This window comes from Peromyscus maniculatus, chromosome 3 (genome assembly GCF_049852395.1).
Source record: "Peromyscus maniculatus bairdii isolate BWxNUB_F1_BW_parent chromosome 3, HU_Pman_BW_mat_3.1, whole genome shotgun sequence".
In the NCBI taxonomy this organism is placed as follows: domain Eukaryota; kingdom Metazoa; phylum Chordata; class Mammalia; order Rodentia; family Cricetidae; genus Peromyscus; species Peromyscus maniculatus.
In genome coordinates, this window is record NC_134854.1 from 148,972,462 (window position 1) to 149,033,409 (window position 60,948).

The 60,948-nt window shown below is 46.4% G+C and overlaps 1 protein-coding gene across 2 annotated transcripts; it reads right to left on the reverse strand.

Moving 5' to 3' along the window:
- Positions 1-15,006: 15,006 nt before the first annotated feature.
- Positions 15,007-51,356, reverse strand: Galnt8 (polypeptide N-acetylgalactosaminyltransferase 8). Of its 2 annotated transcripts, XM_006987898.3 has the most exons (11): positions 49,682-51,356; positions 45,956-46,202; positions 40,778-40,944; positions 37,075-37,258; positions 35,637-35,834; positions 35,039-35,153; positions 29,616-29,801; positions 27,691-27,828; positions 27,194-27,289; positions 25,060-25,230; positions 15,007-18,971 (listed from the first exon to the last, which is right to left on the reverse strand). In XM_006987898.3, the coding sequence occupies exons 1-11, from the start codon at positions 49,872-49,874 to the stop codon at positions 18,828-18,830; spliced, it is 1,839 nt and encodes a 612-aa protein (XP_006987960.3). In that variant the 5' UTR covers positions 49,875-51,356; the 3' UTR covers positions 15,007-18,827. The 2 variants fall into 2 exon arrangements, with proteins under 2 accessions (XP_006987960.3, XP_076424127.1); XM_076568012.1 differs by lacking the exon at positions 29,616-29,801.
- Between the last annotated feature and the right edge of the window lie 9,592 nt (positions 51,357-60,948).

Genomic DNA, 60,948 nt, shown 5'->3' on the forward strand with positions numbered 1-60,948 from the left:
GAGTCAGTTTATTCCTTCCATGGACTCAAGGGGTTGAATTCAGTTTGCCTGGTTTATGCGGCGAGTGTCTTATCCACTGAGTCATCTCCCCCATCACCCCTCAAAATAATTCTCTAAATGGTACCCGAGTCCCAAACGTCATATTCAAACCGTGACAACACAGTGACCAGAACCTACCTCTTCCCCCTGCTGAGGTCTCCAGTTCAACCTTAGTGGTCTTTAAGGACACAGGCTGAACCCCTCTTCTGAAATCAACAGCCTGCAACTCCCGGAACCATGTGACTTGAATTACCAGTCAAAGGAACGGGCCAAGAGTCAGATCCCTGGCCCTGGATGGAGACATGCCATCCTGACCTGCCCAGGTCATTACTAGAGAACTATCTAGAAACCCTAAGTAAACCTTAGAGGATTACCGTCTAGCAGGAGGCTTTACATACCATCACTGCATGCACCAGTATCAGCCGGTCCAGATAGGCCTGTCAATGACCTGAACCGACGACACAAAGCCCTTCAGGAAAAGCTGCTTGTTCTGGAGACTAGAGAAAGTATGAGGCATGCCTCACATATAGAGCGGCACAGTGAGCCCTTTGCCATTTTCCATGTCACCAAGGGGAGTGTGCTCAGTTCTGCTCTGAAATAAGCTCCACCCACCTTCAACACTGTGCTCTTTGTGTCTCATCTGAATTCTTTCATTAGCAAGGCTAAAATCCCAGTGACAAGAGATGTTTGTTTGCACCAGGACTCCACTGGCCCCTTTGGGGTGCCTTCCCACCTATCCAGTCCTCTCTCTGACAAACTAAGCATTTTTTTTATATCAGTTACATCTGATAATATGCCAGACACATGCATTATTCCCCGAATTTCCACTAGTTTCCAGGCTTCAGGGTTGGAGGTAGTGAAGTTCCACCAGGTCCCCCAGCTAGGAAAGCTGGAATTCTAGCCTCAGTTTTTAACAATCATGCCTTGCAACTCCTTTCTGGGAGATCCCTGTTGGAATTTTCCACAAAGAAAAGCATGATTAGACAAAGCCAAGATGTCCCCTTCACCCCAACAGTGACAAGTCCCTTTACGGGTCTCTGCATCTCTTCCTTCTGAAAACACAGACCTAAGCGGATCTAGTACAGGGATTCTGACTTCTGTATTTCTGCCCGCACTGGCTTGCCCCCTTCTTCCTCATTTCTCCCCCTCTGCTTTTCTTCTATCACTCAAGCCAAGCCCCAGCCGCAGCCCTCCCCTCCTACCCACCTCTTCATGTCCAAGTTAGCACTCACTTCAAAGGACTCTTGTGGCTTCCTCCCTGGGCAAAGCAGAAATAACTCCTGGCAAGGTAAAAGCTCAGAGCCCTCAGCCACAATCATTATTTCTATTTTGTCTGTCCTGTATCTTCTTTCAAATGACTCCTACTCCTCACTCTTTGCAGCTTGCCTTGAGCCTTAACATGTTGTGGGGGGTGGGTTGCTCTCTCCTAATAACCCCGTGGACATCTTCAGAGAGGGGCGTGCTTCTAAGATCACCTTCAGAGCTGCTCCCTGCCAGCCCTTCCCCACAATTGCGGAGCTCCTCAGGAAGCCTGCCGCAGCTCTCAACAGCTGGACACGTAATGGAGATGAATGTGTCCCTCAGGACATCCCTAGAAGCAGCTCACATTGGTTGATAGTTTCTTCCCACTGCTTTTTCCAAGGTAGGGACTGAGCTGGTGAAAGGGAGGCGACATAATATGCTTATTATATCTTTAAAAAAGAAATACGTAGTCAAACACAATCGTCAGCCTGAATCAGTCAGGAAGGGAGACAGACTTTCTTCCATTCCTGCTTATGATCCCATCATGCTGAGAGAGGGAGGAAGGGAGGGAAAGAGGGAGGGAGGGAGGGAGGGAGGGAGGGAGAGGATGTGAAGGGGGATGGCACAGAAGGTCCCTCACACTTGAGGTGGGCAAAGTAGAACTGGATCACAAATCACTGGCGTAACTAGTCTCTCTATTCAACTCATTTGCACACTCATTGTACACGCATTTCAATTAATGTGGATATTTCTCTTGGCCAGATTGCATTTAATTCTCCTTTATCTGGCCTATGGTGCCCTATTTATTCCTCTGAATTATCTTGTCGGGTCTAATCCATCCCACACCCTCTATCAGTGTTGATTTGGCTCCCATGATAATCCTCAGAGAGAGGAATTAGCATGTGTGTGAGGTGGTGCTGGAGATGGAGAAAGCAATTAGTAGCCACAACACAGTGGAAACAGATAAAAGGGGCCCTGGGCTCTACAGGCCCAGCTCAGGGTCCCTGTGTCAGAGAGCTCTTTCTGAGGGTGCCCAGGGCTAATGGGTTATGTTTCCTCGTGGAGTATTTGTTATAGATGATAATGGTCTGTTTCTTACTATTTTTCCCTGATACACTATGCTCTAAAAGAAAACATTAAGCAGGCCTCCTCCCTCAGCCCTTAATTTACATTTCCTTTCTCAAGGGTGTGTTATTCTATGAGACAGTCTCTCTCTCTCTCTCTCTCTCTCTCTCTCTCTCTCTCTCTCTCTCTCTCTCTCTCTCTCACACACACACACACACACACACACACACACTGGGCCTGTCTGAGCACAGGCATCTATTTATCTCATCTAATTCCAGAAACAAGTTTATCCTCACAGGACATTGTAGTTCTACAAACAATTTCCCACACACAGCTGGACTGCATTTCCCAGATACCCTTGCTCCTAATTAGGCATAGCATGTTCCTGAGTTCTGCCCAGTGAACTGTAGGCCACATCCTGACCTGGCTCACAAAACTACTAAAACTTTAACCTTCTCCCTCCTTTTAGCCAAGGAGAGAGACTCTGGGCAACTAAGATGGAAGGATCCTGAGTCCCCAAATCTCAGTGGAAAAAGAATAGACTAGAAGAGCTATGTGATCAGGCACACCCAAGTCATACTGTTATATGGGCAAGATAAAAGCTTTTGTAACATTAGAAGTCTAAAATTTGGTTACAGCAGTTAGCTCATACTGATTACTACAGCCCCCATTCCATAATTATAATCAAGACTGGGAATTACGGTAACTCCCCCAAGGTCAGATTAAGTGGCAGAGGTTGGCGTCAGAGCCAGATCTTCGGATTCAAACCCTCCCTCCTGCCATCACGCCACAGCTGCTGCCTTCAAGGGAGCGAAGAATCTGCTGAGACGAGCGATCACTTTATGGAAACGCATTTCCAGTTCATTGGTGCTGTCCTAATTAGGACTTTAATGAAGATAGCTCCAGGGAAAAGAAGCCTAAAGCAGGGAGGTAATCAAGGCCAGACCCTGGTGTGATTCGGGAATTGATGCTACAAAGTCACCTTTGAGGACCTCGAATCAGCCGTAGTCAACAGGAGGTGGCAGCCCAGGACGGTGGCAGTACACATAGAGAACACTGCTCATTGAGAGAAAGCCAAACACTCATGGTCCCCAGAAGGAAGGAAGCCACATGTGTGTGGTAGCTTTCTGCTGCTATAACAAATATCTCAGATAATCAAATTAGAGACAGAAAAGGTATGACTGGGCTCGATGATTTTGAATTTCCAGTCTATGATCAACCAAACCATTGTTTGTGGTAACACACCACACAGGAGCCCGTGGTGGAGCCAAACGACTCACCCCATCGGGATCCAGGAAGCAGAGGGCAGAAGAGAAGAGGAACAGGGCTCAGGGTCCTATAATGTCTATGGAGGCACATCTCCAGTGATCCTAAGACTTCCCAGGCGGTCACTCTTACAGGTACCAGCTCTCAGTGGCATCACCCCTGAGGGTTCCAAGAGATACTCCCAAAGGTCTTGGGAAGCCAGTGTACTCAGGCCAGGTGCCGTCTGCTTCTATGGTCTCTGTCTGATGCTTCTTCTCTGTCCCCCACAGTCCCCTCTATCACCTATATTAGATTGTTGTCAAACTGCTCTGCTGGTGCTTTCTGATCTGCTACTGTCCGTGTATTGTGTGTGTTTGACTTCCCAGCGCCTGGCACCTGACACAGCAGGAGCTCAACAGATACTAGAATGCAATGTTTTAAATAAGCAGGACCCTAAAGGAAAATCACTGGACGTTGTGTTGAACTGAATACCACGTTTTCCAAAGATGTCCTCAGTTTAATCCTTGGATCTATGTTATGGGGGGAAATGGAATTAGAGTTGCAAATCATCTGATCTTAAGGCAGGGAGATGATGCTGGATATCTCGGGTGGTCCCCGTGGTATTTCAAGGATGTTTAAAAGATGGAAGAGGGGGGTCAAATGGTGTCAGAATGGTGAAATGGGGGAGGGACCTGGCAAGCTATCACTGATGCCAGAGAGAAGAGGGCCACAAGGCTGGGACATGAGGCAAACCCTAGAAGTTGTGGTTGTTTTTAAAAATGCTCTGCTCCTTCCCCAGATCCTTGGGAAGCTAGAGCTCAAGATTTGTTCTGACTCAATTCTGTCTCCCCCAGGACCTGAAATAGCTCCCCACACATAGATATTCAACTAACCCGGAAGAGGGAGCAGTGAGTGTTTCCTCTGTAGTTTTAAAGCTGTGGTTGAGACAGGGGGATCCGCATGAGTTCAAGGCAAGCCTACATCATATAGCGAGTCCTAAGCCACCCCCAGCTGTGGCGAACAAAACTCTGCCTCCAAGAACACCTCCATCCGGGATAAGTTTTCTCCTGCTGGTGTTATAAACTACCTCAGACAGTGTATCATTTTATAACTAAATTCACTTGTTACATACATCATCTTGCAGGTAGGAGGCTCCGAAGCCTGAAATGGGTCCCTCTGGGCTAAATTCAAAGATTTCCCCTCAGGAAACCCTAAGGAAGAAGTCACTCTTGTTTGTGGTTCTTGCCTTGTCCAGCTTCTAGGGAAGGCATGGTGGACAACACGGGCTTGAAGAGTCTTGGGCTTTAGATTGAGAAGTGTCTGCCACTCTGTTCCCCCAGCTCGCACCACAGTAGAAAGCCTCCACACCTCCTTCCAGCTCCATTCCTGGTTCCCATGGATCATCGGCATCATTTTGACTCGACTCTGTGTAAGGAGAGAGAGAGAGAGGAGAGAGAGAGAGAGAGAGAGAGAGAGAGAGAGAGAGAGAGAGAGAGAGAGAGAGAGAGAGAGAGAGAGAGAGAGTTAACATTGGAGGTGGGAAGGAAGGAAAAGGAAGGAACAGAACATTCAGAAGGAAGTAGGGTTGCATCTGCATAGCTTTAGTGTATCTAGGCCACACTCCCAGTGACTGTGAAGTCTCAGGCAACAGGAAGTGGTCTTTTCCCTCCTTCCCTGATCCCTGTAGTAGCAGGAGAGACAGTGTGTGTCTGCTGGCTGGGGATATGGCTCAAGGGTTCAGCCCTTGCCCAGCATGTGTGAGGGGGCCTGCTGTCATCCATCCCAGCATTCAGTCAGAAGACCAAGGAAAGACTGTATTACAAGGTCCCTCCAAACAGGAAGGACAACACCCAGCCTCCCTGACTCCCCCTTCCTGTCCCCAGAGCCACACCTGTGGGGAGTGTATTTGTCTTGGTCTTCAGTATTCTCTGACTCATGGGTCTAATTGAACTTTCTCTGTGTCTCTTAACACATCTGCCCCCCCCCACCCCCGGCTGTGGCTTTAGAGGTGGTCCGCACAACCTGCCAGGGCCCATTCATAATCCCAGTCTGGGAGCCATGCTAACAGACTAAAAACCCTGACGAACTAACTCCACATGAGAACACATCATTCTCTACAGTTTTCTTTCTAAAACCTGGCAAATTCTCTCTCTCTCCCTCCCTTTGTCCTCTCCCACTCTTTCAATCTCTCTCTCTGTCTCTCTGTGTCTCTGCGTCTCTGTCCTTGTCTCTCTGTCACTGTCTCCTCCCTCCCTCCCCCTCAGATGTTTCAGGGACAGAAGCCACAAAATGGAAGAGGCCAGAGGTAGACATGGATCCTTGCTACAGCACCAGTGCCAACAGCTGGCTTGGCATAAATGTTCACAGCCAGGTTTTCAAATTCCAGTAACCATTATGAAAAGGCTCTTGCAAACGACTCTTTATGAGGCCTGCAGCCAAGAAGAGGGGGAAGCTTTGATCCTGTCTGGAGCCAAAAGGACGGGAGGATGGAGTGGAGACGGAGCAGGGGTGCCGGCCAGGACCTCCACCGGCTGTTTGTCCAGAGCCTCTGCACTGCCCAACTTGCCAGGCCATTCTGGACCAGCGCCCGCCGGGGTGAGCTGGGTTTCAGAGTGGTTGCCTGTACACTGAGCCACACTGCTGTCTGGGAGTGGTTGGCCAGCTTGAAGAGGCCCAGCCGGTGGCAGACCCCCTCTTGAGGAGCCTCTGTTCTCATAAGACCCTCTTATCCTTGACTTGTGAGTGGAAGCTGCCCTGGATGAACGGGAGTTTGTGTGTGTGTGTGTGTGTGTGTGTGTGTGTGTGTGTGTGTGTGTGTGTGTGTGTGTGTTTTCAACTCTCCAAACTCCTCTATGCATAAACAGGATGTTTAGGAAAAGTTGAAATAGCAAAGGGTCTGCTGTGGTGGCCACTGAGTCTTTCTCAGAAAGCAGCGGAGGATGGTAGCTTTGTTCACACTAATTCTGCACAGGCTCTGGATAGAACCCGAACAGCCACACTTCTCCTCTTCCCTTCCCCCACTCTCTCTTCTTCCTGGCCTCAGAGTTCACACCGGTCCAGACAAGTGAACAAAACACCTTCACCATGGAGGGATATTTCTCACCGAGTATTTAGGAATCCTCCCTGTTCACAGGGGGCGCTGAAGGAAGACTTCTTTCTCTTACAGATTGTGTCTCAAGATGAATGCTCACAGTCTGTAGCTCCCTGGAGATGCTGCTCAGGATGCAGGCCCCCCTGCTGCTCCATCCTGACAGATGCAGAGCCCATCTGATCTGATTATCCTGTATTCAGCAGCACCTGCTCCTCAGGAGCTGAGTTAATCCTGTGTACACAGGCCCTGACATCTGGGGAAGGCAGAGGCCAGGGAAACCTCAAGCAGAGTGATAGAGCCATCAAAGCTCTCCTGCTGCGGGGGGTGGGGGGGGGTGGGGGGGTGGGGGGGGTGGGGGGGTGGGGGGGGTGGGGGGGTGGGGGGGGGTGGGGGGGGTGGGGGGGGTGGCCACCAAGGACAGTGGCCGCTTCTCCAGACTTTTCACAGCTGACCCTGCCCCAACACCCAGGCTTGGCTGCAGACATGTGCACCACAAACAGGTTCCTGCAGCTGCCAGAGCTTCTTCAGGGTGTCTCGGGATCCTGCGGCAATGCTAACCGGTGCAGGTAGAATCCCCAATCTATCCACCTTATCCAGCCCCCACAAGATCCGTTGCCTAATGTCTGTTCTCAGACACACCGACTCTTCATTTGGAGCTATTGGTTCCTACCCACCTGCAGTCACCCACACTTCAGTGTTCTCAAGCCCACACCAGCCTGACACTGGCCAGTGTGGTCTTGAAGGCAGTGGTCCTCTGCCCACTCTGCCAACGTCTTCTGTTGCCTCAGCCATACCAGAGAGCTCCGGAGCAAAGTGCTCCTCTTGAGGCCAGACCTGAAGGAGCAAGAGGAGCAGACCCCAGTTCTCAGAGCAGCAGCCTAGCAAAGGACCAGAATGCCGACCCTCTTTTCTGGGCCTGAGGGAGCCTCTGCCCCTGACTATGGGAGCGATGGGAGTGAAAAGGCAGAGATAGGAAGAAAGGAGCTGATGAGTCAACAGTTTCTATACCCCCAAATCGGGACCAGCTGCCTGGGACCAGCAGCAGGCAGGGACATGTGACTAGTGCCTGCACTAGCCAGGGACACGTGATCAGTGCCTGTACCACCCTGCACCAGCTTGTGACATCTGCTCTGTGCCATGCACAGCCTGTGACACCATCCCTGTGTTTTCACCAGCCAGGGACACCTGTTCTATACCTGTGCCTGCTGCAACACCTGTCCTGTGCCTGCATCAGCTTGTGACAGCTGCTCTGTCTCTGTGCCAGCCTGTGACCACTGCCCTGCAACCGTTCTAGCCCGTGATACTTGCTGTGTGACTATGGCAGCCTGTGACACTCGCCCTGAACCTGTACCAGCCGATGCCACCTGACCTGTAATGGCAACAGCCTGTGGCATCTGCTCCATCCCTCTTTCAGACTGGAATGCTTGCTTTGTCCCTGCAAGAGCCTGTGTCTGTACCAGCCTACGACATCTGCCTTGCACCTGCAGCAGCTTGACATCTGCTCTGTACCTGTGACAGTCTGTGGTACCAGCCCTGTGTCTGCAACACCGTGGAACAGTTGCCAGCAACTATGACAGCCTGTGAAACCTCCTCTGCATGGAGGCCAGCAATGACACTTCACCAGCCTGTGACACCTACCTTATGCCTACAATAGCCTGCTGCCAGTGACATCTGCCATTCACCTCTACTTTCCTGTAATCCCTGCCCTGCACTTAGTCCATACTGCGACACCTGTCTTGTGTTTGCACCAGCCTGTGACACTGACAGTGTGCATCTCTCTGAATGTGACATCTGCAACAGCTAGCGTCACCAGTGGTGTGGTATACCTGCGCCCATCTGGCGCTCTGGCCCTCCTGTAGAGAAGGCATTCTGGAAAGGAGGGAAGGGATCTCTTGAAGAAAGGAGGCATGGGATGTACAAGGGCTCATCTGACACTGGAGTGTTTGGGGGCTGTGGTTTTTCTTACTAGTGTTCCTGCATCGAGTCAAACTGGATCCCAAGACCCACTCCTGTGCCAGGGGTAGCTGGCATGTCTGTGGTACTCCACTCCATCTTCAGCAAAGGACTCCTGCCTGGTGGGGAGGCCCTAAAGATTAAGAAGTTCCTAGAACTTTCTATAGATACAGTCCCCACGTTGAGAACTTCTTGAATCAGCAAAGGCCAACACACCCTGTTGCAGGGTGTGGATCACCCAGACCCACCTTTCATGGACAGCCACAGCCCATTTACCCTGAACAAGAAGACTGCTAAACTTTTCCCCAAAGCATTAAGAACACTTGTTTTAAGAAGGAAAAGGGCTGGAAAGATGGTTCATTGGGTAAAGTGATTGCCGTACAAGAGTGAGGACCAGAGTTCGGATCCCCAACACCAAGTAGATGCTGGTAATCCCAGCATTTAGGAGGCAGATGCAGGAGATTCCTGGAGCAAACTGGCTAGCTACACTAGACAAATCTGTGCTCTCTGACTTCAAGGAAGAGACACTGCCTCTGTACATAAGGTGGGAAACAGTCAAGGAATACCCAAGGCCAACCTCTGGCCTCTCTCTCTCTCTCTCTCTCTCTCTCTCTCTCTCTCTCCCTCCCTCCCTCCCTCCCTCCCTCCCTCTCTCTCTCTCTCTCTCTCTCTCACACACACACACCTCTGCACATGTGTCTACACACACCTATGTGAACGTAAGTACACACCAGCATACATATCACACGTACATACACACACATTCAGGAAAGGATAAGAAGCCACAATGTTAGTTTATGCTTGCTCTTTTTAACATTTCTTTTAGGCTAGCATACAAAGAATGGGTGTCACTGTGCTCTGTTCTCATTGGCTCTCCTCTCCCATCTCTGTCCTCTGTGCCCCTCCCATGTGCAACTGGTTCCTTTCTCACCCAGATAGTTGACGCTTCTGCTTTTCCGTCCCACATCACCCTCTCTATTTCCCACCTCCCTGATGCTCTCTTCCCTCTCTTTCATGACCTCTTTTGATTTGTTAAATGAGTGGAGAATGCAGAGTAATGAGTCAGGGGGGTGGGCTGGAGGCTTACTCAAGGTCAGGGGTAGTTTTCCTACCAGCTTCTGAATGATGCAGGAGTGAACAAGGAGGGCTCTGAAAATTCCTGACATCGCTAAGTGTTTCTAACAGGAATTATAAGTCATTTATGCAGAACTAAAAAGCTGTTTCAAATGTCAGAAATGTTGAATTTATGCTGGACATGGAAACCCATACCTGTGATTCAGTATTCCAGAGGATGAGACAGGAAGGCTGAGAGTTCAAGGCCAGCCTCAGATGCATAGCAAGACCTTGGCTCAAAAAATAGAAGAAGCAGGGGTAGACATGTTAAAATTAGTAATTTCACAAGAATGTGGTTTATAGCATCCAAACTCTGGGGGATGTCCACAAACATTGTTGTGTGTGTTTAAATAATGTAATATTCAGATTTCTTCATGAAGTCAGCAGCTCCAAGCAGAATAAATAACAGGTGGACAATTCCAATTATAATATGTAGTTTGCTTTCAAAAATCTGATAGTTTTGAGAGCCCCATTCATAAGAATCTGTGTAGTTGTCTCTATGAAGCATGGTCAACTCAACTGTGGACAACTCACTCTACATAAACCCCACCAAGAGGGCTTTTCATTTCAACAGTCACTGTGAGAGGAGACAGATGACTGCACATGTTTACATCATGGGGATGCTGCACACACATAAGGATGCTGCACACACATAAGGATGCCAGCCATGTGAGAGGAGACAGATGACCACACACATTTACCTCATGGGGATGCTGCATACACATAAGGATACTGCACACACATAAGGATGCCAGCCATGGGATTGCTTTCTCTCTTCATGCTCCTGTCCTGAATTCTGAAAATATCGACCTTAATTTTGGAATGTGTCTGTTTCCTGCTCTCCTGTGCCATTGGACACACCTGCTTCCTTCAAAACCTCAACATATCATCCCACGTGTGAAGATTTAACTCTCGAAGAAAAACTGCAAAGCTTTTTTTTTTTTTTTTCCTGTTTTCTCAACTATTCAACTGATTTTTTTCTTGGAATTTGGGATTGGGAAGAACAGGAAATTCCTGTGCATTCTGGGAAGGAATTTTCTCATAGAAACGTTATTCAAGACAAGACTAGTCAAGCCCAGAAAGGGGCACCATGTAGGCTCTGCAAGGGGAGAAGCAGCCATGGTACCAGAACAGCAGGTTTGGGTCCCAGGTCCCAGCCCCCGTGGAAACAGAAAACATAAACTCCACTCCTTCAATTTAACTCTGGATAGAAATGTACCAAAACTAGGGCCAGCTACTCATTTAAGAGGTTAATGAAAAGCTGTTAAAAGAGGAAGAAAAGTCTGACATAATGGCTAATGCCTGTAAACATAGCATTCAGGAGGTAGAGGCAGGAGGATTCCCACAGATCTGAAGCCACCCTCATTTACATAGCAATTTCCCAGTCAGTCAGGGTTACATAGTCCACCACCCTCCTCCACCGCCCCCCTGGGGGGGGGATGAAAGGAGAAATGGGGAGGAGAGGAGAGAACAGAGGGGCAGAAGAAGGGCTAGTGTGGTCATCCTTTCCCAACAACTGGAGGGCAGAGGCAGAAGGATTACAAGTTCAAGGCCTGACAGGCTACAGAGTGCATAAAAGGCCAGTTTGGACTGGAAAGAGGAGCTGAGCCTGCTACCTGTACCTTGTACGATTGTAGTTCCTGGGAGGTGTTTGGCAGGGTTTCACCCCAGAACCCAGAAAGGGTAGATCAGTGACAGTATCTGAAAACCCAGAGGTGAGATAGGATAGGGAAAAAAATGGACATTTCAAGACACTCCTGAGAACATCACTGTCTGGTCATCTGGGAGAACATGGCAGGGTCACAGTTGCTGAATCCAAGGGGAAACCAGGAATTCTTTCTCTGTTAGGGTTTTGTGACCTTTTTGCTCCTAGGTCAGCAGTGGCTAACCTGACATATTTGCCGTTGATGACAGATAGAGCTCCAGCATCCCCAAAACCCAAGAGGAGAAGAATCTGTGACTCATTAATGTGGTCAGACTGAAGTCAGCGGCTGAAATGACCTTCACATCTCCTGACAGATGACGTTGGAAGCAGACCACAGCCACGGAAGTATGGCCCTCTAAAGAACCTCTGAAATACCAAGTGAGGTTGCAGAAGGAGACAAGCCAGTCACCACCCCTGCCCTGCAGGTCGGAGCTGCGGGGGAAGCCAGAGCCTACGAAGCCCTTTGTCACATTAGCCACGTCCATGGTAGAGCTGCAGGCTTCCTCTTATGAGTAATGGACACCAAAGTTGGGTTCAGGTGCTGTTTCCATAGCCACAGCCAAGAAGGAAGAAACACTTCGTAGATACCTTCCTGAAAGCAGTGTGTAGTGGCAAACCCCATATATTCACAGTTTTTTCTTATTAAAGATGCAGTGATGATAAAGCTGAATTTTTAAATTAGACATATCAAGAGAAATAACTCAATAATAAATTAGAGAAATTATAAGAGCAAACTTAATAAAGTTAATTTTTTTCTTTTCTTTCCTCTGTCTCTGTCTCTCTACCTCTGTCTCTGTCTCTCTGTCTCTCTGCCGTGTGTGTGTGTGTGTGTGTGTGTGTGTGTGTGTGTGTGTGTGTGTGTGTGTGTGTGCCCCCATGATGGGGCAGGTAAGCTCCAGGGATTAACATATCTTATTCTATAACTCTCCATCTTGTTTTATGAGGCAGATTCTCTCACTGAATCTGGAGCTATTTTGGCTCAGAGAGCTGGCCAAGAAGCCCCCAGGATCTGTTTGTCTCTTTCCCTGAGCTCTGGGGTTACAAGCACCCACCACCACTCCTGGCTTCTTGCATGAGTTCTAGGCACCCAAACATAGGTCCTTACAGCCATCTCCTCAGTCCCAACTTATTTTTTAATGTTTCTATTTATTTTTTGATAATTTTATGTAATAGATTTTGACCATTTCCTCTGCTCCCCCCCCCCCCCCCCCGCAACTCCTCCCAGATACTCCTCTACTCACTCAACTTCATGTTCTTTCTCTTACAAAATAAACAAAATATCTACATAAAAAGAAAACCAGTGGTGTCTGAGTTGCATTGACTAACTAACTACTCCTGAGCCTGGGGCCAGCCCTGAAGTGTGGTTGATAAACCTACCCATTGCCACTCCATTGAAGAGAACTGATTTTCCCACAGCTATCAGTTTGAATAGACTAAAGGGGAATCTGTGCGCGCGTTCCCTCCTCCAGGCTGGGATTGGGTCTGGCTTGGGCTTGCACAGGTCTTCTGTATGCTATCACAGTCTCTGTGTGCTCATAACGAGGACTATGGGGGTCCAGCCCCTCGATAGTCCCCTCCCAGGGTCCGCAGAAGGCTCTATCAACCAGCAGAGAATCTTTAGGGTCGGTAAATCAGTCTACGCACTCAGAGTTCTTTGATCCATTCGCTTTAATTCCTCTGGCATAACATCCTTTATACACAGCTTCAGTTCTGTTCTCATGTCTAGCTCCTTTCTTGCCTGATTTCTCTCTATATTTATCTACTGTCCCCTCTATGTTCTATCTTAATTCCTTCATCTAGTTCTGTCTCTTCTAGGTTCTCATCTATCTAGTTCTTTCCCCTATCAGCTCCTCTCCTGTCTCCTTCTCTCTCATCTGGCTCTTCCTCATCTTGTTCTTCCCCATCTTCCATCTCGTTCCTCTAGTCCTCTCTTTTAGCTCTTCAATCTATTTCTTCCCCATCTCAGCTTGTTCCTCTCAAGTTCTTACCCATCTCGTTCTTCCATTCTCTTCTCTCTTCTCTCCTCCTGTCCTCTGCTTTACAGTTATATATCTCCCCAAAATCATGATCCTCCCCTCCACCCAGGACACTCAGCCTGAACTTCCTCAGGCAGTGATTGTCCGCTATCAGGATCAAATGGAGGGTTGATAAGAATTACAAAGAGGGGCACTAGTTGTTAATTACCATTTGTGACCCAAAGGGGAAGTGACTAATGAATTAACTAAAGGCTAAATATGGGTAACATCTAAGAAGAGGGATCTTACGTGCACAACTATAACCTTAAATGTGTTTGGTAAAGGATGTTAAAAATCTATAAGTTGCTAGGTCAATGGGAGAAAATAAAACTGTCTTCTTTTTTCCTGTGGCTCCTATCTGTTCAAGCTGTCTGCCGTTTACTGCAGGGTGGGGGAAAGTGTGCTCAGTCTCTAGGCAACCTGTGTACAGCTAGATGCCTCTGGTGATACAGGGAGGTTTGAACTGGGAGTTCTGGCTGAGCATAGCTGTTAGCACAGAAGTTTATCTAAATATTCCTAGAAGTGGTTAGGTAAGTAGTTAGAGGTCTATAAAGTTAGTAAGGCTGTAAGAAAGAAGGGCCTAAGCTAAATTGTGTAAAACTATTACTTAGTGTCCACCTGGCCTAGGCGGCGTCCTCTTGTGAATTTACTGTAAGTCAGGAGACTTGTACGTGGGCTGCTATCACTTGTTAGCCCTTGGAAGTTGGGCGCCCCCCTGGGTGGTGTCTCCTTGTGGAATTTAAGTCAGGAGACTTTCAGGTGGGCTGTTATCATTGTTAGTCTTTGGCAGTTGGGCGTCCACCTGGGTGGTGTTTCCTGTAGTCCTTGAAAGTGGCTAAGGGAGATAACTGGTTCCAGAGAAAGCCTTTCCTGAGGCTGTTCTCCAAATACCTGGAATGTGTATGTCCAGAGAGTGATCAGTCTACACTGTTAGTCCTTCTTAGGGTAAAGTCAATTGGGAAAACTATGAAGGCACACATGATTTTCATAACAGAATACAGCTGATATATAACAAGCCAAGTAACACCAAAAACTCCTTGGGATTTGGCTTCCTCTGGAGGAATTCCCTGATCCCTCCAGGTAGTGACTTTGCCATAACCAGCTGAGTTCTTATGATATATTTCTGCGGCCCGCAAGATGCTCACATGTGCATCTGCCCCGTTGTGTCTGGAAATGCTGTTTCCTTGAAGTCTCCCACCACCTCTGGCTCTTACAGTCTTCCCTCCACCCCCCTGCCCCTTCTGAGCCTTAAAAGAGGGATATGATCCTACCCAGGGCTGAGCACTCCAAAGTCCCCCCATCTCCGCTAGCTCTCCAGTTGTGGGTCTCTGTGTTAATTACCACCTACTGCAAGAAGACTTTCTCAGATACATCTCAAAGGCAAGTCATTCTTGTAGCTTTCAGGCCAACTTATTTAAAATTGTAAATTATTTCTAGAATTTTCCATCTAATGCCTTTGAACCATTTGACCTCAAGAAACCAAATGTGTAGACAACAAAACCACAGAGAGGGAATGACTGTCTGCATAGATGGGGCAATTTGTGTTTGAATTTGTTAAAATCTTTTTATTTTGAAACAATTTCAGGCTTAAAGAAAAGTCCCAGATGGAGCACAAAAAATTCTTGCATGTCCTTCACGGTCCATCCATACATGTACACATGTGTCACCTCCTTTGTCTTCCTGGTCATCCTTGGCTCCAGCTACCTACCAGTCTAGATGTCATGTATCCCCACACATAAAAATCTCAGAGAGAAGCTGGGCGGTGGTGGCGCACGCCTTTAATTCCCAGCACTCGGGAGGCAGAGCCAGGCGGATCTCTGTGAGTTCGAGGCCAGCCTGGGCTACCAAGTGAGTTCCAGGAAAGGCCAAAAGCTACACAGAGAAACCCTGTCTCGAAGAAAAAAAAAAAAACCTCAGAGAGAATGTCCCATCCAAACAGTCAGTGAGTATTTCATAAAATCAATGGTCTTTTATAGACAAGAACCACACTCAGACCTGGAAAAGAACATAGACACTGCACTACCATCCAAGCAACAAACCCCATTCAAATGCCTCCAGTCACCCGCTGCTCTTCTAGGCAAAGGGAGAGCACGCATGCGTAGACACACACACACACAGAGACAGAGACAGAGAGACACACACAGAGAGAGTCTGGGGCCTTGTATAGGACCACTGGACACATGAAGGTGTCTTTAGTCTACTTTAATGTGGAAGGTTCCCCAATCTTTCGTGGACTTTTTAGGGGTGGAGGGCTTTGACATTTTGAAGCACGCATCTTGCCTTACCATGTGTCTTTTTTGTTTTGTTTTGAGACAGGGTCTTACTATGTTACACTGACAATGTAATATCAACTCAATCCTCCTGCTTCAGCCTCTCGAGTGTGGGATTACAGACTGCATGTGACCCCCTCATCCGACCAGACTATCTTAGATAACAGCCCTCAATTGTGGTTTAATTAATGTTTTCTCAAGATTCCTGAGGCTCTGTATTCTGGGTTCCTGCTGCTGGGAGGCATATGATGCCCACCTGTCCAGCCACTGCTGATGTTGACTGGTTACTGAGGAGTTAAGGTCTGCCAGGTTTCTCCCTGTGCTCGCTCTGCAGTTACTGCATACCCTCTGGGCAGCTACTCTGTCACCATACACACATAGCCTGCCTCTTAGCACTCACTAGTTTTTGTCATTGATAATGAGTCTTCCCTGAGACAGTTCCAGCTATGGTGGGTGCCAGATGGTGACTTTCTAATTCACAATCGTTTCAATATTAATTAGCTGGCATTCCACCGTGAAAGGAGTGCTCCCTTCTCATTCATGCATTCACTCGAAACGACTCGTGGGTTTTTATATTATTCTGTGGTGTCATCTATTGCTAAATTGACTTTAATGTTTGATGGACTCTAATGCTCACACAGTCCCTAACATTGCCAGTGGGGACTCCGTCAACCTGGCCACTATGATTTGCGACAGCTCATCCTTCCTTGAGCATTTTTTTTTTTTTTTTTTTTTTTTACTTTCAACACAGGAATGTGTCCTAGGACCAGCCAAAAGTTAACAATCTCCCCTAAGAAGCCTTAATTTCTTCATTCCTTCTATTGGAAAAATATTTAGAAACTAGATCTAAGCTGGGTGTCGTGGTCCACAGCTGTAGTTCTAGTACCTGGGAGTTTTAAGCAAGAAGACGAGCAGTTCAAGGCCACCCTTGACTATATAACGAGTTTGAGGCCAGCCTAGACCACATGAACCTTTGTCTTAGAACAAACAACAAACACGCATGCATACACACACACACACACACACACACACACACACACACACACACACACACACACACACGTTAAACAAACAATAAAAATAGAAAATATGTGAGATCATTTTTTGTTTACAATCCATTTGAGATTTTTGTCTCTGATTTTATGTGATTTAATTTTGAAAATGTAATTTTGAAACATTGCTCTAAATGTCAAAGCTACATAAGCATCTACTTAGAGGAGTGCTGCCCTGGACACACATGCCTTCTACCCTGTTTCTAGCCCCGGTCCTTCACACCCTATTCCCAGCCACCACCATGACCACCATCACATTAGTTTCTCCCTCAGTCTTCTTAGTTTGTTTTTTCTCCCCATTCTCTTCTATATAAGATCTTGCTGCATAGCTCAAACTGGCTTCAAACTCACAATCCTCCTGCCTCACCCTCTCGGGTGCTGGGATTACAATTAGGAGCCTCCACCTCCAGCTTTAGACTTCTTTGTTTCGTTTTGGTTGTGTAGAAATGAACACCACACATCCCCCTTCATTTTTACCAAAAGATATTTGCAGGACACACTTCTTTTTCTTTTAACTTAACAGGACACACTGCTCCTCCCTCCGTATCAGTCACAGATGTGGCTTGCTGGTGTTCACAGCTGTACAGCCAGCCCCTGCATGGATGTCTCTGACTACTCTGATGTTCAAGCATGTAGTTCACCTACAACATTTTTTTACTCAGAATCAATACTACAAGGGATTACTTTGTGCATGAATATTTTTCTTTTCTTTTTTTTTTTAAATATTTTTATTTTATGTGCATTGGTGTTTTCAGGTCCCCTGGAAATGGAATTACAGACAGTTGTGAGCTGCCATGTAGGTGTTGGGAACTGAACCTGGGTCCTCTGGAAGATCAGTCAGTGTTCTTAACCACTGAGCCACATCTCCAGGCCCGAATATTTTCTTACTCTTTTTCCTTTACATTTGTTCTTATATCTCACGTATGTCTGCTGCATCTAGTATTTTTGTGTGTGCGCACATGTGTGGATGGGTCATAGGACAACTTTTAGAAATCAGTTCTCTCCTTCCACTGTGTAGCTTCCTGGAAACAAACTGAAGTTGTCAGCTTGGCAGCAAATGCCTTTACCCTCTGAGCTGTCTTGGCAGTCCAAATTCATAATTTTGGAGGTAAATTTCTAGAGGTGGAATTCTTGGCACAAAGAGAAAATGCACTATTTTTAGATCTTGCCAATTAGCCCACCGGGAAGCTGGCACCAGTTTGAAACCCTGTCGCGGATGTGTGAGATGACCTGTTTCCCACATCCCTGCCCAAAGAATGTGCTGTGTACTATTTGTCGTTCACCAACTTGAGTGGAAAGTTACCTCTGTGCACCTTCAGCCGGCGCCCCACAGGGAATGGAGTCACATGCTTTTCCATGCATCTGAGGCTACTCTGTCTTTGGCTGCTCTGCAGGAGACTCCAGGAGCCTACAGCACACACACAGGATCCTCCTCCTCCTATGTGACCTTGCTACAGTGGGAGAGACAGGCCATCCAGAGGCACCGACACTGAGGATGTGGTAAAGGGATTTGAGAAAGTCTCTTTTGGGACAGTCCAGACAGGGAGGGAACTGAGGCCACCTGGGTAGCTGTCAGACTTATGAAGAGTATCCAGCCTGTCACGTGGCCCAGCCCACTGTCTAGGGAGGGGAGCAGATGACCGGGAGGAGGTGTGGGACAGGTGGTGGTAGTAGCTGTCGGAATGAAGGCTAAACAGCGTTGGTGGAAATCAAAGATAAACGTTCATCCCTCTCACTGTCTACACAGTGCAACCAGATGATGCTGGCTATTTTGAGAAGGTTCCCAGAATGGTGCTTGATGCATATCACGATCTCTCGAGGCAAGCTGGGGACGAGGCTTCAGAGTTTCCGCCACTCTCCCTAGCAGACACTCTTGACATGTGCTCAAGCCTCCCCTCTGTGAGCTGCATGCTGAAGTCACAGTAGACAAACACACATCTGTCTCTCATCCTCTCCCAGTATGAAAGCGCTGTGGCTGGACACCATTCCAGCCTGAGGAACGGGGCCCTCCAAATCCAAATCTCTGGGGCTCGCTGGCTATGAGTAGCCCCAGTTTCTGCCTATATGCTGTATTTTCCATGTTTGTTGGGTACAGTTCTCTAACACAAGCCTGTAGGTACCTGAGGGGTCTCTCTTGATCTCCAGACACCGTGCGGTATCCTTGTTTTTGATGGATTTTCCCTAGATGGAAGAGACAAAGGCAAGGTGTTTATGTGTCTTCCTAGGCAGCACACCTCCTTGCTCAGCTGGGCGCTCAGATTTACACTGCAGAGCTCCTCAGTCCTCTCTCGGAGGAGTCAGAGAAGCAAAGAGTAGAGTTAGCCTGCCTACAGCTGTGTGTACAAGCTTCGAAGCGATGGCGTCTTACAGGGGTAAAAGGGCAGCCCTGCACTCCGCTGGGCATCATGGCTGCACCCTGCAGGGCATCCCTTTGCCACTTGCCCTTCTTTGAACTCCTCCACCCTGGAGCCCACCAAACCCCCCAGGACCACGCTTCCTTGTTGTCTCCCTCCATCTTCACAGAGGGAGGTATAGAGCAGAAACCACACAGGAACCTCAGCCCATTTACCTCACCCCTCTGAGTGGTACCCTCCCATCATGTCGTTGGGCCTTACAGCAGAACTGAGGCAGAGTCCTCACTTCCCAGAGACACACCACAGGACCATGGGCAACTTCCCTAACCTTTCTGAGTCTGATTTCCATGTCTCTAAAACTGGGCTTAGAAGTAATGTGAATTAAGGCTGGAATTGGGGTCACTGTTCCTTGAGTGTGCTATGCCAGATAGAAGAAAAATGTATGGTGGATCTAAGTCCACCTCTGTGTCCCCCCTCCCTGTCCTGTCTGTGAGGAAAGAAGGGAAGGGGGAGGGAAAGAGGGAGGGGGGAGGGAGGGAAGCTGGTCCTTCTTTTTCTCATGCAGTCTCTCTCACCCCACCCAGTTCCTTCCTTCTTGTGGCCACAGCTGAGCAATGAGGAACCTCGCAGTCTGCAGGCACGATCTGCTCCCTGGACCCCACCCTTTGCATTCCTCCTCTTCCCAAGGGAGTTCTCTCTTCCACACTCTCACATCCTGTGGGTGCCACCTCTGGCGCTCCTCAGCCACTGGTGCCCTCCACTCCTCCCACCGCCTCCAGAAGCCTCTCTGGGTCGTGTGCTGCCACCTTGACCTTCACCCGTCCTCCTCGGTTTACTCTGGACGCCAGGCTCTGCACAGGACTGTCCATGTGTATCAAGACCTGGCCTCTCCTGAAAGGTTCATTCTCAGTCACGGACACTGGCTCCCTTGTGCTGCTCAGAGGTCACAGCCTCCTCTGAAGGACTCAAGACTCATGAGAGTGAAAGTAAACAGAGGGACTGTCTAGCCAGATCTGCCTCTCAGTTCCTTGGAACTTTTTAGTAGAATAATTAGTAAGTGGGGCCTACAAAATAAATAAGGTATAGTAGAGACTGGGCATCCAATCAAATGCCATCTTTATATCTGAAAGTTTCTGCTCCTAGACCTAACGTGGATAGGAAAGGATTGGAGAGAAGGAACTGATGCAAATGAATTTGGCATTACGGAAAAAGCCAGGGGCCACCCAATCACCTTCCCCTTTAACTTGTAGAGTTCTTGTCAGAGAGGCCATATAAACAGACCTGGCCTCAGCCTCAGAGTGGCAGACAGAATGTCATGTTGTCCTGCAGGCCAGGCCTCCCACTGAGATAAAAGTATCTCTTCTTTCATCAACCTCAATGAGTAGGTGACTCAATGGCTTATCTTCCCATTGTCTACCTGAACTGGTTTTGGAATCACCTAGGAGATACACTCTTGGGTGTTTCAAGTTAACTGAGGAAGGCAGACTCATGCTAAATTTGGATGGCACCATCCCATGAGCTGGGATCTGAGGCTGGATAAATAGGAAAAAAAGGGAGAGAGCAGCACTCACCAGCTTCCTGCATTAGCATGTCTTCTCATGGAGGACTGTGTCCCCTCCAATCATGAGTCAAAACATACCCTTCCTGCCTTAACTTGCATTTGTCAAACATTTTGTCAAGAAAAGTCACTAATACAGCCATCTTCCAAATTTCTCTTGGGAAGACCACTTTCCAAATGTTTGAATAATTATTTCCTTAGAATAAACAGTATCTTTAATTCCAGGAGGTTTGCCATAAAATATGGCATTAAGGAAACCAAACACATTCCCAAAGATTCTGTATCTATTTGTTACCAGGAGGAATTGTGCTATGTTTAAGACAAGTCAACACCTTTACTAATTAACATTGTGATGTCAATTTTAAGATGTGTCATCAAATAATTGAATTTGTGACTTCATGTTGAGATTGTACTTTGTAAACACTTAGGAAATTAAGGATCATTAAATTTAAAGTTAAATACTGGGAGTGATTTATGAACATAGTCTTCAGTGGGTAAGGAAATTCAATTTATTAAACCATAAAAAGACCTGATACAATTAATGGTTCAGCATTGTTAGGCTTGTACATGAAGTAATAAGTCCATTAAGATTTAAAATCCCATCGGTACACTCAACTTGCCACATGCTGGGCCTGGTGACTGCCATTGACTAGAAAAGCCATGACAGTCCAAGGCAGCCTGCTCTTGCAGGGCAGTCAAAACTACTAGCCTGGTAGGAAGTCCTTCCCTGCTCCTGTGTCCCACCCTTGGTCTCAAAACCATTTCCCCAGCCACTCCTCCATATCACTAGGGTCTGGAATGCCCCTCAAGGACCTGTGTGTTAAGGCCTTGTTCCTCAGCGTGGCACTATTGGGAGGTAGTGGAAACTACATATAGATCTTCAGTTTTTGGGACATGACCTCAAAGGGGGTTATGAGGGCCCAAGCCCTTCCTCTTTCTCTGCTGCTCCTTGGTTCATGATCTGAGTGTGTTTTAATTTACCATGTGCTCCCACCATGATGTGCTGATTCACTCCAGGCCTCAAACCATGAGGACAATTGATGGGAACTAGACTGTACCAACATAGGAACAGATTATCTCAGGGACTTGTCATAGTGATGGAGGCTTGATAAGACTCTTCCACTTAGGGAAGGTAGCATAACCCTGTCTCCTAGTTCACCTCTCCAAGCTGATACCCCAAGTGGGACAATCTTGCACTTGGTCCTCAACCACTTGTCAGATGCCTGCCATGTTCCAGATGTTGTCACCACAGAATGACAGACAACAGAAAAAACCTACCCATACAGGCCATAGCTCTGTGAGGCCAGGCATGGTAGAGCACACCTGTAATCCCAGCACTCTGGAGGCTGAGGTTTGTAAGTCCACTTCCACAGAGTGAAATTCTGTCTCAGAAAAGCAAAGTTCAAGTAAACATTATCCTAAGAGACAATGAGACAAGGATTAAGGGAACCCTAAAAGGGGCTGGAGAGATGGCTCAGAGGTTAAGAGCGCTGGCTCCTTTTCCAGAGGTCTTGAGTTCAATTCCCAGCATCCACGTGATAGCTCATAACCACCTACAATGAGATCTGGTGCCCTCTTCTGGCCTGTATGCTACATGCAGGTAGAGCACTGTATACATAATAAAATAAATAAATCTTTTTTTTTTTTTTTAAAAAAAAAAAAGGAACCCTAAGAAAGTACAGAAGTACTAACCTACTCTTATGGGTCATGGAAGGCTCCCTCAAGGAAAAACTGCCTGGACCCTGAGGAACGCTTTCTGGTCCTGGTGAGGAGAGAGTGGGGGAATGATGCCCACATAGGGCTTATGAGAGTCAGGCCACTCACTGTCGTTAGGGCTGAGAGTGTTCCTCTTCACCACCCTCCTTTTTTTCTCCACACCTCCTCCTTCCCCTCCTCTCCCTCCTCCTCATAATCAACATTGTATAGTTCAGGGAGACTGCAAAACCTCTGAACTTATTTTGCACATATTTTTCCCTGAAGGGATCTCCATAGCTAACAGAAAATTCTTAAAAACAAAACAAAGCCAGTCATGTTTGGTTCTAGCCTAGGGCTCTGGGCCATCCAGCTTCTGGGTCCTGGTGCTCCGGGCAGTGTCGGGGGTGGGCTCACTCTCATGGCATGGGCCTCAGGCTTTGAGATACCATAATCTCTGTATCATCCGACCCCAGCACATCTCATAGGCAGGACAGACTCAAACATGACTGGAGAAAAAGTGGCAATGTAATGATGCCTAATGGTACTCTGCTAGACTCATAGATTGGTGCCTAGCCTAATAGTGATCAGAGAGGCTTCATCCAGCAATTGATAGAAACAAATGCAGAGACCCACAGTCAAACATTAGGTTGAGCCTAGGGAATCCTGCTGAAGAGGAGGAGGAAGGATTGTAGGAGCCAGAGGGGTCAAGGACATCACAAGGAAACACACAGAACAAACTAACCTGGGCTCATAGGAGCTCACAGAGACCAAACAGACAATCAGGAAGCCTGCACGGGACTGACCTAGGCCCTTTGCATACATGTGATGGATGTGTAGCTTGGTCTTTTGTGGGATTCCTAACACTGGGAGCAGGAGCTGTCACTGACTCTTTTGCTGGGTTTTGGGACCCTATTCCTCATACTGGGTTGTCTTGCCCAGCCTTAATACAAGGGAAAGTGCTTAGTCTTACTGCAACTTGATACACCATGTTAGGTTGATATCCATGGGAGATCTGCCCTTTTCTGAATAGAAACAGAGGCGGAGTGGATGGGGTCAGGAGAGGAGGGTAGGGAGAGGGACTGGGAGGAGAGGAGGGAGGGGAAATGTCAGTCAGGATGTAAATAAATAAATACTAAAAATAAATAAATAAAACCACTTTGGCTTTAAGAAGTTATTTGTGGAGCTGGAGAGATGCTCAGCTGTTAAGAGCTCCCGCTGCTCTTTGCAGAAATCCAGAATTTGGTCCCCAGCACCTCTATTGGGCAGTTCACAACCACTTGGACCTTTAGCTCCAGATGAGCTGAAATGTACTAATAAATTAAAATAAAATAAATGTAAATAAATAAGTTTTTAAAAAGTTATTTGCTAGCTGGGCATGGAGGTTCATGCACATAACTCCAGCTCTCAGGACACTGAGTCAAAAGGATCTTGAGTTCTGGGCTAGCCTGGGCTACAGAGTAAGAATGTCTAAATAAAGAAAAAATGTCCATGTTTTTCAAAATGTAGCTCCTGAGCCTGATGGAGTAGGCAGGTGTTCAGAGACATGATCACAGGCAAGTTGGCATCTTTCCCCCACAGGACATCAGACATCATGGTCCTGCCCAAGTGGCCTAAGACACAAGCCTTTGAAGCATCCTGCACATAGAGAAACTTCACACATGGACTGTGGCCAGTGAGGTTCCCGATGTTACTGTCACAGGCCTTCTGGCAAATTCTCTCCACCCTGTTCTGGTCATTCGATGCTGAAGTCAAAGGAGGAGCTTTGTTTGTTCTTTGAGGCAGGGTCTCAGGGTGTGGGCATAGAACTCACCATGTAGACCAAGCTGGCCTTGAGTTCTTGGTGATCCTCCTGCTTCTGCCTCCTGAGTGCTAGCATTGTAGGTGTGCACCCAACTGAAGGCAGGGCTTCTACATGTTTCCACCCAGTGCTCCCAAGTCTGATACTATTACTAATAAAATTAAAGGCAGTGACTCAAAGGTATCAAATGTTCCTGTTTGTTGGGCATGTGCTAAATGCTTGCCATATGCTATCTCACTTAATCCCATAAAGTAGATATTTACTGTCTCCACTTTATGTATAAGGGGAACGAGCTACAGAGAGGGTAGGGAACTTTCTAAAAGTAACGGGAGCAGGTTGAACCCATACTCTTTGGAACCATAGCAATCTGAAGTAGTTTTCTCTCTTAGTCACTCCTCTGTCAGGAGACCCAGCTTCATAGCCAGTGCCATTGATGCAAAACATTGTGTTGTCTTAAGGAAGTGCCGCTGCCCTGCAACCTGCGTGAAGTGCCACTCGGATGGATCAGAAATGATCAGCCACGAGTCAACAACACAGCAAGAAGATGGATCAGAAACTATCAGCCACAAGGCAACAACACACAGCAAGAAGATGGAGATGGTGGCACAACAAACCCTGAGGTGATTATTAGGGGTTTTGTTGGTGTGTGTGTGTGTGTGTGTGTGTGTGTGTGTGTGTGTGTGTGTCTGTCTGTCTGTCTGTCTGTCTGTCTGTCTGTCTGTGTGTGTGGTGTGTGTGTGTGTGTGGTTTTCTCCCTACATACTAGCATAGAAATCATTTCCGCAAAGCACTGTAGATTGCAGTCGCACCTGAGCCTTTCCTGCTGTGTCTAGATAACTGCCCTTTCAAACCCGAGCAACTCACCTGCTGAAAGTCCCAGTAGATGTACGCTCCTCTTTTCGCTGCCTCGGAGCACAGCTCTAATGTGGGCTTTTCTCCACGGCCAGAGTCTGTCAAGCAGTACTGCTCATTGACGTCTTCTCTTGCAATTAGTTCCCCCACATAGAATTCTCCAGAAAGGAGGTAGTACACGTTCTACAAAAGAGCAAGGACATCATGCTGGGCCCAGCGAGCAGGGAGGCCTCAGCCATTAAAATGTATGCTAGAAAACCTAGCTACAGAGAGGCCTGAGAACATTCTAAAAGTGCCTAGGACAGGATTTGAGCTCAAGCCCTCTGAAGCCACAACAGTCTTAAGTATTTTTCCTTCTCAACCACCCTTCTGTGTTCAGGAGACCCGACTTTACAGCCAATTCCAAGGTGGTAGTTTTCTCCCTAGACACTGCCATAGAAACTTCAGGAACTCGGGGAAGACATGAGGATGGTTGACCTAGGCATGGGGAGAGTATGAACATCCTGGGACATGGATCTCACTGCCTTTCTCAACAGCCCTGGCACATGCTAGCAAGAAGGGCAGACAGGGACATTCAGCCCACCCTCCTTCCCACGAGGGCTCTATGATGATCTATAACATATCCCCCAGAGGCTCATAGGTTGGATGGTTGGTGACCAGCTGGTGGATCCAATCACTGAGAGCTGACTGGCTCTTGGGCCTGCCAACCTAATCAGTGGATTCATCATCTCCTTGGTGGATTCCTAATTTGATGATATTGTTGCGGGGGGAGGACTAGTCAGAGTTGGCTACTAAGACCATGTTCTAAGGATTGTATCTTGTCCCTGATCTTTCCCCCACCCTTTCTATGCTTGTACCCCCGCTAGCAACTTCGATATGATGTTCTGCCTCACCAGAGGCCCACATCTTGGAGCCATGCAAGCATGGACTGGAACCATGAGCCAAAATAAATCTTTTGACCCTAAGTTGTTGATCACAGGTATTCTAGCAATGAATAGCTGATGAACATGGCTGGTATGGATGACGGATGGGACTTATCTTTGAAGAATGATCTCAACTGAAGTGAAGAAACTATCAATAGAAGCACAGGTGATGTTGGTCACCCAAGTGATGCTGATCCCAGGGAAGCAGCCTGCCTTCAAATTCCCAACCTGACATAGACCTTCAATCAGCTTGGATGAGTCTTTGTGGCTCTGGTTTCCAATAGTTTCTGTACCCCCTGAAAGTTCTCTGCAAGGACCATGTACAAAGTAAAAAGTTAACTGGCAATGTAGCTCATGGGTACAGTGCCTGACTGGCATGCAGGAAGCTCTGGGTGTGATCACTGGCACTGCATAACTGGTGGGCTGGCAAACACCTCTAGACCCAGCACTTGGAATGAGGTGGATGGCAGCAGGCAAACCAAGATTTGGGGGTGGCAAAGCTGGAGATGTGGCTCAGCAGTTAGGATCGCTGGATATTCTTGTAAAGGACCTCAATTCAGTTCCCAGCACCCACATGGTGGTTCATAACTATCTGTAACTCCAGTTACAGGGGATCCTATGCCCTCTTCTGACCTCTGTGGGCACTGGGCACCAGGCACTCACGCAATGCATCTACATGTATCTAGGCAAAACACTCATACACATAAAGTAAATATATTTTTAAATACATTTTTAAAAAGCAAAGTAAGATAGTATATGTCTGTAGTCTCAATAACAAAGTTCCCTAAAAACGCCCTCCACTTGGCGCCATCATATCTATCCCAACCAGCACAGGGATCCCCCTTTTCCCTCTCCTCTCCAGCCAGCTTCCTTCTGCAGGAGTATAGATGGGCTTGCTTGTTCAGTTTCCAAGGCACACATTAGAATGAATAGCAGAGCCACAAGTTTAGAGGATAAGAAGTGATGGGGGGAGGCTGCCAATAAAACTGTCACCCGGAGAATGAATGTCCTCCCCAGAGCCCTCCTGCCTGTTCTCCCTGCCCCTGTGGGCCTGCCTGTCACTACTGAACTTTTTGAAACGAACAGTACATGCTTACACATTACCCAGGATGCTCATCTCCTGCCTTCCCCATCCTCTAACAGTAAGGAAACGCTAACTTGTGGCACAGGTTCTCTGAGCCAGTACAGACCTACTACCTTGGCGGGGTGCCAGTGGGAGATACCTGTTCACTGAGCTCACGGCAAGGTTTCATTTTGGGAGAGTTGCCTGGAACAGGTCCTCGGTCCAGGCAAACACTTTCATCCAGTGAATTTTTCATCTAAAGGAGAAAACACAAGCACACCATTGGAGAGAATCATAGAAAGAAGACACCTCAGGTCCTGTATTTTTTGGTTTGGGTTTTGGTTATACCACGGGATGACAGAAAACACTGCCAGCAGAGGGCGATCTGCTCCTGCCCAGTTCAGAGGAGTGAAGTCAAACGCGGGATGAGGCGCTAAGGGGGTCAAGCAAAGGATGCAGAGGTGGAGGAGAAAAAGAAGAAGGTGTTGGGAAGAAGGAGAAGAAAGGAAGCCTCTCAGGAGCAAGAAGAAAGAGGAGCAGCTGAAGGGAGCTTGGGCAGGAAGGATTCAGGACAACTCCTTGACGGCTCTGGGTTCCTAGCCTTGTCTTTTTACAATGAAACAGTTCACATCTGAGCTGTAGATTTCCAACACATACTCTTCCATAGCAGATGATGTTGGGGATTGGCTTCAGGAGTGGGTAGATATTTTTCAGGTACCAGTCAAAGGATTTACATTTCAGTTTCTCCCGAAGTGCCTTTCTGGAAGAAATGTCTCCATAGTCGATTCCCGAATTCTGAAGAGAAAACATGGGTGGTATGTGTTCATTAGACTTCAAAGCACCCTTGACTCAAATCGGTTCCTGTGGATCGTGTGGGCACTGGCTCTTTCCTTAGACCTTAGAGATGACTTTGATCTCTTATATTCATAGAGGGAAAGCAGAAGCCTGGAGCCCTGGGCACCCTGGCTGGCTTTTTATCCTGACAGAGCTTGTGTGGGGGCCACTCAAGCTTATTTCTCATGACTGATTTCTCCCGTTTTGAGATGCCACTGGAATCAAAAGGATATAAAAGACAATGGCCAGAAAATGCTTAAACTAAACTTCTGGTACCAAAATTCGGACTGTGAGGGGAACTTTGTGGAAGTGGTGTTTGTGAGGAACCACTGTGAAGGAATACTAAGGGAGGCAGACAGAGAAGGAAATGCAGAAACTGTGTATCTCTCATCTTCCAGAATTCTTGTAAGGTCTGTTTCTGATGGTACTTTGTTCATTGGTTTAGGGAGCTCCCTTTATGGCTTCCTTTATGACACCACGACACTGCTAAGAGAGAACGCTAAGGATGATGGGCGGGGGAGGGGGGGCAGTGCTCATTTGCCCACCATGCCCACGGCTACCCTGAACACCAGAAGACTTTCTCTCCCAACAGGCAGCTAACTGCAGGAGCTGAAACTGCTGAAACCACTTTCATGACTTTGAACTCTGAAGGAGGTTCAGGAATTTCTGCTCATCCTTTTTATCTTCTCCTGATCTACTGGTTCCTGAGTCCCACCTTGCTCCTGATCTCTAGGCTTTTCCTTCTAGGCTAATTCCACAGCCTATCACTGCCCAGACTCCCCTGGTCTCTGGCGACTCCCTGAATGTACCCTGTGATGGAAGAGGAGTTTGCCAGTGAGGTGACTGGTCTCTGTGAGTCAAGCATGCCTCAACGAACAGGATCCAGAGGTCAGGGAGAGGAGACAGCAGAGCAGCCTGGGGAAAGCGGGCTCAGTTCAGAGCACCCCCATTCATGTGAGTCCAGCAACGCTACATACCCCCTCCATTTATCCATGCCGCCTGCCCTATCCACGCCCTCTTAAGAGAACGAATGCCTGGCCTGGATATGTTGCTCTGTTGGTTGAATGCTTGTCTAGAATGCATGAAGCCCTGGGTTCGATCCCCAGCACTGCATGAAACCAAGTATGGTAGCACATACTTATCATCCCAGCCCTTAGGAAGTGGAGGTGGGGGGTCAGAAACCCAGGGTCATCCTCAGCTACAGAGCAAGCCCAAAGCCATCCAGGGCTACATAAGTCCCTGCTGTAGAGGAGGATGGAGGACAAAAAGGTGCTGTGTTCGACCCTGCGTGGTATGAAATGAAGAACATGGAATCTGGAAGGCAGACATGTTTGAGTTTTGTCTCTGCTCCTCACTGTCTGCACCAGTGTTAGCTTCAATCATTTCCTTCCAACTCGCTTTGTGCCTGGGCTTCCTCATCCATAAAACTACCCTGTAGCTGCACTCTGATGGTTAGAGAATTCATCTATGAGCCAGTATGCTGGCTCAGACCTCTATTTCTCCACACTGAAGAAGCTGAGGCAGGATTGCCATGAGCTAGCTCTAAACCAGCCTGAGATACTGTGAAGATGCCATCTGGACAGTGTTACACCTATATACATACAACTGGGAACTGCTGTCACACTGGGGACCATACCTTAATCCACCGAGCCCAGGACGTTGTGTTTGTCCCACAGCTTCTCATCCCCCCCCCCATCACTGCTACCTCCTCTTCCTTCCTTTTCCCTTCTGTTGAATCCACAACCAACCTGGAGAGGAATGTTCCAGGCCAAGTAGACCATGTATTTGTGTTTGTCCATCCAGGTTTCAGCCACCCGCAGAGCATTCCGCCGCAAGGGAATATCTAGGTTCATGGCATAGGGCTTGTAGTATCTCCCTAGGTGAGCGATCCGGGAGCAGGGTAAGATCTCAATCTTCCCTCCACACTGCCACACCTGCAGGAGAGGGACAACACCACCTTCCCTCAATACCCTACAGCCAACGAACTGGCAAAGACCCTTCTTTCTTTTTTGGCTTTTTGAGACAGAGTTTCTCTGTGTAACAGCTCTGGCTGTCCTGAAATTCTCTTTGTAGACCAGGCTGGCCTTGACCTCACAGAGATCTTCCTGCCTCTGCTTCCCAAGTGCTGGGACTAAAGGTGTGCGCCATCACCGCCCAGCAAGACCCTCCCCTTTTGAGACAGTCTCACCCTATAGCTCAAGTTGGCCTACTCAGCCCAGACTGGCCTCACTGCAATCTTCCTGCCTGAGTTCCTTAAGTGCCGGGATTAGGAACATGAGCCACCACAATCAGCTTGGAAACCTTAATCTTCCCACTCCCACCACAAGGGCACCTCCCAAACTTCTTCTATAAATCGACCTAGCCAGTCAGACTGCTTCTCTTCTGGTGTCAAACGGCTCTGTCAATCCAACCTCCTTCCGGAAGTCCTCCTTAAAGGCTCAGAGAAGGGCCTGCCTCTGCTACTCAGAACAAGGAAGCCCAAGACACCTGAGGCACCTTGTCAGGAGCCACTCTCGTTAGCCAGCTTCCCATAATCCTTCTCTACTAGCATACCAGATACACATCCGAAGGATGGGCAGATGCTAGTAGTCTCCTTGGTCCTTCCTCCTGGGGTCAGCACCCTCCCCCAACCCTTTGTTCTTGAGTATGGGCCTGCCACCTTCCCAGGACAACAGGACGCTTTTGCATCTGTGTGTGGTTGTGTGATAAAAGACCGCGATGCCCATCTTGCTAGAAGACAGAATCTTTTTTTTTTTTTTTTTTTTTTTTTGGTTTTTTGAGACAGGGTTTCTCTGTGTAGCTTTGCGCCTTTCCTGGAACTCACTCTGTAGCCCAGGCTGGCCTGGAACTCACAGAGATCTGCCTGGTTCTGCCTCCAGAGTGCTGAGATTAAAGGCGTGTGCCACCACCGCCCGGCTAAGACAGAATCTTTTGTTAGCTTTGAAGAAGCAAGCCAATGTGGGATAAGCTACCAAACAGGGAGAGTCACATGACCAGAAACTAAGAGGGGCTTCCAAGTGCCAGTCAGGAAAAAACAAACAAGCAAACAAAAAACAAAACAAAGAAACAGCGAATGTTGCCTCCTTTGGTGTTGAACAGTATCAATGACCTGTGACCTTAAAGGCAAGTCCTTCCCCATTTCAACCTAAGTGAGAGCCTGCTCCTGACTGAATATTGGTCTCCATCCTTGCATAGACCCCTGATCACAGGCGCGATGAGCTTATAAGCACATCTGGCTAGGTGTGATGATGTGCACCTATAAGCTCAGCCCCCGGCAGACAGAAGCAGGAGTAGTGTATGTTCAAGAACACCCTGCCTGGTCTACTCAGCAAGCTGTAAGCCAGCCAAGGCCACATAATGAGACCCTGTCTAAAGGAGGAAAAATGAGAAGAGAAGGAAGGAAAGTGGGGGTGGGGAGGGGCAAAGGGAGGGGAGACACAGCGAAAGACCTTCAGGACGTCCTGGCTCAGGTCTGTGTAGACTGAAGTTTCTCCGTCCTGCCTGGCCCTGCCCAGGCAGCAGCTGTTTTTAGAAAATAATCACTCAATGGCCGTGGCATTACAGGTCTGCTGGCATGTGGCTCCTTGGGCAGCAGGCTGGCATCTCCCCTCAACTCTGCCCTTCTTTCTCCCTGTATTCAGTTTGGCTTTCCCACCTAGCTATATTCTGTCCTGCCATAGGCCCAAGCAGCTTTATTTATTAACCAATATTAGCAACACATATTCATAGCATACAGAAGACTAGAAAATTATAATTATAGTTCTCCTTAGTTATGATAAAAGGTAAATTAGATATAAAACTTTAGACTCATGAAGATAGGATAGATGATAGAATATTGTCTTTAATTTTGCTAAATACAAATAGACTAGATATTGTAACTGTAATTCTTGCTTGATAACTGTTTTGTTATATGCAATTTTACTATGTTAAAATGAAAACTTTCCTTGTTGATCAGACAGAAAAGGGGAAGTGCTGTGGGGTGGTCTTTCTGTATGCTGTGACGACGTGTTGTTACCATTGGTTAATAAAGAAGCTGCTCTGGCCCATGGCAAGACAGGCTATAGCCAGGAGGGAGAAGAAAGGCAGAGTTGAGCAGATGCCAGCCCCCTGCCCAAGGAGCAACATGCCAACAGACCTGTAACAACACAGCCAAATGGCAATACATAGATTAATAGACATGGGTTAATTTAGGATGAAAGAGCTAGCTAGCAAGAAGTCTGGGCCATAGACCAAACAGTTTTTATTAATATCAAGCTTCTGAGTGATTATTTTTTGAAAACGGATGCTGCCCGGGCAGGACCAGGTAGGACCGAGAAACTTCAGGCCACAGGTCTGTCATTCCAGTTACCACAGAGGCTGAGGGAAAATTGGAAATTCAAAGCTTATCTGAACTACAGGATCTATTCAAGGCCAGCCTGAGCAATTTAGTGGATCACATCTCAAGGCGGAAAGTAAGAGGAGGCCTGGGAATAGCTCAGTAGTAATGAGTCCTCAGTACTTAAGGAAAAAGGAAAGGATGTGTCTGGCTCTAAGACACCTGGCTTGAAATGATACATCACTAACTTGTGCAGGTCTTCTCCATATTCCCACGACTCGTGGTCTGAACCAACCTGACGGAGCACCAGCTCGCTCGCTGATCATATGTGCTGATATTTGGCTTTGAAAACATGAGTTTTATAAAGATTTATTTTCTTGTTTAAATGATATGTGTGTTCCTGGGGTGGTGGTGGTATGTGTATGTGATACAGATGCCCACAGGAGCTAGAAAAGGACATCAGACCCCCTGGAGATGGAGTTAAAAGTTGCTGTGAGCTGCCTGCCATGGGTGCAGGGAATCAAACTCTGGTTGTCTGTAAACACACCACATGCTCTTAACCACGGAGCCGTTTCTCCAACCCCCCAAAATATGGTTTTGGTGGCAGTGGATAAAAGAATTTTCTCATCCTACTGGGCCACTATTATATTTCCTGTGTCTTTTCTTCACGGTGACCTCAAGGGGTGGCAATTTCTGGCAAAATTCTGGCAAGTTGCTCCAATTTAGGTTGGCAACCTCCTGCACCCTTCCCTGACCCAAGAGCTGCTGGCCCGCACCCTGCCAATTCAGTTAATATAGCAGAAGTGATAGAAGACTAAGCCTGAGGATTCAGTCTTATTAAGTGATATTCAAAATTGGTGAATATCCTACCCCTTCAGCTCTCGACCCATGAAGGAATTTCCTTTCTGAACAGTCAGGCTTGGAGTCAGGCCGGCCTGTGTTCACATCCTGACTCCTCATCTGGCTGGTTAGACAAAACACCACCTTCCCTGAGCTTCAGCTTGCTCAGGCACAGAAAGAGGAGGCAGCCACCACCTGGGCTGTTGGGAGAACTCAAGGACATGCCAAGTGCAGCAGTGAGTACCTACTACATGGTGACAAAAGCGCATCTTTTCCTCCAAGTACTTCTTGGTCTCCCCTCATCAGCGCAGATCTTGTAGATGTCATATCCTAATCCAATTCGTTTCTGGTTTTGTTTTTCCCACTCAATCATTTCAAAATTCAAATCCAAATGCTGGAGCCTGGAAAAATGGCTCAGTGGTCTAGAGAACTGGTTCATATCCCAGATGTCCTGGGTTAGAGTCCAAGCACCACATGGCTCCAGGGGGATCTGATGCCCTCTTCTGGCCTCCAGAGGAACTGCAGACATGTGATGCACAGAACAGGCAAAACACCCACACGCATAAAATAATTTTAAAAAAAATTCAAACACAAGGTAAAATTTGTTAGATTATGCCTATAATCCCAGTACAGGGGAGGCTGAGGTAGGAGATTACCACAAGTTCAAGGCCAGTTTGGACAAAAAGTAAGACCCTGTTCAAAACAAAACAAAACAGAAAACTCAGCTTTTATTTCAGTTTTTACAGTTGATGGGATTTTCCAACTCATGTAAATTAGGAAATGAAAAAAATGTAACAGTTGGCACAAGAGCCTTTTATTCATATTAAAAATAAATATTGTTTATAAAATAATAAATTTTTTCAATTGTTCTTGCTGAACAATTTTAAACTTGGCTATTCCAATTTATCTATTTATTCGTTAGTTTATTTATTTTTAATTAAAATGTGTTTATAAGTGTTGTGTGTACACATATGTTTGTATAAATACATATGTATTTATTTTTAATTAAAATGTGTTTATAAGCGTTGTGTGTACACACACGTTTGCATAGATGTGCATACATGTGGAGATCCAAGGTGACCCTCCCTGGGAGTCTCTCCAGGGTCTCTCCCTGAGCCTGAGGCTCAGCCACTGAGTTAAGATGGCTAACCAGACCCCGGGCCACCACACAGCAATGAGTCTCGTTAAAGCAGGAAACAAAAACGTTTGTTGAAATCTCCTCCTTCAGAGTTTATAAACTTTCCCATGATTGTATAACAGACAGACAACGAGAGTGACAGACAGAGAGAGGGGAGGCAGGGAAATGAATAGATATAATAAAAGCCTTTTTTAAAAAGCCATCTTATTGAGCCAGGTGGTGGTGGTACATGCCTCTAATCCCAGCACTCGGCAGACAGAGTCAGGCAGATCTCTGAGTTCGAGGCCATCCCAGTCTACAGAGTGAGTTCCTGGACAGCCAGGGCTACACAGAAAAACCCTGTCTTGAGAAACAAAACAATCAAACAAGCAAAGCATTCTTATTTTAAAAAGCAGAATTCAACCTTAAAATTCCTGCTGGAGAGTCCGATTTGGGAAGCTCAGGCAGAGAAGGATGGCAACTTCAAAGCCAGCCTATGCAACTGGGAAAGACCTTGTCTCAAAACTAAAGGAGCTTGGGCTGTACTCAGTGGTAGAAGGCTTGTCCAACAAGTCTTTGGACTTGTCTCCCCTAAAGATGGTGTACCCCAGAAATTAAAAATTCCTGGAATCCTCTGGAGAAAAAGAAACATCTTCATAGCCTCAACTCTACCACTGACCACCAAAATTCTCAGATCACATGATACAGGCCTATACCAGAAAGTTCTGCCCCAGAGTCCCCTTGCCTACCACTTGCTCTTCAGTCTAGACACCTGGAAATGCAATAATCTGTCCATCTCTTGAGCAATCACTCAGCTGAGTTCTAGGATTCCAGAATTCCTATGACTTTCCAATAATCCCCCTCTGCTTCATCCCTTAGAGAAGAGAGCAAGTACATACCCTTAGGCTAAGCTCCACATTCTCTCCTCCATAGACCAGCATTCCACCATCCAGAGCTCCGATCTCTGTCAAGAAGATCCTGTTGGCGGCCAGGATACCCATGATGGAAGGACTTCTGCAAAGCACGGGGTAAGGAGGTTACTAATCCCCCTTCAAGAAACAGGCCAGCATAGAGGGGAGGCCTGGGAAGCCCCACAATGGCCTTCAGGATTCTGCCCAAGTCTTTGCTTATCCTGAAGGCTTTCTGAAATGATAAGGCTAGGCTGAAAGTGTGTTCACTGTACCATCACCACCCTTCACAAATGATACTGGAATGTCATCTTTCTTCATAGTCTGATAATGCTAGAAGTTGCCTCAAGTACTTTCTAAAAAGTTAAAAATTTGAGTTTTGTCTGAAAACCTAGATAATGCCAAAGGTCTATGATTTCTATTCTGGGCTCAGGCCTTTAGGTTTTTTATTATTGTTATCCCTCTTATGTTTCTCTTACCCCTTTTCTGCTCCTCCACCTCGCCTCCATTACAGTCATCAGAGACAGACAAGTCCCGCACAGTTCATTCTGATTAAGCTCTCTCAGCACACGCACGCACGCACGCTTACGTCATTGGAGCGGTGACATCATCCAGCTGACGCCAGGCTTGTGGTACATGATCATACCGGCACCACAGCTGCCAGTCAAACCCATCCACTGCCAGTTCCACCTTTTCCAGTTCGAAGGTGTTGAAATCAATGTTGTCGAACACAGGCGACAGGACCACCGTGGGGTCTTCCCGAATCCGCGACAGAATGGGCTCAGCCCTAGAAGAGAATACAGTCAGAGCAGACGTGTGGCTATGTGGGTCAGCAGTGGGCTGCAGCAGACCGACACTGTGAACCTTGCCCTCACATGGAAGGCATTTTTATTTCAGTTGGGTGGGAACTAAAAAGGACTTTCTAGTGTCTGGAGAATTTCCTAGGTTCTGGATAGCTGGGGCTCCTAGCAGCTGAGCCAGGCCAAGAGCAGATTTGAAATTGGTGTCCAGCTGTCACACCCAGGCCACTGTGAATGAGGACTGTAAGCATTCTATCTGAGTTTGCACGATTCCTGTTTCCAAATGGTGTCTGTCTCCTGTGCGATTGTCCACATTGTTCATATAATCTTTATTTCATGTCATTGAAGAGCTAGGAAAACAGGAGGAATTGCCAGTGCTTACATTCTACATTTTAAAGATAAATATACAAATGTCTAATTAAGTGGCTATTCAAAGTCACAAAATATTCAGCAAAGTCAGGGTCTGGCTGTCAATATTTTAAGCCCCCACCCCATATTTGATTACACTGTGAACCCCAAGACCATGTTAATAAAATCAACCTTGGCTCAGAGGGCAGAGCCAGCAACTAGTTGACAGGAATTAGCCATAGAGAGTCTGGAGGAGCCAGGAAGACAGATAGAGAGATGCACAGGAAGGAGGAGGGAGGGACTTGGAGTTTGGCAGTCTTTTTGGTTTGGGATGGCTGGAGAGATGCTTCTCTTGCTGGTTCTCCAGCAAAAAAAAAAAAAAAAAAAGTTCAGCTGGTTTCTTCTCAGCCTCTCTGAGCTAGCAGGTTTTCACTCCAACATCTGACTCCCCAGCCTTTATTGGTAAATAGAACAATAGAGACTTAGTTAAAAACTATATTTGGTGGCAGTTGAGGATCACCGACTGTGGAGGTAGGGGATGGGGGTAATGAAGCTGGTAGTTAAAATATCAGTAGATTCAGGGGTAGTCACTCAGCTGATGGAAAAAACAACACACACACACACCTCTCTCATGCACACATGCAGTATGGCCCAGACTAGCCTTGATTTTGTGACCCTCCTGTCTCTATATCCCAATCATGAGATTATGGACATGCATCACACCAGGCTTACACTATTTCTCGTGTCCGACAAGACTCCCTGAATGAAAGCTTTACAACCTCCCTTTGTTCAAGGACTGGTGTCAGTATTTCCTGACTTGCCATATACAATAACTTAGTTCTGTCTTTTCCTGAAAGCAGCAGCCTTCCAGAACCTTACCATCCAACATTCACTTCAATGTGAGCATCCAAGATGGCAACCACATCAGCTGTAGCAGCTTCCAGGCCAGTGTTGCGGGCTTGAGCAAGACCTCTCCTCTTTGTGTGCCTTATAAGTTTCAGCAGGACTGGATAGCTCTGGTTGTATAGCATAATCGCCTCATCCAATCTTCTCTTCAGTTCTCCTACCAACCAGACACATAGAGACACTGCGTAAAAAAACGAATGTGATGCAGAAATTTTACATTGTCCTGTAATAGTGTGTGGGGGATGCCACTGAAAGGTGAGCAACTCCAGAGCCTTGACTGAGGATGTAGATAACGTTTGCCCAGCATTTTCCCTCCAGACAATTACCATTCCTCATTTCCTTTCCCTGCCCTTGATTCTCCCTGCTTAGGAGATGTGAAACACTGGTCAAAAGTATATCTTACATACCCAGAAACTCGTAGGCAAAGAAACAGGGCAGGTACTTAAAGTTGTAGCACTGGTGGAGAGTTTGCAGAGACAGCCTGGGGAACCACTACAGCTTAACTGCAAGGCTTTCTAGAGAACCCGAATAAGCAGCTTTGCTTTGTTTTAGACATCCCTGGCTGTTCTGATTACGTCACAATGGGTACAAATGCTCAGACTGATCTATGCCAGCATCTAGCTGAATCTAGCTGAGGAGTTTATTCTCAATATTATGCAAGCAAGACTCACTCTTCCCAGACTGTTTACAGTGGTTTTTTCCTTCCCCCATCCCCTCTCTTTTTATAAAGCCTGTCTCTGCCTTTGTTAACTCAGGCTACCAGTTGCCTTCTTTGCATATTTGAAAGCAGCTTCAGCTTTTATGCAAATCACTAAGTAGTATGCAAAATAGCTAATCAAATGACCCAGTTATCCACTGGTGACGTACGTTTTTTGGCTTGGTTGGTTTTTGAGACAATCTTACTCTGTAATCTAGACTAGCCTCAGACTCAAAGTAATCCTCCTTCCTTAGCCTCCTAAGGGCTGGTACTACAGGCATCACTGATAATATTAATTCACTTAATCATTTATAGAACCCTATGAATGATAGCACTAACATATTCCCACTGAACAGATGAAGGGAAACGTAGGCATGGGTAGAGAAGAAACTTTCCAAATCACACATCCATTTGGTGGCACAGCTGCGCTGTCTTTAACCACACACTGGCTCAAGAACCATGTGCACAGCTGCCCGATTTCATTAAGCTCCCCACCCCCACCACCAGCACCTCCTCTCTCCCTACATCCAAGGGATGGAATCCTTGTTGGTTCCTCTCTCAAAGGATGAATATATTTGTGTAGTCTCGGGTAGCCAGCTCCTAAAACCAACACTTACATGGCTATGGCACTAAAATCAGCCTGGTCTTAGTTTTCATTTATCTTTCTTTATTCGCCTGTTTGTTCTGTAGTGGGGTTGCACACACACCACCGCACACATGTGGAAGACAGGGAACATCCTACAAAACCAGTTCATTCCTTCTACTGGGGAATGAAGTCAGGTCATCCTGCCTGAAAGCAAGCCACTTGGTCTGCTGAGCCGTTTTGCAGGCCCTGACCCCATTTTGTAACATTCCTGCCATACGTGCACAGTGGCATGTGCATGCCCATACCCCCTCACATCATAACAATAAATAGGATAAGTTAACAAAAATGTAATTTGATTCCAGGCCCAAGAGAGACTGATGTGTCCCGTGATGGTGGCAGTTAGGATAACAGGAAGCTTTGTCTGGTTTTTCTTCATGAATCCGCCTTCTTCCTAAGTGATCTCGCTTGTACTCCCAGTGCTACTGTCCCACTACAGAGAGTCTTGAATTGAGTCTTATCTTCCCACCATGGAGCATGGAATTATTGAATTGTTGTGTTTGTGGGAAGAGGATGGATCTTTTGAGGTCTTCCTTCTCAACCTCTGCATCAGTTCCGCGAAGAAGCTGAATCCCAGAGATAGTGAGAGGTCTTGTCTAAGGTCACCTCAGACAGCAGCAAGTGGCTCCTGGCCTTCAGCTGTCCAGGTTACATATCTATATCTCCTTTTTCTTACCATCAGAACCAGACTACAAGTTGGTACCCATCTCCATGACCAGAAATGAATGAAACTAGTTCTGCTCTATCTAGTTCCAGAGAAATTCTGCTCTATCAATTTCATCTTCTCCCTTCTCATTGAATTAATTACACTGGTAAAATGGGGATGTGTGTAAATGAAGAGAAGTATTTTTTTCAGAGGCTGAGTTTTTCAGCCTCACCTCCTCTCTTTCTCTCCCTGAAATGACCTTCAGACTCGACAGTTCTTCTCATCTTTTTCATCCTTAGAGCCCAGCGAGAGAACAAATGTCTACTACTTCCCAAGTCCACACGGTTTGAAATCCTTCCTTATCATTAGCCCAAATCTCTGATTCTATAATTTAACCCTAGTTTCTTTTTATTCAATGTCCAAAAGTGGTAGAACTAAGAAAAAAATCATGTTAGCTATCCTTCTTAAGATGGTTCTAATAAACAACCACATTTTGCATACAAAGAAAGCGAATCATGGAGATGCTACAATTCTTAAAGGTCTATCTCTTAGGGGAGGGAGCCAGGGTTATCAATTTAGAAGGCAAAGACTCAGATGCACTGCAGTAACAAAATTGGAGAGAAAGGACAGCAAGGCAATCTAAGCTACACCTTCATGGTTGCCTAGGACGCAGGAAACCACAGACTCCATCCTCAGTATTTCATGAACTCAATATAGTGGTACATGTCTGTCATCCCAGAACTTTAGAGGGAAAACAGTGTAACCAAGGTCACCCTTGACTGTAGAGTAAGCTTTAGACCAGTCTGGGTTACATGAAGTCATGAAGAAGAAGGAGGAGGAGGAGGAAGAGGAAGAAGAAGAAGAAGAAGAAGAAGAAGAAGAAGAAGAAGAAGAAGAGGAGGAGGAGGAGGAGGAGGAGGAGGAGGAGGAGGAGGAGGAGGAGGAGGAGGAAGAAGAAGGAAGAGGAGGAGGAAGAGGAGGAGGAGGAAGAAGAAGGAGGAGGAGGAGGAGGGAAGGAAGGAAGGAAAGAAAGAAAGAGAGAAGAGAGAAGAGAGGAGAGAGAGAGAGAGAGAGAGAGAGAGAGAGAGAGAGAGAGAGAGAGAGAGAGAGAGAGAGAGAGAGAGAGAAAGTCTACAATCTGCCTCTTCCCTGTGTGTCCTACTTAGGTAGGACAGACCTGGGGCTGGGTGGCCAGGAGACAAAATTTGCTGCCATTGAGAGTAATCCCAGGTCCCTAAGTTTTCTCTCCTCCAGGCTTCCTTACCTGATAAATTTGGTTCTTGTGTTATAAGGGGAGGTTATGAATCCCTTCTTGGGGTCTGAGAGCCTGCTTGGGGTCTCATATACCTCAACCCTCAGGTCTCCACCATAGTGTACGCTTAGGGCATAGGTAACTTTGGAGTCACATGGTTCTGCACCTGACCCCAAATCCACACTGGCAGGCCACACATTTGGGACATCCTGTGCTTTTCCTGTGTCTTACTTGTGCATTCGAGATGATGAACTGTACTCCCGGCATCATGAAATTTAAATGTGTCCAGCACACAGACACCCTCCCTAAATTATCCTTTACTTTCCCCTCTGGGAGACGCTCACCATGTCCCAAACTCCCAAGGGACAACCTCTTTCCTGCCAAACTCAGATGACCAATGCTAATCCTGCTTGCTTATCCTTCCCTCAGGCTCCTCACCGTGGGAGCTAAAGTCATCCACCAGGATGATCTCCTTCAGCAGCCGAGGAGGGGTCTGGTTGATGATGCTGGTGATAGCTCTCTGGATGACGGACAGAGCTTCATTCAGGAAGATGAGGATGACACTGAGGGATGGGAGCTGAGCAGGATATGTCTTCTGAAGACACCTGTAAGACACCATTCTTTGTAACACAGTATTCTTTAGTTATTGAAGCATTGCTGTCCAGTCTTCCTCTTCAGTATCTATGCTATTCTATTTATCAACTCACTGAACCTCAAACTGAACGGGTGAAGGAAAATCTCAAGTCTTTGTCCAAGAAGCCAAAAGGTATTTTTTTTTTATCTATTTGTCCAACATTGTTCTGCTTACACGGAGGCAGCGCATCTCCTTTACATTCATCTACAGACATGTTGTACAGCAGATGCCTAGGATTTAGTCATCTGCGCAACTGTGGCTTTCTATCTATTGATCAAGCCCTCATTCTAAAAACATAATTATTGAGAAATAATTTACATGCAATAGAACTCACCTGTTTAAAAACATGTAATTCCCTAACTTCGTCAGTCACAGAGTAGAGTAATAGTTAGCATTAATTTTAGGGGTGAGGGGATGTATGTGTAGGTCAGAGGTCAAGGTCAAGTGCCTTCCTCAATTGCTTTCAACCTTATTTTGTTGGTACGGGAATTCTCACTAAACACCAATCTTTACAATTGGGCTAAGTTGGATGGCCATGGAGATTCCATCCACACCCACCTGCTGCCGGCACTGGGTGACAGATGTGCCGGGGCTCTGAGCCCGGACTTTGTGAAGCAAACACTTCCCTCACCACACCCTCTCCCCAGCCTCTCATTTTAGAAAGTTTTATCATGTGTAAAGAAAGCCTAAACCGGGCGGTGGGAGTGCATGCCTTTAATCCCAGCACTCGGGAGGCGGAGCCAGGCGGATCTCTGTGAGTTCGAGGCCAGCCTGGGTTCCAAAGCTACACAGAGAAACCCCATCTCAAAAAACCAGAAAAAAAGAAAGAAAGCCTAAAATATTAGCAGCTATTTGCTATTTCCCCCCAACCCATCTGTCCATGTCCCCTCAGCCATAGGCATACACTGATTGAATTTCTGTTTTTATAGACTTACCTGCCCTGGAGCTTTCATGTAAGTAAAAACAAGTTACGTGTTCTCCTGAGCATAACATCGTCATCAGTGCTGCAGCAGGTACCAATAGCTTTCCTATTGTGGTCAATAACATTGCATTGAAGAGATCTAGCATATACCGCTTATCCATTTGCCAGCACATAGATATCAAAGAAATTCAGGGTAATTTTGCTTTGGGGGCAATTATGAACAGTAATTAGAGGAACATTCTTAAGCAAGCTTCTTTTTAAATTATTTATTTGTATTTTCTGTGTATGGAAGTTTGCCTACATATGTATGTGCACCATACGCACGTAGTGCCTGTGGAGGCCAGAAGATGGCATCAGATCCTCTGGAAATGGAGTTACAAATGCGCCTCAGTGTAGATCTGGGAACAAAACCTGGGTCCTGCTTTGCAAGAGCAGCAAGTACTCTTCACCGCTGAGCCAGCTGCCCGGCCCTTGAGCAAGCTTCTTTACTAGCTTGCTTTTGTTTCTTTTTTTTTTTTATTTATTTATTTTTTTTATTTTTCGAGACAGGGTTTCTCTGCGTAGCTTTGCGCCTTTCCTGGAGCTCACTTGGTAGCCCAGGCTGGCCTCGAACTCACAGAGATCCGCCTGGCTCTGCCTCCCGAGTGCTGGGATTAAAGGCGTGCGCCAGTAAAATGATGCGCCACATGAAAGTGTTCCAGTCTGTGACAGACCACACATACAAACATGCTGCCCAACGATAGCTCAGCTGTCTCAGTTGTGTAAACACACTCTAGAATGCTTGTACTACGGCAAAAAGGACTTGATGTCACATTCCCCCAATCTCAGCCTATCATTAGGTGACACACGACTTTAGTTAGAGTCTCCAAAGCAAATTGGGAATGTGGAAGTGGGAGGGGTGAGTATAAAAAATTTAAAAGCACAATTATGCTTTTAAAGGAATTTTGGCATATGACTTTTCTTTTGAAGCCCGACATCCTAGAATTGACCTGGATCAGAGTGGCTTACTGTTTACACTATTTTGGGATAATGGCCTGAGTGAAAGCAGGCTTCAGGTTAACTTTGGTGGATCTGTGTGTAGGCTGAGGAATGGCTATCAGCCTTTCTCATGCTCATCTGATTCTTCCTGTAGGTCCAGCCCAGTGTGTGATCCCAGGAGGCTCTTTCTGGCTGTGTCTTCTCAGCTTCTGTTAGATTTCTGAATGTTCCACCCTTACACAGGTCACTACCTATAACATGAGCTGTGAGCTTCCTCTTAAATATTCTCCAAGAATGCATGGTTAGTGGAGAGTGTGGTGCACGCTTTTAATCCCAGCCCTAGGGAAGCAAAGTCAAGTGGCTCTCTGTCAGTTCCAGGACAGAGCGACATAGTGAGACCCCGACTTAAAAACTGTTCCAAATAAGGCCAGTCCCTTAAAAAGAGCAGGGAAGGTTTTCACCCCGAATTTCATCCTGGACAGATCTTCTGCATTGGTCCTCAGGGGCTAAGGGTACAGACATCAGCTCACTTGTCCTGAGCCTGTGGCATATTGTTCTGCAGGCTGACACAAAGCACAGGAAGGTGGTAGGAAGGAGGCAGCAGCCCCTGGGTTTCCTGGCTGCAGCATTCTAGTATAGAGCTTCCTCTGTGTAAGCAAACTGGGGAAGCGACAGCTAGAACCAGTATTCTTGGTCTGAGGCAGGTGGAGTTGAAACTTTACTGTCAGAAACCCTCCCGTGAGGTGGGGGGTGTCAGTGGATAGAGGATGAGGCGGAGCTGAGGAGGGTGGGTGTCCAGGGTGGCTTCAGCCACCTCCAGAGGTAGAGGATTTGCATCTCAGTGATGGGGAGGGGGAAGGTGTGAAGTGTTTTTAGTTGGCTTGCCCTTCCTAGGGATGAAACTATAGCCCCATGGGAGATGCAGTGGCAAGGACCCTCTTGACCACGCCTACCCAGAGTAGAGAACTTGGCATAGAAGAATATCATTCTCCAGAACTGGGGGTGTGGTAGATGGAGCAAGCAATGGCTCATATGCCACAGACTCCTACTGAGCCTTGTTGAGATTTAGAAAACGTTCTTGCCAGGATGATTCTCCATTTGCTGTGTCTCCTCCAGATGATTTCTGAAAATGTGGCCTGGTGTATATCGTGTTCTCCAGTCAGAAGGTTGTTTTCTTAGAGGGTTCAACCACAGCACCAGACCTGGCTTCTGCCACGCAGGGTGGTCCATCCCTGTGATCATAGCACATCCCTGTGATCCCAGCACGTGGGAGGCAGAGATCTATGTAGCCCAGAATTCAAACTCCTTGAATTCCTGATCCCCCCTCAAAAATAAAAAACAAGCAACACAAAAATTGCTCAGCACTGATGGACAGAACATAAACTAATTATTCGGCCTTTTAAGAAATAGTCAGGTAGACTCTCCCAAGGTTAAATACAGGGTTCCATATGTCCTAGCAACTCCACTACAGATATCCACAAAATAAAGACGTTTGTTTATTCTCATACAAGCTTGCACATGAAACAATCCTTTGAGAAGCCCACACCCACACTTCTGGTATGTTTCACTTCCTTCTGAGCACCTCTCTCTCCCTTTACTTTTGTGGTTATCTATTAGCATGTCTCTATCAAACCCCAACTCAGCTTCATTAAAAAAGCAAAACACAACAATATCATTCACAGTTGCCCAGACCTGGAAACAATGGAATGGTCATTAGCTAATGACTAAAAGCAAAATGCCACATATCAATATAAAGGGGAAGTATTGGTGCATACCATTAGCTATTACATAGATGGTACTTCAGACATATTATAAAAATGAAAAAAGACACACACACACACACACACACACACACACACACACACACACACCCATATATATGATTCTATCCTAAGAAAAGTCCAGACCAGGAAATCCATAGGGATGAGGATTGTAAATGATAAAATGGACCATGAAGAACACAGGGTTTCTTTATGAGATGATCAAAATGTTTTAAGACTGTGTGGCTCATGCACAACTCTGAACATACTAAGAACCATTGCTGGACGTAGTGACTCATACCTGTAATACTAGCATGCTAGTGGTAAGGGGATCTCCAAAAGTCGGAGATCAGCCTTGACTATATAATGAGATCTGTTTCAGTCAATTTATTAATTAGAATAGAAACCATTCATTTTTGTTCTTTGTTTTTTGCTTGTTTTTCAAGACAGGGTTTCTCCAAAGCTACACAGAAGCCATCCATCTTTATCTGTCAACACAGCTGTACCAGGAATGATGGTAGACACCTGCAATCCCAGCACACAGAGGGCTAAGATGAGAAGATCAGGAGTTCAAAGGCATCCTCAGCCACATAGAATCTGTGGTCAGCCTGGGCTACGTAAGACCATGTCTCAAAAAAACAAAAAGCTTGAGTGGTTTTTGCTTGTTTGTTTTGTTGTTGTTGTTGTTGTTGTTGTTGGTGGTGGTGGTGGTGGTGTGTGTGTGTGTGTGTGTGTAATGAAAGTGTGTGTGTATGAGGGGAGGGCAGAAAGAACTAGAGCAATGGAGAGGGAAATTGGGAGGAAGGCTTCACCCAGGAAAGAAACTCTATGAGATTCAGTGAGGAACAGGGGGCACGGGGGACGGACACGGACGGACACGACGACGACGACTGAGTCAAACCCTCATTCTACTCGAGGGTTTGGGGAGAAAATCAGCCCCACTACATGGGGTCTCTTCCTTCGCGCCCTCTCCCTCTCTCCAGGGAGCTAGAGCATTTGAATTAGTCCATTATCTTCTCTGATACGCCATCATAAAATGAATTAAAAACAAGAACCCAGCTAGGCATGGTGGGAGGGCGCACTGTCTTCGAAGCACTCAGAAGGCTGAGGCAAGAGGGTTTCTAGTTTGAGGCCAGCCCTGGCGACATGCTAAGAACTTTCCTCAAAACAACAACACTAAACTAAATACAGGTCTGCTCTTCCCCTTCCCCACAGTTGTCTGCTCCCCTCACCCATCTTTCTGCCCCGTTACTGGCATGGCTCCCGAAGTTCATCACCAAACTACACTGAGGTCTGGCAAAGCCACCCCTGGTTCAGATCACCTGGCATGGCGGGTGTCAGGGATGCTTCTGTTAAAAGGCAACTGGTTGCTGAGGAATGCGTTGTAACCGAATTTCAGGAACAAGTAATGAGCCTCTTTCTGACGAGCCCGGGAGGGTCCCTTCCCCCACTGCAGGAAGAATTTCTTGGGTGCCAACCTGGCCTTCACTCCTTCCCAGCCAGGGTGGGATTCAGCATTTCCCTGTCGCACATGGCTTTGTTGCTTCATAGTCAATTTCAGACTTTTTCCTGAAAATAAAGAGGATGGGAGTGGTGTGAAAACATTTCAGCCAGTCCTTAGAAAGCTGGACACTGCTTTCTAACCTAACTTCCTCTGGACCGCTTTCTCTCTGCTACAGCTTGTACCTCAAATGTTCCTGCAAGAGACTCCAGTCTGAGGCTTCGTCCTCTTCCCCAGTGCCATGAGGAGGGTAGAGACCTTAAGAGAGAGGCCTAGTTAAGAGTCTTCCAATCATGTGGGGCTGCCCTTCAAAGGGGACACCAGTGACCTGGCCAATGTTTTCTTTGCTTCTCACCTCCATGCAGCTATCTGCTTCCTCCACGGCACCACGCCATGGTGTCTGCTTCCTCTCAGGCTCAAAGCAACCGGGCCAACCAGCATTGCCGATCAGCCGGGCGCTAGACTTTCCAAAGTGTTGAACACATGTAAACCTTTTCTTTTTATAAGCGGATCGATAGTCTCAGGAATCTGTTACACTATAGGAAGTTGATTGGCAGGCTCTCCAAATGTTAGACCTTACAAACTCTTGTCCCAGAGAAGACGATTGGTAAAGAGTCCTTGTCAGAGCTATGCAAGGCTGCTCTAGCAAGACATAGCTCTCTCTTCAGCACCATCCAAACCCACCCACACCTCACCCTAGGCTCCTTTAGGAGCTGACTTTAATCCCAGAAATAATTTATAATAAGATGGTATTTCTCAGAATGAGACCTAAGAGTCACAAAAGAAATGTCAGCTATGTGTTTTCGTGTGTGTGTGTGTGTGTGTGTGTGTGTGTGTGTGTGTGTGTGTTAATGTAGATATCCCCCAAATCTACCAAATCAGAGTTTCAGGGCCAGGTGAGTGTACAGACAGAAAAAGATACTAGAATTTTCATTTGCTTTGCAAACATCACACTATTAGTAGCTAGCAAAAACTTTTTAGAGTTTCACACTGGCCACCCATCCCATCCCATCTCACATGGCTGATAGACCAGGAACTCCTAAGTTATGGACAAACCAGGCCTACATTTCAGTTTGTTCGATTACAAGATTGTCTTCAGGCGCTCACGAAAAATGCAGGATCCCAGGCCTTCCCTAGACACACTGATCCCCTGGGTCTGGGATAGAGTATAGAAGCCGTTTAACTGGTTTAGCTTGGTTTGTTTTCCACAGTTGCTCCTGATGGAGCTAATAGCCCCATTCATTTGAGAATCATGAGCTTAACTCAAAATAATGACCAGATGGTGATGGATACAGGAAGAGGAATCCCATCAGAGGAGGCCTAAAGGGTCCAGCAGACCAATAGGAGCACTGATGCTTCCCATTCAGAAAGAGGCCTGCAGACGTCACTGCTTCCCTCTACCCCTATTAACTTCCCCCTGACAACCCTGTGAGACTGATTTATGCTGCAAAATGGAGTCTTAGCATAGGCACTTTGAAGGCTCTCAAACTGAATCGAGAGAGAGACAGACAGACGGACAGACGGACCAACCTTCTGGCATTAGATCCCACAATGGTGATGAAGGCTTCCCACCACAGAACCACATGCCCTTCCTCCAGCCCACTTTAAATTCCAACCAGCCTGAGAGGGACCCCTTTACCCCATCCAGAATCTTCTTACATGTTGGACAAAGGTATAGTTCTGGATGATTGCAGACCAGGCTTACCAGCCTGGCAAGGGACCACCCCACTGCATGGCTCCTCCGAGACACAAGCCCATCCCATGCACAGCACGTGGCTTGTTGAGCAGAACATGTGTTTGAGTCCAGAGGCATAAACAGCCCTCCAAGATGGACATAAGGAAGGCTACAACTGGGAGGCAAATGTGTGCAGGGGATGAGATAAGATTGGTGTGGTGATATTGTGTCCTCCAATATATTGTGCACCCTAATAAACTTATCTGGGGTCAGAGGACAGAACAGTCACTAGACAGACATAGAGGCCAGAAAATGGTGGCACACACACCTTTAATCCTAGCATTCCAGAGGCAGAGATCCATCCAGATCTCTGTGAGTTCAAAACCACACTGGAAACAGCCAGGCACGGTGACACACATCTTTAATCCCAGGAAGTAATGGTAGGAAGCAGAAAGGTATGTAAGGTGTGAGGACCAGGAACTAGAGTTTTTAAGCTTTTAGCAGCAGTTCAGATGAGATTCATTTGGGTGAGGACTCAGAGGCTTCCAATTTGAGGAAACAGGATCAGCTGAGGAACTGGCCAGGTGAGGATGTGGCTTGTTCCGTGTCTCTGATCTTTCCGCATTCACCCCAATACAGATTGGCCCAAGGAGAAGGAAAAAAGATTAAGAGAGATGCTCAAGATAAAAGGAGGATGAGAAAAGCAAACTTGGGGAGAAAATAGTGTTTGGTCTTTCAAAGGAGACTGTACAAATGTCCCGGATATTTGCTCAGGTGGGAAAGAAAAGTGAGAGCTTGGTGCAGAGTATTGCACTCGAATCCCACTATTATTCATACTGTTCTTCACCAAGCATGTGCTCATATAGTGGTGCAGAGCATTCCACTCGAATCCCACTATTATTCATACTGTTCTTCACCAAGCATGTGCTCATATAGTGGTGCAGAGCATTCCACTCGAATCCCACTATTATTCATACTGTTCTTCACCAAGCATGTGCTCATATAGTGGTGCAGAGCATTCCACTCGAATCCCACTATTATTCATACTGTTCTTCACCAAGCATGTGCTCATATAGTGGTGCAGAGCATTCCACTCGAATCCCACTATTATTCATACTGTTCTGTACCGAGCATGTGCTCATATAGTGGTGCAGAGCATTCCACTCGAATCCCGCTATTATTCATACTGTTTTTTATGTAGCAAGAATTCTAATTGGTCTTAATAATAAAAACCTGGAGCCAGATATGGGGGAAATTCTGAAAGATCAGAGAGGCAAAGAAACAAGCCACAGACACCAATATCCGGCTGCAGGTTTTCAAGACCAATTAGGATTCAAGCTACAGTTTTACACCAAGCACATGCTCACACAATGGTGCTTGTTTCCTCTGGCCCCAAAACCCGTCTCTGAATCTTTTTATTTGGTTAATATATGTTTGTGTCTTTGAGAACACACATGTGCCACCCTACTCCTTCACTCTGAATGATGATAAATGCTCATGTCTCAATTTATTCATTTGCTTGTTTATTTGTTTATGGGGAGACCCTCCTGTAGCCCTGGATGATCTCCTGCACTAACCCATTCTTGTCTGGGCTCCAGTCTCATTGTGTAATGATGATATGACAAGTTGTTAAAATTGTGTGAAATCTTTCCCAAGTTCCCTCTCTGGCTGACACCTTTTCCAACTCCCAGCATGAGATTCCTGGGGAAATTCCCTTCTCTTTGGAGTCCATTGTTCCAACAGTGTGATTGTCAGATTGAAGACTTGGCCTCTCCCTTGATTTTTCCCTCCATGCCCTTTTTTCTTAAGTTCCTAAAGCTCCGTCAGCCTGCGCACCCTAAGATTTCCCCTCCCGGTGGGTGCAGAACTTACGTGAGGAGTGCACATCCTTCTTCAGGTGCAAGGGTCTCTGGGCCACAGCAGCCCCCTCCTTGTGGAGGCTGCCCACAACCAAACTCTTTATGGTCCCCTTGGTGTAAAACACCACCAGCAAAATGTTGGCTGCTACCAGAGCGAGCACAGCACAGAGGACCTTGGAGCAGCTCCTCCGCCAGAGTCTCATCATGAGCCTGGGGAGCCTTGCTCCCTTCGGGCAGAGCCTGTGAAAACAGGAGCAGAGCCCACCAGCCAGGCTGTGTGTCTCAGGTGGGTGGAAGCCTCACAGATGACACTCTACCTGCTAAGCCTGACGTTCCCTGGCTGGGAAAGCTGTCACAAGCTGCCTGCCTTGTCTCTAAAGAGTGTCAGGCATGGGCAATGGACCAGGGCAGCCACCCAACGATCATGAGATCACCTAGATACACTTGGCATCGCCTCAGAAGTCAGGGACATGCCTGTGGCTCCTGTAACTACCTCAGACTGCCCAGGGGAAAACCTTTCTTCCACTGGATTTTGGAGTTCTGCCTATCATGTGCAAGGATTAGGTAGTGAGCCATAATGTTTGGTTAATGTTTTGTTCATCACCGTCTCTTCCTGTGGAATAATAAGTAAGGGCTGGTCTAGGGTTGGGGGAGCCCAGAAGAGAAGGATGTGAAAGGAACTGTTGCATGAATCCAACTGGTCTTATAATAAAAACTCAGAGCCAGATATTGGGGTAAATGCAGAAAGATCAGAGGAAACAAGCCACAGCCACTTCTCACCTCGCCAACTCCTCAGCCAAAAGCAGAAGATCCTGTCTCCACAAATCCTCAGACTGAATGCCCCTGAGTCCTCAGCCTAAAGGACTGAGTTTCTGTCTCTTCCTGCCTTATAGGCCTTTCTCTGCCCAGCCATATCACTTCCTGCCTCAACCTCCCTGGTGCTGGGATTAAAGTCATGTGCGCTTCCTAAATACTGGGAGCAAAAGCATGAGATCCCAAGTGCTGGGATTAAAGGTGTGTGTCACCACTGCCTGGCCTCCATGTTTAATCTAGTGGCTGGCTTTGCCCTCTGATCTTCAGGCAAACTTTAGTTGTTAAGAGCACAAAAAAATATCCCCACAAGGAACCCACGAAGCAGCAAGAGCCACAATGGCTGCCTGTTCCAATGCCACTTCAGGTCAATGAACACAGCAGGCGTGCAATGAACGCTTCTTCAGCTCATTTCAGGAGAAGCTTCAGTCCCGGATGGATCCCCAGGCGGCTCCTGTAAGCAGGTGCAGTGAGCTAGGGTGGCCCTGGGGTGAGCCTCAGGGAACAATCCTGCTTCAGTGTGTGTGTCCTCGTCCAACCCTGGAGTCTGGAGTTTTCCTCCACTTCAGCTCTTTAACCCCTTCACCTCCACACCCCATACTTCCCATGTTTTAGACAACTCACCCAATTATCACTCTAAATTCACCATCTAAAACTGTCCTCCAGGTCAAAAGTGTAAAATCCTCAGTCTCGTAGTGGTCCCCTGCACACTGTTCTCCATCGACGGGAAGCATGTCCACTTCCCACTTGCAAGCTCCAGTCAAACAAATCAAAAACGCATAACCCCTCTCATTTCTTGGATGAGCTGAGGTGGGCACATTGCTATTTCTTCCTAATCACTAAGGGCAACTAAACACTGCTACAGCCAAGCACAAGAAGAGAAAGAGGAAAAGGGGGAGGGGGAGGAAGAGGGAGGAGCCGAGAATCCCGTATCTGTGGGAGCCCGTTTTCAGGTTCCTCGTGGCTTTACCCAGCAGGTCCTCATGGAGAGGATGATTAGGACCACGGGCCTGAGTGCAGGTGTCTGAGATGGTCTGCACTTGGCTGTGCTGGGGGGAGGTCATTTGCTCTACTCCTTGGCATCTCTATAAATACCCTGGGGCAGAGACAGTCAGGGCCCGTTGGAATAGGTTCCAGGCTCTCTGGAGGCTATCCTTTATTTCCTATCTGTTTATTTCCACAATCTAAATCCTTCTATCTAATATTTCCTGCTGCTCGAACTCAAGAAAACTCTGGGGAACTGTGGGGTTGGTGGGTAAATGCCCTGCACATATCCAGCAAAAATATCTCCAGGAATGAAGGGGAAATCAAGACAAGAAAAGCCATCACCTTGAAAAAAAGATAAATACAAAAGTTTCCCTAAATGATGCAACAAGGGAGGAAGGAATCTATGAACAGCAGAGGGGAAAAGGGACAAGCAGAAATTGAAAACGTGAGCCAATAAAAGCACTTCCCTTCTGCTGCTTGAGTGTTCTGAGTTAAGTTTGATGTACTTGTGAGTTGGAGACAGGCCAATCAGATGTTCAAGGTCATCTTTAGCTACATAGTGAGTTCAAGGCCTTCCTGGGCTAGGTGAGGCCATGCCTTAAGAAAACAACAAATAAATGAATAAATAAATAAATATTTAAAATAAGTATGTCTGATATAGGGATCGGAAATATCACATTGTCTAATGTGACTCTTAAAGGATGCGGATGAACTATTCAGGGCAATTAAACATGGGTCAGGTAGATTGACTTATAGGGTTTCTACTTGTCACCTGAATTGGCAAATTGAAGAAGCCAGTAGTCAGTCATCGATGAGTTGTATGCATATGCTGTTGACAGATTCATGAAGTATCTTGATTGCAGGGTTGGTCACTGGAATCTGTAGGTGATAAAATGATAAAACACACACACACACACATACACATTCACACACACACACACACACACACACACACACACACACACACACATACCCAGTATCTGTGTCAGTGTTAATAGTTGTAAAACTATATTCATTGGGTTGGCAAGTAAAGGCACCTGCCACCAAATCTTATAACCCAGAATGAATAACCAGAACCTACATGACGGAAGGAGAGAATCGATTCTCACAGGTTGTCCTTGGACCTCCATGCACTGTGGCATGGGCACACACACACACACACACACACACACACACACACTGCAGAAAACAGGGTAATAGGAGACCAAAATATGTCACAGTATCTTTGCAAAATTTTGTGATCCTCTCTATACCTCAAATTTTAAAAATTATTTCAGAAAGCAAGATCTGTCCTCTGCACAAACTGACCACTGAATCATGTAAGAATATAATTTTCTAAAATTACAAACCCTTTACTAAAAACATACAACCAAACATATGCTGATTACCTCTTGAGGTGGTGGGTGCTGGCAAGCTGAGGAATGGAGGTGGGAAAGAGAATGGCATTCACAGGACAATATGATCATTTTCTATCTTGTGCATGAATTATATATGAATAACAAAAAGAATTGATAGAAATTACTTAGAGCAGGAATTGCTTGTGGTCTCTGCAGTAGTTCAAGTTCACCTGGCTAGAACGATGAGCACACGGTTCTTTCTCTCACTCTTTTTCTTATTAAGAAAAATTTTGCATTCATTTTACACACCAATCAGAGATCCCCCTCTTCCTTCCTCCCACTCCCCCAGCCTCTCCTCCCCACCAATATTCCCCCGAAGAAAGCAAGGCCTCCCATGAGGAGGCACATCCAGTACAGGCAAGTCCAAGCCCTTCCCCCTGCCTCAAGGCTGCATGAGGTGTCCCATCATAGGTATTGGGCTCCAAAAAGCCCACTCATGCACCTGGGATGGATTTTGATCCTACCACCAGGGGGCCCCCTGAGCAGATCAAGCTACACAACTGTCTCGCCATGCAGTGGGCCTAGTCCAGTCCCATGCAGGCTCCACAGCCATTGATCCAACTTTCATGAGTTCCCACTAGTTTGGTTTGGTCATCTCTGCAGGTTTCTCCATCATGATCCTGATGCACCTGCTCAAAGAATCCCTCTTCTCTTTCTTTGACTAGACTCCTGGAGCTCTGCCTGGTGTTTGGCTGTGGATCTCTGCATCTGCTTCCATCAGTCACTGGATGAGGGCTCTCTGATGACAGTTAGGGTATTCACTGGTCTGATCACTGGGGTAAGCCAGCTCAGTTTGGAAATCAGTATGACAGTTTCTCAGAAAATTGGGAATTAATCTACCTTGAGACCCAGGTATACCACTATTGGGCATATACCCAAGGAATGCTTAATCATACCACAAGGAAACATGCTCAACTATGTTCATAGCAGCAATATTTGTAATAGCCAGAACCTGGAAACAACCTAGATACCCCTCAGCTGAAGAATGGATTAAGAAAATGTGGTACATATACACAATGGAGTACTACTCAGCAGAGAAAAACAATAACATCATGAAATTTGCAGGCAAATGGATGGAACTAGAAAATATCATCCTGTATGAGGTAACCTAGGCTCAGAAGGACAAACATGGTATGTACTCACTCATAAGTGGATACTAGAAATAAAGCAAAGGGCAATCAGGCAACAAACTAGAACTTCAGAGAAGCTAACTAACAGGGAAGACCCAAAGAGGGATACATGGACCGCCCTGGGAAGGGTAAATAACATGAGATCTCCATGAGTAGCAGGAATCTTAGAGAGTCTTATTAATAAAATCAAACCCAGGGCCAGTTATTGGGGTGAAATGCTAGATGGTCAGAGAGACAGAACAAGTCACAACTAACCTCACCTGGCCAACTTCTCAGCTGGTCTTGTTTCCTCAGACTGGAGGCCTCTGTGTCCTCATAATCGAATGGCTCTCAGCTGAACCGTGCTGCTAGAAGCCTGAAAGCTTAACCAGACAAATGCTTCTAGTTCCTGGTCCTCATGCCTTATATACCTTTCTGCTTTCTACCATCACTCCCTGGGATTAAAGGCTCGCTTTCTGGGATTAAAGGCGTGAGTCACCATGCTTGGCTGTATCCTTGAACACATGGATTTCTGCCTAGCTCTGCCTCCCAAGTGCTGGGATTAAAGGTGTGAGTGCCACCATTTTCTAGCCTTTGTATCTAGTGGCTGTTCTGTCTCTGACCCCAGATAAGTTTATTAGGGTGCACAATATTTTGGGGAACACAATACCACCACACTGGGGATGAGAGGTGGGCAATGGAGGGTAGGGGATAGGGGAAATGATCATAAGGGAATGGGATGGTTGAGCTGGAACAGGGAGGGAGGGGGAAAGCAATGAAAGAGATACCATGATAGAGGGAGACATCATGGGGACAGAGAGAAACCCAGAGCTAGGGAAGGTGCCAGGAATCCCCAAGAATGACCCCAGCTTAGACTACTGGAAATGGTGAAGAGGGTATTGTTCTTTTTTTTTTAAGTGGGTTTTTTGCTTTGTTTTTTAGACAGGACCTCACATAGCCCTGGCTGACCTTGAACTCACGATGTAGCCGAGGATGACTTTGAACCTCACATCCTTCTGTCCCCAGCCCTCAAGCACTAGGATTACAGGTGTGTGCTACCACTGCTGGCACATGTGATGATTTCTCTGTAGCCCACAGCGAGAGTGGTGGGACTCCTCAGGAAGGAGAGGCATGGGTGGCTTTCTGACAAAACTAGGTATTCTCATGTGCATCCTGTCCTGCCCAGAACACTCAGGCAGGGGTTCTCCAATGCTGAGGTGGCAGGAATCACCTGAAGAACTTGGCAAAAATGCAGACTTCTGGGTTCCTTCTGAAGATTCTAACCCCACTCGTCTAGTGTGGGATTCTGACACCTTCATATTAACAAATGCTCCATACCAATCTCTTCCCTGTGCTCACAAATCCATGTAAACTGATTTTCATCAGTCAATGTGCTGACAAGCCTGTAAGGGCCCCAATGTGAGCCAAGGGCCACAGCGGGAAAGGGGAGCATTCTGTCTGAGTGTGTGGTATCTTCAAAGACATGCAAGTTTCAGTTGCTCCAGAAAAAAAGTTAAAGAAAGAGAGAAAGAGAGAGAGAGAGAGAGAGAGAGAGAGAGAGAGAGAGAGAGAGACTAACCATGTGTAAGGAAAGTTACAAGGGGCGGGAGAATTCACATCATTTCATGAAGAATAAATGATCTGTGAAGATCAGAATGCCACGATGGAGACTGGGATAAAACTGAGATGTTTTCACCTCATATTCATTTATAATGCATGAGCATCACCATTGCTATCGCCATTATCTCTGTCTTAGGTCCTTTTCTATTGCTGCCATAAAACACCATGACAAAGGTAACTTATAAAAGAAACCAATTAAGTTTGGCTTTTGGTTTCAAAGAATTAGAGTCCATGATGGAGGGGCAAACAAAACAAAACAAAAACAAAAAACAGCTGAGGGCTCACATCCTGGCCCACAATCACTAACAAGGCAGAAAGAAAGCACTGGGAATCCCAGGAGTCATTTGAAACTTTAAAGCCCAGCCCCAAAGACACACCTCCTCCAATAAGGCCACACCTCCCAATCCTTCCCAAACAGTTCACTAACTGGAAACAAGATATTCAAAATCCTATGGGAACTATTATCATTCAAATCGCTACATTCACCACCATTACCACCATCATTCTTATATGTTACAACCACAAGAGAATGATTAAATAATTTGTAGTGTTGGATGGAGAGAACGATCAAATAATTTGTAGTGCTTGATTGATTAATTATGGTCACTCCACTCCATAGATTAGATTACCACAGGCCCTGGGAAGAGAATGCTGAGGAAAGTGGATTGTAGTTTAAGAGAGTGAGCCCATTACTCACTAGTCAAGGAAACCAAGGCAAGTTAACTCACCTCGCTGAACTTTATTTTTCTTATCTACAAAATGAGGGTTGACAAAGAATGCTGATACATACCATAAAGATACATGCTCAGCTATGTTCATAGCAGCACTATTTGTAATAGCCAGAACCTGGAAACAACCTAGATGCCCATCAACGGAAGAATGGATGAAAAAAATGTGGTACATATACACAATGGAGTACTACTCAGCAGAGAAAAACAATGAAAGCATGAAATTTGCAGGCAAATGGATGGAACTAGAAAAAATCATCCTGAGTGAGGTAACCCAAACCCAGAAAGACAGTTATGGTATGTACTCACTCATTGGTGGATTCTAGATATAAAATGAACAATCAGACCAAAACCCATAGAACCATAGAGGCTATATATATAGCATGGAGGTCCCTAGGACGACTGTGGCATATAATAAATTTCAGTTTTACTCAATTATTGAAAAAAAAATAGCCAAATGAATGGAAACACATGAACTATGAACCAAAGGCTGAGGGGCTCCCAGCTGGATCAGGCCCTCTGAATAGGTGAGACAGTTGATTGGCTTGATCAGTTTGGGAGGCATCTAGGCAGTGGGACCAAGTCCTGTGCTCATTCCATGAGTTGGCTGTTTGAAACCAGGAACTTATGCAGGGACACTTGGCTTAGTCTGGGAGGAAGGGACTGGACCTCCTTGGACTGAGTCTACCAAGTTGATCACAGTCCTCGGGGGAGGACTTGTCCTGGAGGAGGTGGGAATGGAGGGTGGGCTGGGGGTAAGGGGAGGGCGTGGGAGGGGGGAGAATAGGGGAACCCATGGCTGATATGTAGAACTGAATGGTATTGTAAAATAAAAAATATATATCACAAAAAAAAAATGAGGGTTGATAAGACAGTCTGGGGCTGTGGGGGTGTAGCTCATGTTTGCCAAGCATGGGCAAGGGCCTGGTTCTGATCCCCAGTGCTATAGCAAACAAACAGGCAAGCAAGTTAGGCATAATGAGTTTTTCCCTGAATTCAGGCACACATGAGGCTGAAGCAGGAGAACTGCCGTAAGTTTAGGGTTATCTTGGACTACACAGTGAAACCTTGTCTCAAAACAAACAATCAAACAAGTAAACAAACAAATCAACATTCTTCTCTGTAATGTGGTTATGGGATGGCAGGCAGCCTTGTAAAGGGCTCAGCATAGTCAGGAAATGTAAGATATTGTCATCACCGTGGTTTTCATTTGTAAAAGGAAGAACTTTCGAAAGCTAAACTGTGATACAGAAAGCTGCTCATGGTAAAAGGCTGGCTAGGGATAAATACCTCAATGGTTGACTAAGCAGTCATGCATGAGGCCTTGGGTTCCATCCCAGCACTGCACCAACTGAAAATTAAAAACAAAATTATAATCAGGGGAGATGAGGGAGGTTAGAATATGATTTGGGAACATCTGAGGTCTCTAAATGGGAGATCTAAATAATGTCACAGGCCACTAACAGCTCAAATAACGTGGTATTTTTTAATACTGTATTAAGGTATCTGTTAAAGGATTCCAAGCTATGCAAGATCTCCTTAAGTATTTCTGTCCCTAGAGGTATCTCAGAACTAGTCCATACAGGCCGCATGTAGCATCACAGACTTTGACTCTGCCCACATCCCCGCGTGGGGCAGCCTGTCCACAGCATAGCTTCTGTGTCCTACAGGAGACCTGGGCTGTGATGCTCCCAGGGAATGTACTCAATGGATTCTTTGCGGTTTTGCTTTTTGACACAGGGTATCAGGAAACTTGGGCTGGCCTTGAACTTGGCATGTAATAGAAGATGATCTTGAGCTACAGAACTTCCTGTGACTACTTTTCTAATGCTCAGTTTATAGGTGCAAGCCACTATGCCCAGTTCTTAAGTTTTTTTTTTGTTTGTTTTGTTGTTGTTGTTTTGTTTTTAGATAGGGGTTCAGAGCTAGCTTAGAACTCAACTTATAGCCCAGGCTGGCCCCAACCTTCTGACAATCCTCCTGCCTCAGCCTCCCAAATCCTGAGGTCTTTTCCTTTTTTTTTCATCATGCTTCTTTGTGTTGCAGTTTGGAGGGTAGCAGACAGCCTGCAAACAGCTCTCCTATCTCAGACAGATATCTTTCCTGCTCGTGACTAGTTGTCTGTATAATTATCATAGTGTTGAATGCTGTGTACGACATAGATACAATTTTTTGACAGTAGTTTTAGCCAGGAGAGGCAACCGCAGACAGAATGACTCAGAAAAGAAATCCAATGGTAAGTACAATTGCTGAGAAAAGAATTTCCAAGTTCAAAACAGCTTCAGGATGCTCTCTCTGGCAAACATCAAGGGTCCCAGACATGTCTCCACCATAGCAACAAAAGAGAACGAATTGTTCTACGGAACTGGACTGTATCCTAACCAGATGTGTTTGCAGACATCTTGCAAATTAGGCAAGCCAGTAGGGCAGGTGCAGCCAGTACGGTTGATACATATTTAACTTTGGACAGTGGCAGGGAAACAGAACTCAGCAACTAATGTATCAGCCCTGAGTACCTGTAAGAGAAGAAAATGGCCCATAGAAAAACATTCATCTGGAAGACAGATGAATATAGACTACAAAATAAGGCAACAGAAGAGAACAGAACTAAAACATAAAGAGTTTTCATACATTTGTTTGTTTTGTTGTTGTTGTTGTTGAGTATGTTGGTTGGGAGTTTCACCCGGACACATGGGGAAGCCTTGACCACTACCATGTGAGATGCTCCAGTACATGCAGCTGTATATGGTCATGTGACTCGTTTTTACAAGCCTTTAAACTTGGTTCTCAGAGTGTTACTGGAAGGGTGAGAATTTGAAAGATTGCCTTAGCTACCACCTGTCAGTGAATAGCTTCGCTTCCATCTCATTCAGGCATTCTAGGGAGACTTTCAATAATTTAAGGAGAAACTATCAGTTTGTACCAAAATTGAATGACGTACTTAGGACAAGCCAATGTGGGTTTCGGGTAGGTAGAGGTTAGTTTGATGGGTTGGAGAGAAGGCTACCCTGTGCTGCACCACATTGAATCAGTGGATAATTATGAAGAGCCAGCACAGTACTTTTTTTTTTTTTAATGATCTGTAGTTATCTATTTCCAGCTAAGATGCAACGCTTGAGACTGGATTCATCCTCTTGTCAAAACATCTGCAAAACTACACAAAATAGATAACTGTTTTCAGGTCACAGGAAGCAGAGGAATGTGATCTCTGAGAAGTAGGACACAAAAGGAGTGCTCTGTCGTTGCCCCAGGGGACAATTTCACAGTCATGACTTGGATGGCAAGCCCCAAGAGACTCCCACTGAGAGGAGAGTCAAGGAATGAGGTTGTGATCTGCTACAACAGTGCTCGCAGTAGAAAAAAACAAAGTTAAAAGAGCTATATAAGGAAGGGGCCCAGGATTCTGCCTGCTGTCCTTCCAGATTCCTGGACAAGTGACAGGCTGGACTCGCCCTGAGGGAAACTACTCAAGGTCTAGCTTAGAGCTACCACCCAGGGTTAAAGATAATGGTAACACTAGAGGTCTTAGAGCCCCTGATGATGATACCTGCTTAGTCTGTTTCTTCCTGCAGTGCTTCTGTCCCATGGGTTTCAGTGCTGTGTTACTAGGTGCATTTATGCTAAATTTATTATGCCTTCCTGAAGTAGGGACTCTTACTATAAAGTGACTGTCACTACCTCTAAGAAGATCCCTTTCAAAACTGTCCGAAACTCCCACTTTCTTCAGTTCAGTGTTAGCATGGAATGGCTTTCTACCCTTTCAAGCTATACATGTCCGTGTTCTCATACTTTAAAGTGAACTTCCCACAGACAACATACAGCTGGGTCCTGATTTTGTTCAAGTCTGATACCTGATGATCTGTCTTCTTTTTTCTAAAGATTGGCTTGGGGTGTGTGTGTGTGTGTGTGTGTGTGTGTGTGTGTGTGTGTGTGTGTGTGTGTGTGTGTGTATAGGCCAGAAGGGAGCACTGGATCCCCTGGAGCTTGGGTTACAGGTAGATCCCACTATTTTGTTCAGTGATCAAGGTCCTTTGGTTTCATTTCCTGGTTTATAAACTGCTGATTGACCCCACTGACTTTAAAGTTTGCTGATACTTGACTGGCTACATAACATTAAGGGCTTTTCAACCATTTGTTTGTTTGTTTGTGCGTGTGTGTGTGTGTGTGTGTGTGTGTGTGTGTGTGTGTGTGTGTGTGTAATTGTACTTATGTACATGTCAAAGGACAACTTTAGGAAGTTGATTCTCCCCCCACTCCCACTCCAGCATTTCTTTCATTTAACTCTTTTAATGAGGAACATAGTAATGTAATGTTACAGGACACAGGTCCATGACCTCAGATTTCCTGTATTCTAGATGAAATTAGGAAACAGAAATTAGGGAATAAAATGGGTTTATTTGCAGTTTGGTCCAACAAGAGAGAAAGAATCTAATCTCTCTCTTTTGTGTTTGGGTCAGTCTTACAACCACAGAAATCCATGAGATAAAGGGCAGAAGACAGGGCTGGCCATGAAATTGGTTCACCATTCTTTGGGGAAGGTGACTGGCCTTAAGTTGTCTTCAGTGTCTCTGTTCTCAGCCTGGAGAGTGCTTTATAAATTATGCTATCATAGACAAGGGATTTTTATTT

What these genes read in the sequence shown, in the direction of transcription:
- Galnt8 (XM_006987898.3), bottom strand. Translation starts at nt 49,874, where the DNA reads ATGATGAGACTCTGGCGGAGGAGCTGCTCCAAGGTCCTCTGTGCTGTG. An exon ending in CCTGGAACATTCCTCTCCAG is followed by an intron (nt 27,829 to 29,615) that starts GTTGGTTGTGGA and finishes TTTTCTCTTCAG; the next exon opens with AATTCGGGAATCGACTATGG. An exon ending in GCCGTGAGCTCAGTGAACAG is followed by an intron (nt 25,231 to 27,193) that starts GTATCTCCCACT and finishes GCTCTTTTGTAG; the next exon opens with AACGTGTACTACCTCCTTTC.